Genomic DNA, 72,089 nt, shown 5'->3' with positions numbered 1-72,089 from the left:
AGCATTTCTTAGTCAATATCCTGATACCTCATAAGCCCACATCAACACCTCTGCAGTCCAGAATCCTGTTGCATATGCTCACAGTAATGTTGGTGGCTTTGTGACCTTGCTTGAGCAATATAAGAATGCCATTTAACATCCTGCAACATTGCATACCAATACATTCAATGGTATGCCAGATCTTTTGAAATTGGCAACCGCGTGACCACGATCATCAAGATACTTTCGGCAAACTGGAGAGTGATATCCCTGGCCACAGATGTACTACCCTTCGCTTTTGATTTGAATTTATAGCGGTCAGACATAGATTTGCTTCTGCTAAGACTGAAATAAACGCCTTCATATGAACCATTTCCATATCAATTTGAGTACATCATGTTGTGAATCAGCATCCTCCTGAGCTTAGGTGCTGTGGGTGTTCAATCGATTGCTGAACACACATCCATAAAGTTGACTGGCATTGATCGACCAGAATTGCTATCAGTTATCTTTGATGTTCTCACGAGCCTCAAGTGCAATGTTGTTGCTGCTGAGGTTTGGACTCACAATCCAAGGATAGCGTGTGTAGTGTATGTAACTGACGAAGTTGCTGGTGGTCCTACTGATGATGCACAAAAGCTGGTGTCCATCAAATAGCAGCTGTCCAATGTGTTGAAAGCACTAATGATAGAAAAGGTGTCAAAATTGATTTCTCAATTGGCTTGACCCATACAGAGAGACATCTGCATCAGTTGATGCTTGCATATCAGGACTATGAAGCCTCTGCCCTATCCTATCAATCAAGCTACTCTGACAGACCTCAGATTTCAATTGAAAATTGCCTCGAGAAAGGCTACTCAGTGGTCAGCATTTGCAAACAAGAATCAGTCAATGTACACCCTAGGAGAAACACATTCTCTCAGTGAAACGATCTGTGCCAAGCTTCGCAAACAAGAATCAGTCGGATGTGATGCATTTCCTCCTCCACGTTTGCTGATGGGAGTAGATTTTCTAATCTATACCCCAGGAGACCAACATGCATGCAACATGCAAAGCATTTGTTGGTTGTTTTCCTGTCAGCCTATGATTCCATTGGCCAAAACAATGCCATATTGCCAAAACCAGATTCTGTGTATACGGCAGAACCACGTAGCAATTTTACCGAGTTGTTATCTTTAGATGATCAAACCATTGAATCTTCTCCCTCAAGGGAAGTGTTTCCATCTCAAAGTCAGGGCCTGGTCTAGCCAAAAACCATCATCAGTCAGTGGCCCCCAACCATGGCTTCTATAATGAGTCCTGGGCAAAACATCCCATTGAAAATTTCTGGACAAAGATCGAGATGTGCAGGATGCTGTAATGGCAGGCTTGGAGAAAGCGTACAGCCTACTGCACATTCTATCACAGCAACAACAAGGGCAGCGACAATTATCAGAGGATTGCTGCTCAATAACATCAGAAACCCTATCAGATTTCCAAAAAGCAGTGAGATTGCTGAGTAGAAAGGGGCATGCAAGGCTGACGAGGTCCAGCTGAATTGCAGTATGTTGCATTTGGTTGCCTTGGGCATGGGCTGATAGAAAGTTCTCATGTCCGCCTTGATTCCCTAGCAGCACTCCTGACACAACTTCATCCATCACCATACACACAGTAGCAGGCCAATCTTGCAACTCAGCAACAGCGGTTGGGCCCAGAATCCAGCTGTATGCTCCCCAACAAACACCACAACAATGGCCTAATGAATGGGGTTCTCATGTGTCTATTAATTCTCCTATGTCAGCTTCAATGTCACCAGTACAATCGCCTTTTCCTTCTCCAGCATTTAGCAGGTGCAAAACAGCTCCAACTGTAGGTTCAAGTAAACATGATTTTGAAGATAGTCCTCCTCTCTTTTCAAGATCTCAAACTAAAAAAGAAAAGCAGTAGAGCCATGGTGATGCTGTCCCTGGCCCAGCAGAGAAGTTTTTTTGTTTGATTTGGATGTACCGGATCAAAAACCTACTCAATTAGATGATGACTTTGTTTATATTGATCCACCTAAGGCAATCCCGTCACAGCTTAGCATTGCCATGATTATTGTAGGCACAAGAGGGGATGTTCAACCTTTTGTCGCTATAGGGAAACGTTTAAAGGAAAAAGGTCAGCCACAGTAGTAGGGAAGCCAATACAACCAGCCTGCTCAACAACAGTCAACGTACAGGCCCCAGATGTTTCTTTGGCATCATCAACAACAGTATGTGCAACAGTCTTCACCATATGCCTTCTTCTTCGTCGTCATCTGCACTTCCTTCAAGGAAAGATCTACAAGCCTAAAAGGGAAAGGCAGCAGACCTTCTGCAACTCCCCTTCTGGTTCAATGCAAGGTGATCTAAGAACTACAGGAGCAGATAAAATGATAAAATGATGGTCTATGAGCCATAAGAGTACCCTGTGAAAAGCCTAGAGCATGGAGACTTAAGCTCTCAGGTCCGTGGGAGGCTCTGGTAGAAGCCTTTTAATTAATGGAGATGGGAGAGAAGAGATCCTGACTGGTTTTTCTCCATGGAAGCTTGGCTCAAGCTTGAGAATGAAGAGAGAGAAGACTGTTCCTGAAAAGTAACCATGACTTTCCCCTCTTCTACTCCATTTACCACTGTCTTTAAAGAAAATACCTTCCAAATTGGCCAAAAATGACCCACGACCTACTAAATGTGATATTCCAACCTCCAATCTTGGTCCAAGGACTCCATTAATGCTCCTGACTGCTGTCCTCTTGGTCCTTGACCTATAGCTCTTCAGTGCTCCTCCATTTTTGTGCCTGTCACACTGTGTTCTTGAAGCTTCTTGGATTTTAAAACTGAAAATGATGGTAACTGAGCATGTAAAGTAACTAAATGGATTAGAACTAGAGCTCTAATACCACTTGTCAGAGAGAGAACTAGGGAGAAAGAAAGAGGAGAGAGAAGACTGCAGAAGAGAGAGAAAGACTGCAAGAAGAGAGAGAAGAAGAGTGACGAGGAGAGAAAGACTAGATTTAGAGAGAGAAAGACTGGAAAGAGGGAGAAGCCATAGAAGCTGTGAGAAGATGGGAGAGAAAGACTGTAATTGTATTAATGTGTCAAAAAGATATGTAAAATTATATGTCCTCTCCTTTTATACCAATGTCAGTGTGACATGGCATAATATCAATGTTATTTACACTAAATCCTTATTCCCAGCTTCTTACACACTTCTACTAATGTTGTATACCTTGTGCACAATTGATGGTGTAATAGTGCATCCTGCCCCTATGCCATCATATATGCAAGAAGGAAGGCCATGGAGCCTTATAGTGCCATGCATAGGAACAAATCGTGCTTTATGCATTGAGAGGCCCAACCCGTGCAAGCAAAGCTCCATTCACATATCTCACTTCTCATTTGGATTTAAAGGGCAATGACTAGTCACTCACCCCACCCCCTCTCTCTCACACTCTGTTGATAAGTACAGAGGGTATCCCATACTCACATCCCCATCTTGTTAGGATGAAAGCTCACATCAGGGGTTGTCAATGAAGATTGGTATTGGATTGTTGATGATGTCAACTTGCATAGTTGATGAAGAGGTGCACCCAGGGAGGTAGTTGACAAAATCAGGAACTTGTACTGGAATATAGGAACATGTCATCTACTGTTGGAAGAAATAGATGCTCTATGGAAAGTCAAAGGACATAGTGCACCAAGGGAGGTGGCTTTGAAACTAGATCCTGGAAGATTGACTAAAGACTCAACGGATCTACACTACAGGGTGTTACCACCTTTTCCACAACCAGCTTCTCACCCAAGGGTGTTTGCTACCTTTTCTTAGAGCGAGGCCTCTTATGATAGGGAATTGCTTCCTTTTCTCCCATAACAGTTTTTATTTTTATTTTTTCTTCTCTTTATTGTCTTTTTCCCTACTCCCAAGGGTGTTTCCACCTTTTCTTGAAGAGTAGGTCAACAAGGCAAGGACTCAAGTCCTTTTCTCCCATAATCAATTTTTGTTTATTTTTCTTTTTTCTTTCTTTCTTTCTTTCTCTCTAGTCACAATGCTAGAACATTACTTATCAAAATCATTCATGCTACTGTTGCGGGATTAGACAAGAAGGTAGTAGAGTAGGGGAAGATGTGGAATTGAGGAGGCAGAAGGCATCAGCCACCTTGCCAAAAGCAAAATGATAGCTAGTAGTAGCAATATGCAAAACATTATCAATCAACACATAAGGGATGAGGGGGACTATCCTTGGTGATTGTCAAGATCCCCAAGGAGGGTATTACTTTTTCAAGTGATAGCCATTGATTGGAAAGGGAACTTTAGAGGCATCCACGGCCTATATTTGGATAGAGTCATTAGGGTTGACATCAAGTACCTTGCAAGGGCCTATCCAACACTGTTGGAGCTTTCCTGGAAACTTGCCAAATCTTAGTACCGAATCATAGGTGAGGACTAGATTGCCTTCCTTGAATTCCTTATACTTGATGAAATTGCCATGGTAAGCCTTCTGTCGAGTGTGCGTGCCTTCCATATATTGTAAGCCCATTCGGCCTATTTCATCCAAACATTCCAAGTGTAAAAGATGGCATTGTATTGAGTCAACATCCCCGAAGTGTTCAGTCATAGCCACTCGCAAAGAGGGTGGCTCTAACTCCATAGGGAAGATGGATTTTGTGCCGTATACCAACCAGAAAGGCGTCTGTCCTATAAGAGAAAGGTGTCTGTGCCATATATCAAGTAGAAAGGTGTCTGTCCTATAACAGTCTTATAAGAGATTCTATACACCCAAAGGGCCTCTGTAAGTTGATTGTCCCAATCACGGTAATGTGTAGCAATTGACCTTGTCAAGATTGAATAAAGAATGTGATTGGTAACTTTGACTTGGCCATTGGCTCTAAGGTAGTAGGGTGTGGACTTGCGATGACATATATTGTAAAGATCTGTTAGTTCTTCCATAATCTTGTTGAGAAATCGAGTACCTTTATCACTTACCAACACTAAGGGACTACCAAAGCAAGTGATGATATTCTCGTACATAAACATGGCCAGCTATTACCGTCATCGTGTTTGAGAGCTTTGGATTCACACCACTTCATTACATAGTCTGTACAAACCAAAATGTATCCGTTCTGCTTCCTTTTGGTTGGCAGATCAATGGGCCAACAAAGTCAATATCCTACTTCTCAAACGTCTTTAGGGAAAGGATGGGCTATAGTGGCATAGCGCTGGTTTGGGTAAGCTTTCCCATCCGCTAACAAGCATCACGATGTTTGTAGTAGTCATAGGCATCTTTGAGTAATGTAGACCACCAATATCCTTCACGAGTAGAGCCTTTTCTAGTTGTCACTTCTCATGCAAAGTGTTCTCCATAGGGCTCATCATGGTATGCTTTTAGAACTATCCCAATCTTCTCTCTCGCAACACATCTCCGCAACACTTCGTCTTTGCCTTTCTTGTATAGAGCACCACCTAATAGGGTGTCATGGGCTGATTCCAACACAAGCTTCTTCTTATCACAACTAGAGATGCTAAGAGGATATTGTTGAGTGGCCAAGAGATTGGATATATCTACATACCATGGGGTTACAGTTTCAACAAAGAAGAGGGAAGCATTAGGGAGGTCTGGATCATCCTACTCCCCTTTGTCGCTCTAGGGGATTTGCGATAAATGATCAGCCAAGACATGGGAGTGACCAAGTTTGGTAACCACTTCAAAGTCAAACTCCTATAACATGAGTCACCTCATCATTTTCCCTTTTACATCTATATTATTCATCAAGAAGGATATACCTTGTGGTTCACATAAAATTTTAAATGGATCAATAGTAGCAAGGTAGTGTCGAAATTTCTCCAAGGCAAACACCATTGCAAGGTACTCTAACTCCATCACTGTGTAGTTCATTTCTCGATTAGTGACATTATGGCTTATGTAGTAGATAACTTCAAGGAGCCTTTTTGACATAAGACTGCACTTAACCCTTCTACATATGCATCAGTGTTCCCATGGAATGCCTTCATCCAACTAGGAGGTTGTAAGATGGGTGCTTCAATTAAACACTGCTTTAGAGTGTTGAACACTTTGTCATAATCAATAGTTCACATAAACTCTACATCTTTCCTCAAAATCTTATGCAAGGGGTCTACTTTGTTGCAAAGTGTGCAATGAACCATTTGTAATAGCCCACATGGCCAATGAATCCCCTCAATTGTTTGAGGTTAGTTGGTGCTATTAGAGATGCAATCTTCTCAATCTTGGTAGAGTCTATTGCTATCCCTTGTGCAGAGACAATATGGCCTAAAAGAACTCCTAAATAGACTCCAAAGATTCATTTATCGAGGTTGAGAGAGATCCCATACTCTCAACATCTGTCAAAGCACTACTCCAGGTGTACCCAATGCTCATGGATTAGGCTATAGACACAAAAGTCATCTAGATATACCTCAATGAAATCATGCAAGTGATTTTGGAATATGACTATCATCACTCTTAGAAAGATAGCAGAAGTGTTATAGAGCCCAAACAACATCATTCTATAATCATAGGTTCCCCATTCTATTGTAAATGTTATTTTGGATTGATCTTTTGTTGTTATATGGACTTGATTGTATCCACTGAATCCATCCAAGAGGGAATAGAGTTCATGTCTAACTACTGTGTCCAACAATTGGTATGTGAAAGGAATAGGGAAATGATTATTGTTCTTAGAGTTCAAGTTTCGGAAGTCCATATATATTTGTAGCTTTCCATTCTTCATGGATGCTACCATGATGGGCGAAACCCATTCACTATTGGCCACTAGATAAACTCAGCTTTAAGGAGCTTCAATAATTTGGCTTTCACCAAGGTTGAGTAATTTGGATTCACGCACCTCTATCTTTGCCTCATAGGTTTAACATCAAGCTCTAGGTCGATGTGATATTGACACACCATGGGATCAATCCCCTTTAGATCTTTATATGACCATGCAAACACGTCCAAGTTCTCCTTTAATAGGTCATGCAAGACTGACAACTCCTCTTCTAAAAGACTGATACCCATCTTCAAGTGACATTTGGTACTATCTGTATCCATGAAAGTTAATTTCTTTTCACCTTTCACTTCACAAATGAAGGTCCCATGAACTGCTTATAGGTATAGATCTGACTCCTTCAAGAGAGTGGGCTCCTCGACTGATGCCCCACTAGCGACTTCCTTTTTCCATGAGGATTCTACTAACCCTTTGGGATATTGAAATGGTATCACGGTAGTTGTTTTAGATCTTATGGGAGGGTTACTTATCTCTTGACTCGAGGACTCATATTCTAAAAAACACCATATTTTATATAAATATTTTCTTAAAGAAATAATATTAAATTAATTTTCTCTTTCTTTAACTCCAAGAAAATTTCATAAAACTTCAAAAACCATAATTTCATCTTTTCTTAAAATATTTTAATTTTTTGAGCTAAAAATATGATTTTTATCAGTAAATACTATAATTTTCATTTAAAATAACCATTTTTTATTTTTAAAACATGTTAAATCTCTTCCAACAATTCTAAAAAAATTTCAAAAACTTTGAGGAGTATAGAATTTATTAGAAAAATATTAAATCTCATAATTTTTTAACTAGATATTTTATAAAAATTTATCTATAACATTTTGAAGCCATTTTAAAGTGTTTTTTGTTTTTTTTTAAATTTTCAAAATATATAACCAGGCATACATAAATGCTAGCAACCATTCAAATTTAAAAATTAAGTTTTGAGACATTTAATAAAAATTATAAACTAAGAAAATTAAAACTTCATACTACTTATTTTTGTTATACAGGTCGCGCTTACTTGAAAACACGTAAGTCGAAATCTTGTCTTTGGAGGCATGTGACGTATGAAGGGGGAGGGGACTAATTCAATATCTTGACAATCTAGGCACCAAACTACATGTGAGATAGAGTGATTGAAAGCCGAAAATTCCTTCTATCAGCCTGCCATTTCAGTTTGCTTGGTTGTATTGAAGCTCCATGTTGGCATTTATAACCAAAGAAGGCGATGGAAGAAAGGAAGAGAAATTGGGATCATATTGATGTCTGTCATGATCTATGTGTCTTGTCCAAGCCTTTAGAGAGTTGATTCTACATTCTTCTCCACCAATCGTTGAGCTTTTCAAGGCACCTCTCTTCCTTTCTTTGATATGATGATTAGTTTTTGGATTTCTTCTTCATACAATTATACACTAGACACGAGACTCTTCATCATGATTTGCATTAGCAAGATTCTTTTGAACATAACCAGGTTTCTTCTCTCTCTCTCTCTCTCCTTACCATTCGTTGGCTCTCTTCTCTTCTCCCCTCTTCTCCTAGTGGACCAATTCCCCTCCATATTGCGCCCCCTCTCATCACGCCCCTCATCCACCTCCTCATTTGCAACAGGTTTTTTTTCTTTTTTTCACTAACTCCCAACAATTCATTCTTGATGGGAAAGGCTTGATACAATCCCAAAATGGTATAAGGAGCAGGGATGCTATTAAGACTGATATTTCTCAATATGAGTTTATTGCTAAACTATAGTCTTTCTTCTTTGTCTGCAAGACTTTCTCTCTCATTTTCTAACACACTCATTGTCCAAATGTGGATAAGGAGTTGGTACTTAAAATCAAGTATCCTTCGTATATTGTTTTCAATCAAGCAAAGAATCTTTACAAAGCTAAGATCCCCTAATACTTTTGGCTTTGATAATTTGACTATCTTATTGGAAGATCCTATATTGGTTACAAAAAGGTTAAAACTTTCCAATGATTCGAAATTCAATACCTCCCCAAAGGGATTTCAATAATAATCATCACTGATCTAATTATCACCCCTTAATCATTACGACAGTTGAGGCTTCTTGTCAGGTAACTGCATATCATATCATATGATCATGATAGTCATGATGTTGTATGTGGTCTTGAATCTTGATAATGAACTTTCCTTGGGAGGTATCATAGCTTATGAATTCCCCCACCCTTTAGAAGATATCCCATCAACTTGTCAAGTCTTAAAAACAAAAAATCCCTCGAAAACCCCTAATTTATAACAAGGTCTTATCTTCTCTAAGTGATAATAATCCCTACGGGAAAATCTTTAATGGTCATAGCTAAGATTCACTAAGTAAATCTATCAAATTTTGTCTAAAACTCCACTTTCCTCTCATATAAGAACTTCCTTGTACCGACATTGACTACAAAAACCATCCTCCAAACACAATAACCATGATCGCATTTGCATTAAATTAATGTAAATTTTTGGTAAAAATGTGCCAATTGTGTACAATTTTGCGAAAAAAAATAGCAATGTATGACATGTCTCTAGGTGTTGTCACATGGGATCTTCAACTTTAACCACTTGTAAAACTTCATCCTCATTATTATTCTTCTCTAGTTATATAGCTTCTTCCATATCACTTTCGTTGTCTTCATCCTAACTTTCATCCTCATCTTCAACAAACTCTGTCTCAGCCTCTATAGGTGTTGTACAAGAAAAACAAACTCTCTATTGTATCATTTGCTTTTGCCCATGGCTCTACTATGGCCATGTAACAAGGAGAATAGTACATCGAGGCCTCTATCTCACTATCAGAGGTGATTTCAAATGTCATTCTTGGTTCAAGGAGCAACTGTTCACCCATCGTCAAGGACTTTACTTCTTTTGGAGTTGGCTTACAATGCCTACTGTAAGGGACTATGCCTCTATTTTCTTAGAAAATATGTATTTGATAGTTTCTTCCTCTGTTGTACCATTTGTAACTTTGTTGGAGGAGTCTGTTAAGACTTCAATGGAAGTGGATCCATTACCTTTTTGCAAACCATACAACTTGACTACCACCTTATTGGGTCCTCTACCTAGGGTTAGGGTTCCCTTGAACCAATTTGTTCGTGCTCTTGCTTCAAAAAGCCATGGTCTTCTCAAAAGCAGAGGGTATGAGGTCCCGTAAGAGTTTGGTTTTACCACCAAATAAGTTAACCAATAGTCTTTTCATGCGAGAGTTGACTTCATATGGGAGAATATCCAAAGGCTTAATTCTACTTTGGTCTGTGAGTCTAATAAGCCATTGTGTAGGCTACATACCTTGCAGGCCTAGATCCTTTATCGTCACATCCGTCATTATGTTCACTAATGAACCTCCATTAATCAATGCATCTACTATAAAACATCCTTCAATCCAAATGCCAATCTATGGGGTACTAGGATCCAGGAAAGCATTGGTCACATCCACTTCTTTTACAAGCTCTGGGGATTTATTGGACTTGGGGGCAATTGTAGGAGCAATCCTTAAGCCTCGTCTTCTTGCCAATATGCTTTGAAATTTCTTTCAACAAAATTGGGGGGCAACATCAACAAATGTCAAAATGTTTGGTTTGGATTGAAGGTGTCTAGGTCTTTTGACCAAGTCATACTCTTTGATAGGATCCACGAGCTTCTCCAATTGGCCAGGGAATGGGAAAATACCCACTTTTATCTTTCCTTTTTCCTTTAGAAGTGGCAACATCTGCCCTTTTTCTATCACTAGAGGTACTTCTACATCCTCTATCTCTTGAACCTTTGGTCTTGTCTCTGTAACTATTTTTGTATCCTTCTATAGTACTAGGCTACTCTGTACTATACTATTCTGTTTTGTACTATTCTTTTTCTCTTCTGGAAGATTGAACTTCACCATTTTGGCAGAGGGAACGTTCTCTTTTGAAACTGTAGATTCTCCTTTCTTGGCACCTATTATTGCAGCAACTTTCAATTCCACCAAGTTGGAGGTAGGTTCTTGGGTCTTCTATTGGTTATCACAGTGGGGTTGGCTTTCACAAGAGCTGGACTAGGATAGTCTTTGTAGTGTGGCTTTCTCCTTTGCATTGACTGCATAAGGGTTCGTAGTCCATGGACCTTTGAGGATTTTGACAATTTGGTGAGATATGTCCCTTTTCTCCGCATCTATAACACTCGACTTTCGATCTCTGGCCACCACCAAACTTTCATCCTCTATAACTTTGAGAGGGAAAACTCCTTGGGCCAAAATTAAGACCAAAATATCTAGACTTTGGTCCGATATCTTAGGTGGTTATCTTGGATTCCAACAAGTTGAATCTTACTTCTTCTTTTTTCATTCTTTCATGCATCTCCTTCAAAGAGTAGATATCCTCTGTATGGTTCTTCCTTAAACAATACGAACAAAAGGCTCTAGGGATGGTTGGTTTTTGGGTACATTCAATGGCTAAATGTCATACCTAATGGCACTTTCCGCACCATGTATTAGATTGCATCACATCTCTTCCACCTCGTGCAAGATTAGATATGTTGGCAGTATTCACCTTTAGCATATGTAACTATTCTGTAATCACATCCATCAACTCTTTCTTGATACTTACAACTAAATTGGAAAAATAGTCCTTCAAATTTTCTCCTCCTAGAGTAATCGCAATAGGATTTTGGGAAGCCTCCGTAATCACTGCATAGATAGTTGGTTGGTCAAGAGGGTCCTCTATTCTAATTATGATTTAGAGCTCTTGTTGAGACCAGTTATTGGTTCAGTTTTGGTAGGGTTCCAGTGTTGTTGTTGAGTTGGCATTGGGGGAACCATTTGAGGCCACTATTGTTGTGGTTAAACCATCATTTGAGGTACTATTGTCTATGGCCACTATGGTTTTGTTGCACTGTATTGTGGCATTGTTTGCATTTAAGGGTGGGGGTAGGGAACAATCCCTAGGACTGGATTTGGTGGGTATACAATTCCTGGCATGGGAGGAGGTAAGACTCATCTTCATGAGGTCATCAAAAACCTTGCTTCAACTTCATCCTACAATCTTGCACCTTCCATTATAGCTTGCAAGTTGACTGGTCTTCTCAGCTCTACAAACTTATGGACTGTAAACTCCTCTTGCATCCACTCTTCAAAACCTTCATGCCTAAATTTACTGAGTAAGGCCAACTTTAGGTCGTCCCATATGCCAAAAGTTCCTACTACTTGTCTCTCATACCACTAAAATACCACACCTTTGAAAGTGGTGGGGAATATCACCAACCAATGCTAAAGGATTCTTGCATTGTTGGCTACACACGCTACCATGAACTCAGCTACATGAAGATCAGGGTCTTCATTGTACTCTTCCTTAAAGATGGACAATATGACTACATTCTCTAGCTTGTTGTCAATACTTCTAGGATGGATCTAACTAGAAGGGGGACCTTGAGTCACCATGGGGACTTCTGTAAAGAGTACTAAAAGGGCATCAAAGGAGGCTTTCCTGCTAGCTTGTTCTTAGCTTTGATTTTTGCTTTCTCTCTTCTCACGCACCTCTGGACTTGTTCTAATACTTGTTGTTTGATCACATCATTCATCAAGGAGTTAGCTCCACCAAGTATGTTTGTACTCAATAGAAACGGAATTAGAAGGACTTTAGTCTTTAGAGGACTCTCTCGCCAACATGTTCTCTACTTCTTTCTTTTCAATATCTCTAAATTTGACTTTCATTCCACTATAGAGGGGAAGATATTCAATTCTGAAGATATCAAAATTCATTCTTTTGAGGATCACCATAGTACCATTATCTTGACAATACCAACTTCGAAGGGTTTCAATAGTATAGGTTGTGAAGAACACACTGTCTACTAACTTCCAATGAGTTGCCAATTGGACAAATAGAAGGTTGTCAGTACACCAAGCATCCTATGTATCTTGCTATTGAGCATCCACAAATAGATTCTAACTCTTTTCCTTCTTGTTCTTATGAACTTCAATTGACCACAACTCCTAAAGCTTCTTCACAATCTCCTATGCAATAAAGTCTGAAAATTCTTCAATGAAGGCCAAATCTCCCATGGATGGTCATTCTCTCTTTTTCTGGTTCTTTTTTTAGTTTTGTGGAAAATAATTGCTATTGTGATACAACTTTTTGTTGCTTCAAAAGACAGTGGAATCAGTATGTCACATAGAGCCTACATAAAGATAGTGGTGTGCTTCTGCCAGAGAGATGCACTTCTTGTAGAAATTGGCTTTGGCAAAATGAAGATCTCCAATTCTTCAATAGTTGCAAGGATTCTCCAATCTTCCATTGCTTTTCTTCCTTTTCAACAATGCCACTTTTTGTAGGGGCTTAGCATCAATGGCAACATTCCCCAGCTACGCACCAAAAGCATGGAGCTCTCAAGAGAACACCAAGGAAATAGGGATCTTACTACAAGAAAATCTATCTTGTATTTATCACAATTCTATATGTAACCACAACAGGAAAAAGAACACCAAGCATAACAAATTTTCACGCAACATCATAAAATTAATCTCCCACGACTTTTTCTATAAAAAAATTTAATCACATTCTTCATGTTCTTCTTAAAAACCATCAAAGAATCACAAAAACAAAAAATAATATTCCACTTTGAATAGAATTTCATCACATAATATTCATCTTCAATGTCTTCATAGTCTCTCGTGTAGATACAATGTTTTTAGCATAGAAATGACTATCTCTCACACTTGATCACTCTCACACATATCCTCACTCAATAGTACAATGGAATTACAATCAATAATCCTCTCTTGGTTGTCAATACCCCTCTCTTGGTTGTCAATACCCCTCCTAAGAGGTATGTCTAATGTGAAGAGTTACCTGAACCAGTACAATGTTCCTTGAGAGCTCACTACTATCATTGTCATTTCAATCTTCACTTCAAGTCTTCTTTAGCTACTTCTTCGAGCTATTTTGAGCTTACATGCTTCCTCTTCCAAGATTATAAAACATTCCCAAGCTAAAAATCCATCCCATAGAACATTCATAGAGCAAACATAACAGAAATAGAGTAGAGACAGAGGCTCTACAAAAGCTCAACAGAGGGTTAATAGAAAGCATAAAAACCATATAGCTTCAACCAAAAAACCACATATTTAAAAATTTGGAAATTTTCATAAAGTTTGGGAATTTCTAATGTGATTAATATTTGGACACATGGTCAAATCTTATCCCCTTATTTGAAGGTGAAATTTTTCCAAGATAGTATATAAGCAATCCCCCCAAGTCCCACTCTTAAATATGGGGTTAAGATTTAGCCACTTGGTCAAATCTTTACTCTTTATTTGAAAGTGAAACTTGGGAGATTCCCAAATTCTCTAATATGGTATTAAAACCACTTCAAACCATCCAAAACCATTCAACATACTCTCAATAAATCCTCAAAAGACTTATTCACCATCTCAACCTCAGCAACAAAAAGAAAACAAATCAAAATAGAGACAAAATAGACCATAACAAAACCAAACATACTCATTACAAAACCTATCAAAATATCAAATCTCAAGCAAAAATGATCATAACTCTCCCAAACATACTCAAACTATCCCAAAATGCTTCTAAAGTCATCCAAATTTAATCAACACACCCTCATATCAACCAAAAATCAACAAAAAATAGCTAAAAATATAGTCAATTCAGCATTCAACACCATGGTACCACATTACAGCTCATCCTTTCAAAGTCATATTGAAACATCATGAGATGTCCTTCATCTTGAATTCGGCAATTGAACATTAATTTTTGAAACTCGCTGATTTGAAGTTGCACATCTTCCTTTGCTAACCCATTAAAATTTGATAGAGGAAAACCTAGGGCTAGCAAATCCGGTATTCCTATAGGTATAACAATCAATTGTGCCATCATGACAATTAGGTTTTCTCTACGAGTTTGTATCAGTGGGGTTACACTTTCACTTGAACTAGATTGATTTTTTGGAAAGAGGGGAATGCTAGAGCTTCCTCCTCCCCATGATAAACTAACTGGAAAATTAATTGGGTCAACGAGACCTCTCTTTCTCAAGAATATCGGACTACTACGCTTAGGAGAATACTTGCTAATGATTTTATCTCACCATCTAGCCCTTTCAGCTCTCTCTCGTCATTGAATCTTGACTTGATGGTGTCTATCAGGAAATAACGATCTATTTCAATGCTCTTTGGCATAAACTGAAGAGTGATTACTCCCTATTAACCAAGATTCAAGGACTACCACTTATTAGCAACTCCCGGCTTTGGTCGTCACCTAGACGTACAATTGCAATACATCTAGAAATTTATCTTCTGATACTACCTTTAGGTTGTATATGAAAAGTGTATGGCACTCTGTGCTCAAACAACTTAACTAAAACCAACCAACGTGAAGTGTAAAAATAATATTTTCATGATTTCTTTATACTAGTGCCGTGTTGCGTTGCTAAGGAATGGCATGGGGCTAACCCAAACTACTAAACCTCTTAAAACTTATATAAACCACGGCCTAGATGCTAAGATATGCAAAGAAATCAACAACTTAATCAAATCTCTTTCCATTTCAACCCCACACCCCCTACCGTTTATGTTTAGATTGCTTACACAAATGTGGGGAGATTTTGTGATAATTTTCTATAGAAACAAGCTCTAAAACATATACTTTAGCATATAAATAAAGGCAAATTGAGGAAAATCCTCATGATTCACCTTCATTATACATTCACAAGCATTCTCTTAAATTTTCATAAATTTTTACGTGTAAAAACTATTTGTTCTTAATTTTTTTCTTTTATCTAGCTACTTTTTTTATGAATTTTCTCACTTATTTTAACATAAATAATTGATTTTTGTAAAATTTCTTATTTTCAAGACTTATGTGAAGTGTGATCCATCAGCATTTTCAATTTCACACCATATGAACATCATTTGAATCCCAAAACCCAATAACAAACCTATTTTCCATTAAATCCCATGTTTTAGATTTTGTAGTTTTATTATTTTTCAATATCCATGAAGAAAAAATGAATGCATTTCTGGAATTATAGACATCAACAAACGTATTTCAATCATTTACAACCATATTTCCATCATATACACTAATGATTCATCATAAAAACTAAATAAAGATCGCGTACTTGAAAATTCGCATACATGTCTCGTATTTCAAGGAAATAGAGCCGCTGATGTATGCATCCAAATCACCTGATCTATGTGCCATTATGCTTCCGAACCATCATCCACCATCAGTTATTCGTCAAATCAACTCTCCCTCTCTCTCTTATAAACAACCATATGAATATGGAACAAACAAGAGAGAGAAAGACTGAATTTTGATCATGCTAATTACTAAACCATTCTTTGTGAGAGAATTGGAGCAATGGAGAACAAAAAATTGTGGAACTCGGGCCCAAGAGGAGGAGGATGATCATTGCAAGTAAGAAAATTGATTTTTTTAATGGGAGAAAGGGCGTTGAAAAAAACACACCCCCCCTCCCATCTTGTGATGAATTTTGAGTTTTCTTCCTTTAAACCATGATTAAGCACAACCTCCAAGTTGTCTAGTTCATGTTTTGGCTTTTTACACTTGGCTATAAGTGGTTTTGACCCGGTTGAGGGGAAAACGGCCTCGGAATTGTGATTCGACTAGATATGCGGCTTTTTGGCATCGAAATCTATCCTAGCCTCCATCACATGCTTTTTGGCTTCTGAATCCAATAGCTACTTCATATTGCCAAACCTTGTGGCCATTAAACGGGGGGTCAAACAGACTCCGATTGTGACAATGGACACTTGCATTGGATTCCTGGCATCGAAATGCATGTAGGAAAACTCCAACTCCTTGATTCGTGACCATTTCATTTTACACCAAAAATGACTCTTTTACAAGTCTCAAGCTTCTTTTGCACTTGAATTCCAGCTTTAAAATATGGTCTCATCGAGTCATTTTACACTCATTTCCTACCTAATACTTGAGAATACTTGACCTAGTGTTAGGGTTATGGTTTTGAATAAAGTTTACACAAGTGGGTATCTAGGTAGGCTTGCTAATTATGTTAGCATAGTTTGGGACCACACTAATCCACAAGCTCCTTTCTCACTTTATGGTCAAAGATTAAATTATTTGCACTACTAGATTGTGAACACAACTTTTTCCTTATTATAGGCATCTCTAATGGGAGCTAATACTTGTGGTGCAATTGCCTAAACTTGGGGGATTTGCGATTCTATCATCTTCTAGAAAATGTTACAATGTATTCATTCCACCCCCTACAAAAGAGATGTGCAATGCTTCCTAGCTTGCATGAGTTACAAGTGAGAGGCAAGTGATATTTTTATTTGCAAACCATGAACAAAGAATAAAAATATGTGCAAGAAGCTAGGTAAATTTACAAGTGTACAATGTAAGCGGAAAAGGGATGTAAGGAGCCACTAATTGTAAAGGTTTGGATTATTTTACTCTAGTTCTACAAAAATGTCCAAGTCAAAGGTTCAAATTGCCATGCTGCAAAGGTAAATGGATCACATAGCAAGGAAGGGCCTACAAGGTGACTAGCAATGCGTAACTCCTTCTTAATTAGGATTTTATCTAGGAGGGGATGATGTTGCAACTTCGGTAGAGAGTCAAAATTGTAGGCAAGAATGACAAAACAAAGAGAACTAGTCCCATAACATGTTGGATTCTGGGCAAGAATGATAGAATTAAGAGAATTAGCCTCATAATATGTTGGATCATGTTGAAATGTGTTGACAAAGTGATAGTGCACACCTGCTACTGCGAGGCAACTTCCAACACAAGTGATCTCAACCCTGCATGCAAACCACTTCTTGATAAAAAGGACTTTAAGAGTTGCATTACCATTTAAGCTCATCACTTTCTTATTAATCCATGAATTTAATAGTATGTAAAAGATGCTATGCATTGGCATGACTATAGTTATTTTCTAGGAAAAGTATTCAAGAACTCTGGCACATGAAAGCTTATGTAGAAAATAGGTTCTCATGTGGGGTGCCATTGGAAAACAAGCATGGACATTTGTTCATTAGTGAGACCAAGGCTAATCATTGTGAAAACCCTAGCAAAGGATCCAAATGTTCAATCCAACTAGATGAAGCATTCCTACTCACACATATTAATCTATTTAGCCAAGTCTATGGCCCAAGTCTATGGCCATTTTGCAAATAGGTCAACAAGAGTATGTACACTTTATGCCGATTGGAAGTAATGGCTAGGTAGTCCTAATTTTGAGGTGAGTTTGGGCAACTTCCTTGCAATTGTATTGGATTTTGGCTTTCTTGACTTTATCTAAGTGGTGCATAGGTTTGTCAATGGCCATAGGAACCACGAGCTTGGAAGTTGGGATCTCGGGCAAAGAAACCTTAGGCAATGTGTGCTAGAGCCTAAGGCCATCAATGGGAGCATTTTTCTTCTTAGCCTTAGAGGATGTTTTAGGCAGCATGGAGGTAGACATAGGAGAGAGCATAACAAGTTTAGGTTTTGCAAGAGAGATTAGCTTGGCCTATGTACCAACACAAGACAAAATTGCAAATCCTTCCTAAAGACTTTGCCTTGTGAGAAGTTTATAGTTTTTCGAAAAGCTTTGGGCTTACTCTTATTCTTGGATCTCGATTATACTTTGATGCCTCCTAACACACTTTATGTTGTGAGCTCTCAAACTTATTCCTCTTTGAGCTATGTGTTTGTATTCCTTTAATCCTAAATCCAATATCCAAGTATATTTGGTAAAGAGAAAAGTAGCTTATTATGGCTACATCCACTATAAATATGAGAAGAAGGTAACCTTCACAACTCTAAATGAGTGTGTGGCTCAAAAAATTTGTTGACTTAGATGTTGAACAATGATCTTCTACTCCAATCAAACTATCTTATATCTGTTGTAATGAATCCAATATTTTGTGTTCATGTGAAGTACATCGAACAGCATTGACACTATTCAAGAGTGATTCTCATTATGACAATGTGGCAAATTCCCTCATTGGGCATGCTTCAAAAATACCAAGAACCTAGAAGGAGGAGGAGGAGGAGGATGTGGCCATCGTAGGCTATAGGAGAGTAATATATGCACATCAACAACTTATCTTCATTGACTCTTTCATCTATTGAGAAATGCTCATTAACATTAAAACAATAAGTTTATATCAAATTCTTAGACAATACCCTTAAGTTAATAAGACCAAGTACTAGTAAGACCACCTGAGAAGATCATGCAAGAAAAAATGTGTGTATTTGCTAAATCAATATCCTCAATTACGCCAATGGAAGCAAAGCATTTTGCCATGAAGACCACTCTCTCAAAATGTAGTGTGCCTATGATCATTTTGGTATAAAGAAGCCAACCACATAGTTAGGGTAAAGGTGGGCTAGACTACTCTATTTTCCATGACCCATGAGCTATAGTAGTTAACATATTAGAATCTACACACAACTAGTGTAATGTAGAAGAAGAAGAAAAATATATTTGAAGCAATGTAATGGACCATCATAACCTACAATTGATCTCCATGTTGGGGGATTTTAGAAACAATGATTCACTTTGGATATACCTAGAAGAAATCAAGGGAATCTTAGTGTATGAGGATATACCTAAATGGAAGTAAGGGAGTTCTATATGTAGACTATCATTGAGTGCAGCACTATAATGGCTATAACTTTTAGTCAAAACTTAGATTGACAATTTTTAAAATTAAGAAGCTAAACCTAAGCTCCATAGGTGGTTTATGTATAGCTCGGCCAAATCCAAAGTGAGAATAGTCAACACTTATGAAAAGCTTTATCACTAGGACATATCAAGGTCATGTAAAGCATGTGAATTTGGTCAACATTGTGGATTGTGTGGAAGTGGTTTAATCATTCAGCAGACATCCTCTTATATTGAGACAATCAAAGATTTTAGAGTATCTTAGTTTATTCTCTCATTGTCTTTTCATAAGCTCTCACTGATGATACATTGTCGAGACACTAAATATCCAGAGTGTGAAAATAAGCATGTTCCTTAGTGTTAGTGTGTGTCTATGGGATCTGTTATTCACTGATTTATATGACCTATCAAGAGTAAGTTAGTGAATGACATAGTGTAAAGTACCAATTCATATGCCGAATATATAAGTGACCAAAATTAACTTGTCAAAGGCCTTTACTAATGTGTCAGGACTTATTTTGGGTGGTGCAAGTCTTCCAAGCTTTAAAATATCAAAAAGTGATGGGTTTACAATTATTTTTTGCATTTTTTACTATTCTAAAGGGATTTTTGCAATTCTACCCACACTTGCTTGTTAATTAGGTTTGTTTGCTTCAATTCGAGTACCGTGATGACCCTATTCTAAGTTCATATGTGAAAGTCATCATCAAAACCAGTTGTAGCCAAGCACAAGAAAAATGAATACCGGAAAAGCAAGCATCAAGAGTTTGGAAAGCAAAAAACATGAAAAGCAATAGTGAAAAGTAGGCATGAACTATTATACATGATTATAAATAGATTTTTGAGCCATTATTGCAAGCCAAGGCAAATAAACAAGTTATTTACTATTGTGATTAATAGAGTTAAAGTAAAAGATAAGTGATTTACCTCTTTAGAAGGTGCCTTTAGCCCCCAAAAAGGCCTATCTATATGAGATTGTTTTTGGGACAAATCGGAAGATGTATTTACCTTACTAAAAGTATTTGTGTGGATGTAATTGAAGAGATCTCATAGGGTTTTAACAAAGAAAGAGGACTGAAGTGGTTTGGGGTTGTTTTATGCATAACTATACTATTTTTGTAGGGTATTCTATAGTATTTCCAAGTGTTTCCTTTGTATTTGCTATGATGACTTCTTCCAAGCTGAAAGAATGATGTTGAGCTATCATATCAAAAAGAGTTTGCCTACGCTATCATCTTAAGCATAGTGTGTTTAGCTTTAAGACAAAGAAAGAGGGCTGAAGTGGTTTGGGATTGTTTTATTCATAACTATACTATTTTTTTAGGGTATTCTATAGTATTTCCAAGTGTTTCCTTTGTATTTGCTATGATGACTTCTTCCAAGCTGAAAGAATGATCTTGAGTTATCATCTCAAAAAGAGTTTGCCTAAGCTATCATCTTAAGCATAGTGTGTTTAGCTTTAAGTGAGAGAGCTCTAGAAGAGAAGTATTTTTAGAGTAGATGCAGATAGAGTAACCAAGCAAATTTTCCTAAAGTGGGTTCATAAACTTGGAAATGGCATTTATACTCTAGAGTTGCAAAGAGAGTTTGAGAGGAAGTTTGATCAATTAGACCATGTAGAGTGATTATCTTTGCTTATAGATAAAATTATTTTGTCTTTATAGGCTATGAACCCTCCACTGCAACTAGAGCTAAAGAAGTGCAAAATGCATATACAGTTGTAGATGTTGCTATCTACGGGTTGCAAATAGAGACATCTCTAGTTCTTGGTGCAAGTAAGAAAATAGAGCTATGGACCCATGCCATGCAATCTGCAAGTAAGGGTAAAGTGCCAAAGATAGAGCTAAATGATGTAGGTCAAAGTATTAGAGAGAAGACTAGGTGGAATTCCCTTGTGGATTCCTATTATGTTTATGCTTATTTGGTGAAGTAGTAGAACACATAAGTAATAATGGAAGATAAAAGAAAAAGAGATTATGAGAATCTAGGGACCTCAAAGAGGGTTGGTTGCTAGAGGGGGTGGCAAGGCACATCTTGAGCAATCTACGCTTCTTGCTAGACCAGTTTAGAGCATAACATGAAAGATGTACATAAGAAGAAAGAGTAAAAAGAAAAGAAACAAGAAAATCCAAAGGAAAAGCAACTAGGTTACAAGCTACTCTCTAACATAGAGATGGCTCATATCTTAAAAAGGTTTTGGAAGAGAGGATTCTAAATAGATTGGGTGAAATCCTTGCAATAGCAAAAAGAAATTATAGACATTACAAAAAGAAAAGGTGGTTTATGAAGCTATGATACAAAGTGAAGAAGACATAGATTTACAAGGCATATAGTTGGTTTCTAAAGATTATGTGGATACAAAGGCTACCTATGAAGAAGCAAAAGAGCATTGTAGACAATGCTAAAGTGAATAGTGTTGCAAAGAAGATTGTGGTATATGCAATAAAAATATAAGAGATGTACAGCCTATGCACTATACAAAGGACAAAGTTCGCTTTAGGGGTGATACCTAGGAGTCATTATTTCGAGAACCATTGAGCCCATTGTTGAAGGGGTTTTAGTCAAAAGGTCATATCCACCAGGGATCAAAGAGAGAAGGAAGTAGAGAATAGGAGATAGAAGAGAAGAAAAAGAATATATAAGAGGTACACAAGATAAAGACAAAGCTCAATGAATCAAAGCACTATGTATTGATAGAACCTGAGAAGAAGATAAACGAAATCCTTGTCTAGGACTACTCGGAAGCAATCTCCAAGCATTAGATCTTCTGGAGCTCCCTGGTAGACCAAAAGCATGCACAAAACACTACCTTCTTCTCTGCTACTCAAACCGCAAATTTGATGGTTCCATTGGCTCCAAAAGGGGGGTAAAACCCTAGAATGCCTTAAACGAATTCTACCAAATTGCTCTTTCTTCTTCTTCCCATTCGAAGTGTTGTTTGCTACTTGAAAACTATGATCGCGCGTCGCACAAATTCGAAAGCCCTTCTTTTTTAATGAGATCTCCCAAACTGGTTGAAAAGCCACTTGCTTTGTGCATGTCACCCTATTCTAGAAGTTTTCTATACCTTTTTAGAATATTTACAATAAATAATATAAAAAATAGGCTAAACTTGTCTAAAAATCTTGTCTTTTGGAACTATCCATGCTATGGACACTAACACTGATGACTAATATGCTGCAATGTCAAGTACCACACCTCCTTGATTTAATTTGCTCATAATATGGAGCTCTTCTTCTGTGAGGATTTTGTCGAGTAAGGGAAGGTCTAAGAGAGGTCTAGTAAATGTGACTCCTCGTACAATGTCAAGTACTCAAAGGGAAGTCAAAGCCACGTGTATTGGGTCAATTTCAGATTTCCAAATGACTTGTCTTTACTTTGAGATGGCTTTCAAGTTCAACCGTTGAGCTTCTCATGGTATATCATACATGCTCGAATGAGTTGTCATTCTTTGGCTTTGCTTCTAGTGCTAGTAATTCCTTGATGGTTGTAGGGCATAATGGATTGCAGAATGTGGGGACCAAATGGCATTCCTCATCTTCCTCCTATAGAATGAGTCGTAGAAGGTTATCTAGTTGATCACCATATTGCTCACTAAGATGTTCTTGCTTTTCCTAAGATAGTGGCTATGCTAAGTAATGCTCAAAATCTTTAGGGAGGATTCCAACATTTGATAGGACATAAACACAAGCAAGAAACATGATTTTATCACTCAATTCCTAAAGGCAAATAGTTAGTGGTGGTTGATTTTTATTGTGGGCAATTTCTATTACAATGTTCTTTAATGTTAGTAGCCGTAAGATAGATTTCAATTGAGCTAGGGGCTTTAGTTGAGTTGAGCTTGACTTGAGAATGGTTGAATCTTTAGGGCTCTTTGAGTTGTTCTAGCACTCTTTTCTGAGGTATTAGGAGAATTTTCCTTGGCAAAGGGGGTGGGTTTAGTCATGATTGGGAAGTGTGATTGCTATGGTTCCACTTATTTATGGGAAATAGTACTGACAAAGTCAATTGTTTTGGAAGTTGTAGCAATTGAGAGCAATCGGGGGCTTAAATCTTGGGTTTGGTTGAAATGATTCTTGGCATTAAGGAAATTTTGTGTATTTTTGGTTCATTATGGATATGTCTTTAAGAGCAGTGATCCGTCCCTTTTAGAGCCTTTGTGGTTCCTTTAAGAGGTATGGATTCTTAGCGTGGATTTGTGGGATGATTGTTCTAGCCATGTGGGGCAAGGTCATGGGTGAGTTGCTTTGTCTTTCATTCTTTGACGAAGGAATGGATGCCACTAAGGCAAAATTAGGAGCTAGACTAGGTTTTGTGTCACACAACCATGGTGTCAACCACTTGAAGAAGTTAGGATTCTATTGAAGTGATGCATAGCCATCTAGAATTGTCAAATCTTGGGTAAGGCAAAATACATATACACTGATATCAAGCACCATGCTTCCTACTCTTAGTCTGCTAGCCATGTGTAGGTCTTCTTCTACCAGAAGTTTATCGTACAAGGGTTGTTTTTGGATAGTGGCAAAAAGTTTGACAGCATGGATGATTGATAACACTCATATAGATGTAGAAGAGAAATATGTGGGGTCATGCAAAAAGGTCCAAATAGTTTTTCTTTGCTTGACTACAATCATTAGTTGATGGCCAATTTTACATGCTAGAGTTTGGTTAGAATGCCATTTGTGCAGAAAGGCACCTTGTCCTTTTCCTTTTCAATAAAATGCTTCTAGTTTTGCCTTGTTCATCTCATGGAGGGTAGTGTGGAAAGACGGAATTAGATGAAATTCTCTAGATATGGCTTTTGGCATACCTTTCATGATTTCCTCGGCAATAGTCATGTAGTGAGAGCAAATATGTTGCTGCTTGTCCCACATTAATGGCTATTCTAAGAGTCTTTTGTGCTCGTCTATCGATTTTCCAATATCGATGTAAACGTATGCTCATGTGAGCGATGTCAGCTTTACATCCAATCAAACTAAACACATCATTGTAGCTCATTGGTTTGTTATGCTACCTCATCAGCCATTTCCTCAAGAGTGTTCTTGGCTTGATGCGCTTAGGGGGTTTTGGAGATGACAATGATGTGCTTGAAACATCATTTCTGTGAGTGGGCTAACAAGGGCTCGCTCCTTCATGGATGTGGCCTTTGTCACAGCCAAAGGTTATGAGGACTATTGAGATTCATGTTGGAAAGTAATAGCAGCTAAGTAAATGGGGTGGCTACTTGTGTTGTTTGAGGTCAACTCCTTCGTTAAATCCTTACCTTAGTGGGGTGTGACAATGTCCTTGGTTGATTTTTGTGAGTCCATTCGTATAGGATGAGTAGTGGTATAAGGCTGCTGCTACTGGACTTCCTATTTTTGTGTAAGAAAAGTGTTCTTAGGAAACTTGGGACTCCTAAGCAGGCTATTTGATGCCTTCAATGGATGCTCATTATTCTATGTTGGTGCAACTTTTCATCTTTGGAGCATTCATGCCTATCTAGAGCATTAGGTAGGCACTTTGGCCCCTCTTTCTCTCTCTCTCTCTCTCTCTCTCTCTCTTCCCCCTCTCTCATTCTCTCCCTTTCCCTCTCTCTCAAAAATATTGAAATTAAAAAAATATTTTTCTCTTTCCTCTTTTCCCCCATCTCTCTTCCTCTTTCTTCTTCTTCTTCTTCTTCTTCTTCTCTCTCTCTCTCTCTCTCCTCTTTTTTCTCTTATTCTCTCTTTAATTTTTTCTTTTTTCTTTCTTTTAAATTTTATCTTTTCTCTCTCTATAATTCTCTTTCTTTGTGTGTTTAAATTCTCTCTCTTCTTCTTCTTTTCTCTCTCTCATTTTCTTCTCTCCCTCATTTTCTTCTCTTTGTTCTTCTCCCCCCTCTTTTCCTTTTTTCTTTTTCTCTCTTTCTCTCCTAAATTTTATATTTTCTCTCTCTATAATTCTTTTTCTCTCTATTCCCCCACTCTCTCCCTTTTTTTCTATTTTGCTCTCTCTCTCTCTCTCTCTCTCTCCTTATTTTTCTTTTCCTCTCTCTCAAGTTTTTTTCTCTTGCTCTCTTTTCTCTCTATATTCTCTCTCTATTTTTCTTTTTCCTCTCTTTCCCTTTCTCTCCCCTATTTTCTCTCTCTTTCAAATTATATATTTCCTCTCTCTCTCTCTCTAATTCAAAAACTATATCAAGAAAGGTTTAATTTTAAAAAGACTATTCTCTTTTCTTTTTTCTTTCCTCTCTCCATCTTTTTTTCTTTTTTTTATCCTTATCCTCCTCCTCCTTCTTCTATCTCCCTCTCAAAGTGTGTGAAAAACTATGTTTAAAAAATATTTAATTAAACGAAAAGTTTAATCTAATTGAGAGAGAGAGAGGCTGCAATTACAACATTCTGAAGATGAAGTACATCAATAAGAAATCAATGCGAAAGAGGGGCAACCACTGACATAAGACAAACTACAACTGCCAGGGAATAGCTCTAACTAGCAGTGAGTGAATATGTAGCTGGCACAAAGAATTGTCAAAGGATCAATGTATCATATTGAAATACATCCCATAGGCATAACCATCATGCATAGAGTGGGTCTCACGGGTAACTAAACAAACAAACTAAAGGCACAACGGACTAAGCAATGTAACATGAGCTCAGTATATAACCAACCAAGATGCATACATCATTGACAACATCGTGACATAGATAGGTGCCGGCCCAAAAGTAATATGAGAGAGAGAGAGAGAGAGAGAGAGAGAGAGAGAGAGAGAGAGAGAGAGAGAGAGAGAGAGAGAGAGAGAGAGAGAAGCTTTTAATTAAAAAGGGGAGGGGGAAGAGAAAATGAGAGATTGCACGTGAGAGAAAGGGGAGGGGAGGGGTTTTAATTTAAAAAAAGAGGTTTGGAAAAGGTTGTAGGTTCAGGAAGCCCTCTAGAGGTTCGAGGCTTTCCGAACCTACAACCAAAATAATATAGTAGTAAGATACAAGTATTATAAAGTATAACAAACACTATAAATGATTGGCAACAATCACTTGCTTAGGAAGAACTGTTGAAAGCATCTATGAAGGAAATCCTTCTTTATATAGGTTCTCTTAGTATTATAATGTTCATGAAAAATTGAGGTTTAATGTCTACGTAAACTATTAATTTTGGATGTTTGTAGAGAATGTTTTTAATTTTAAGATTTAGAATTATTCCAATTATAATATGACAAGAAAACATACAGAATATGAGAGAAAGCCTCCACAGGATCAAGGCTAGATGTTCTGTATTGGCTCAAAAAGAATAAACACTAATTGGGAAAATGCTGGGGTTTAAATGTGATTTCTGATGGAAGTACATAGACTAATACTACAACTATACCAATAGTATAATAGTTGTAATATGTTAGTAACCATAATGAGGATCACTAGTACAATTACCTCTATGAATTCTCTATATTTATAGCTTGAATTTTAAATAAAAATATATAAGTTTTATTGAACTTAAATGCTCCTACTTGGGTCATTCTATTTTGTTTTCCTTTTTCTTAGTGAATGTATATCTCTCTCATTATTAAGATTGTTTTGTTACTTTTACAATCCATGTAGGCAGGAAGGACCACGAGAAACTAGCGAGGGCTAGTCAGTTGAGAGAGATAGGCAGACACAATCAATGGCTTTTTCCATAATAGCGATATCTGGTCTCCTTTGTTTCGTGGCGGGTGCTCTGTGGCATCGGTTTCGAAGCCACCAGAGGAAGGAGCAGGCTGTAGGGATCTTTCATCCTTACACAAACGATGGCGGTGGGGGAGAACGAGTGCTGTGGTGCGCAGTCCGAGCCATCCAACAAGCAGCCCCCCATCTTCGCTGCGTTATTTACACAGGGGATGATGCCACTCCAGAGACCTTGACTGCGCGCGCTCTGAACCGTTTCGGCGTCGAGCTTTGTTCGCAGCCGATGGTTAGTTCATTTGAGTATCTCTCAACAGTTTGCGACTTCTGTCTGTGATCGTCAGCTACATGATTTACTGTGCTGCACAATCATTTTTCAAGTTTTGTCTGTGATAATTAGCTACATATTTCAATGTGTTGCATGATCTTAACCAGGTAATTGTATGCCAGTGCTTATCGATTGGTGTTCACTTTTTTTAGGCATGTATTGTTGGCCTGGATCGTACATTCCTTTGTCAGAATATTCCGTCTTATCTTATCAGCTCAATAATTAATATCAAAATAAATTGTATGTCTCGGATCCATTTCTAGGATGAATCTTGAAGGGATGTTTGTAATCAATGGAATCACGAGGGTCCTTATCATCAATTAATAATTAATGAAATCATGAGGGTCCTTATCACCTAAGTATTCTTCTCCCCACACTACAAGAGTTTTATATTCTTTCATTCTTTCAATACATATGCTCAGACTTGTATTTCAAACCTTGTGGGTACCCATGTGGCACCGCCACCCCTTGTACTGATCTGAACAAAGACTTTGATTTTCAATTAGGAAAGCAAACATGCATCCACTACAAACAATCTGCAGTTCCAAATAATGGAAATTTCAGCAGTTAATCCATTATCATGTGAAAGAAGTTTTCTGAGCCTATGCTGCACCGATCTTGGACCCGGAACTACCTTGATCACTCTTCAATACTCTTCAATTTGCAGTTCCCAAAACTGCATGTTTCAGAGATTAATCCATTATCATGCGAATGAAGAGTTGTGAGCCTAGGCTGCATAACTGCCTTGATCACTATGAAGACTTTATAATCTTCATGATATTTCTGTATCCCTTGAGGGGTTGGCATCTTCATATTGTAATTAGAATGATATGTGTTGTTAAGGAAGCTTACTTGAGAAGTTTATTCCACTCTTCAAACTGAAGAACATCTGATTAGCATTGGAACTATTCTTAATGCTTATCAATGGATCGCTTTTTAGTTGACTCACATGAAAAACATCACAAGTCTTCTAGAGTTTTGGTAAGCCATACGTAGACAATTTATGAAAATATACAGAATATAGTCGATAAGCTTAACATTCAACTTCCAAGCTTTCCTTTTACTCTTGGTTCAGTAGTAGCTGAGTTTTGAAATCCAACCATTTTCTTTAATTGCACATTCTTTTGATGTTAAGTGACAATTTCCAAGAACAATCCCAACATGTCCAAAGGTAGTCTCCAAATTTGGAATAGATCATTCATCATTGGTCCTCATTATGGGCAGCTCTAGATCTTTTTTGGATCATCTTCAACGAGTCATTGCTTATAGTAGATACAATAATACTGTGCATACGGTAGGTATGGCTCTTTCGATTGTCATGTTGGTGACGTTTATATAGGTAGGTATATCAAAACTTATATTTTATTTTGCATATTTGTTTTTGAACAATGCGGAGATGGAATATTGAGTTTTTTCCCATAATCTGGGCCTATTTCAAGTGCAAGACATGGTCGAAATAAAAGGAATACTAGATGTATACATGTGATGTAGTGGGTGGATGTATACTATAGCTGATTTGGTATGATTCTGTATGGTACTATGTTGGTATTATATCTATGTGTATGCACGCAAAAAGAGGGATAAATATAGATAATTAACACATTAAATTTTTTGGAAGAAGCCCAAAGAGAAAAAAAAAAGTTGTTCCTTGTCGATTGTCCTTATAAAGGATATAGTCCATATGGGATAGTTCTTATGAACGGGATAAAGATGTTAGTGATGTACATATCATGGTTGCATGGGCTTATAGTGTGAGTGCATTACATTTCTGAGAGTGGCACATATATTATTGATTGACCTACATTTTTGTCCTATTTTGAGGCTGGCCCACCTACACATTGTGTTGTATTAATATTGTCAGAGTGAAGCAATGCAGAAGCGAATGACCAAGACAAAGAGTGAACACACACACACACACACACACACACACACACACACACACACAGAGAGAGAGAGAGAGAGAGAGAGAATCTGCAATGAAGAATGCTGTATAAGGATGCAAAAATATACACGGGTGCAAAGAGAATGTCTGCATATGTTTCCACCTCGAAGATCTTAGTCTTTGTCAGGCCCGAGGGCAATCTCCATGGTCTGTAGCCTGAAATTTGGGAGCACAATTGAGGATTGTAAAAACTAGGGCCAATAAATAGGCCAGCAAAAAATGACAAAAAATACCATGTCGATTGCATTAAATGCAGTTGACTAGTCAACAATCAGTCCTACTAGCCGGTCTGATTGCCATGTTAGTTGCTGCTTGCCACGTGTCACCTTCTCCTACTGCTCTTGTTGCTCTTGCCTGTCTAGGGAACGTCCAACTATAACACCCCCTCTCAGATCGTGGACATGGCAAAAGGCTAAGGGATTTGGAGTACTGTCGAAGTAAAGCCCAGGGAAGCACCTTGGTAAACAAGTTTGCAAGATTGTCCTCTGTCTTGCAATAGACTAGAGAAATGGTCTTATCTAGAATCTTCTTCCGAATGAAATGGTACTGGATCTCAATATGCTTCGTACGAGCATGAAACACAGGATTCTTGGCCAAAGCAATGCAACTCTCATTGTCGCATTGTAGAATAGTAGGACCTCTCTGTAGGTAGCCAAGCTCCTCCAAGAGCTTGCGAAGCCACACTGTCTCATATGTAGTAGAAGATGCTGCTCGATATTTCACCTCAATCAAGGATAGGGTAACCGTGGGTTGCTTCTTATTGCTCCATCCAACAGCGCCAACACCTAAGGTAAAGCAATAACCTGTTGTGGATCGCCGATGATCCACATTGCCAACCCAATTTGAATCACTCCATCTTGTAAGTACAAAGTTTGTGACACTTGTACTAGCGGAATATTAGATCCCAAGATTAGGAGTTTCTTGTGTAGGAACCACAAAATCCTTTGAGTAGCCTGCTAATGCACCATCTTGGGTTCACTCATGAACCTGGCTAGCACACTTATAGCATAATATAAGTCAATACGAGTATTAAGAAGCCAAATCAAGGAACCAATCAACTATCTATAATGGGTAGCATCCTTCCAAAGAAGAATGGGAATGAGTAGGAGCCTTTCAATTCGGGTCCATAGGAGTCATAAGAGATTTGCATCCCTCCATCTCACATGTAGTCAAGAGCTCCTGTACATACTGTTGCTTGGAAATAAAGATCCCCCACGGAGAATCTCATGACCGAGAAAGAAGTGACGAAATCCCATATTTGTCATCTCAAACTTCTCATAAAGTGTTATATTTACTCAACTATCTGAGTATGGTCACCTTTCACAATCAAGTTGTCCACATAAAGGACAAACAACACAACCTCCATCGGAGGTGTATACATACAGCTGGGGGTCAGCTTTGGAACACTGATACCCCAGTTTCTCTTGGAGAAATGAGTCAATCTTCTCATTCCAAGTGCGGGAAGCCTGCTTAAGGCTATAGAGAGCCTTCCTCAACTTGTACATTGTACCATTAGAAAGACCGAAGCCTAGAGGTTGCTCAACATAGATCTCCTCCAACTCTCCAGTCAAGAAGGCAGACTTCACATTTAGCTGATAGACTGGCCATTGCCTATGGCTAGCCAAAGTAAGATCTATGCGAATAGTAGCCATCCGAGCTGTAGGAGCAAAAGTATCATGGAAATCAATGCTTGGATGTCACAACTCTATAGAAACAGAATTTGTATCCTTTTTCATTAATTTGTCTATATAATGATTTATTAAATTTGTTTCCTTTGCACTAATTAGACATAAAGAAAAGTGCATTGGACCTGGCCACTGATGAGTGGTCACAAGTTATGGTGGACCCATGCGGTGGGTTAGAGAAAATATAGTTCGCACTTCAGGGTTAGACTCGCACACAGAAAGGATTGATGCCTTGAAGTGTGGGCTAGATTCGCCAAAACAGACAGTTACAATCAACAAGATGGCATGATCATGAAATGCTTGTACAATGTGCATGTGTGGGCTGAAAGCTTGAAATGCACATTTCTTTGCATAGGAAAGTCACATGAAGATTCTGATACCGTTTTTGCGATGTACACGGAAAAAGCTTTCATAGGACACCTATATTAGGGGGTCCCTAAATTTTAGGAGGTCCCTAAATTTTAGGAGCCTTGAATTAGCCTAAAAATGCTAGTCCTAAAAAATAGGAATGACATTCTAAAAATAGTAAATTCTGTACCTTGACTGTGCTTACTAAATTTGGTTGTTTCCATTCTTGACAGTATTCAGCCCAAAAAGGAAGGCCATAGAGAAGAGACAAGTGTCAAGACACTTGTCACACAAGTTTCCAAGTGTCTCACCACTTGTCACATCTCATGACATGTGGCTGGACACTTGTCTTGTGCTACTCCACTTTCCCCTTTTGTACTAGCTCTTCCCTCTCCTATAAATAAGAGCTCGTTTTTCTTCATTCAGCATCATTTTTCTTTGCTGTAAACTCATGTACAACACCCACAGATAGCCAGAAACTGGCCCCATCCATCCCCATCATCAGCCCTCACTTCTCCATTATCAAATTCCTCCATATTCCCTCTTCTATCACTGCTGTTTTACAGGACAGCAAGCCTGTAAATTCATTACAGCACCTCATTCTCGAGCTCTTTCTTCCATTTTAGCAACAAGAAGCAAGCCCTATCCATGTACTGCTGATCAACGATGGAGAAATGCTGATTTCCCCTCTTTCTTCTCTCATACTGTAAAGAAATCAGTTCTAATCATTGCATAATAGATAATGCATGTGTGTTTGTACATCTTTGCATGATCTTGTGAGAGTGAGAATTACTTCTCCTCACTCTCAGGTTGATTGTAACTGAGCTCTTCCCTAAGGGACTTGGGTTGAGCAGAAACACATTCCTTCGGGCGGGGGGGGGGGGTGTGGGGGGTGTTGGCCCATCTTCAACCCTCAATCTTGTCTCCATTACTTTTATATTTTCACGACTGTAATTTTGTGAGTAATTTTCATTTTCAGCTTTAAGTGTTCATTCTCTTTTATATTAAATCTCGAAAACAAGCGAAAATCATAATTGTTAAGCATACTACGTTGTTCGGGGCGTTTACAATGGTATCAGAGCCTTGGCTCGGTCCTCACCTCAACACTAGTAGTGCTTACAATTATAAGTTTGTTTGTTTTCAACCCTTGCATTGAGTGCTTGAGCATATTTTTCTTAGAGTCTAAATGGATCAGTCGAGTGCTATCCTTCAAGCCATTCAAAGTCTTAGAGAGAAGAATCAGCAAATTCGTGAGCAACTTCTCAAACTAGAAAAAGTTGAGAATCCCAAAGAATTCAAGGAAAGAAGCCCATCTGCTTTAAGGAGACAAAGCCAAACCAATGAAAGGAGCCAATCAAGAAGTCCAACTACTTCTAAGAGGCAGTTCCATTCTACTTCAAGACAAAGAAAGAGATTGCGTCGAAGCTCATCCTCTTCTTCAAAGTCATCTGACGCCTACTCTGATGGACCCTCTTCTAGTGACAAAGAGTCACATCCTTCTCGTGGAAGACCTCATTATCGTCAAAGGCATCAACATTCTTCACCCTCGTCTCCATCTTCATCCCCATCAAGCACTTCATCATCTTCAACCTCAAGATCCAGGCATGGACGAAGGCATAAGAAGAAGAAGAAGAAGACTAAGTCACTATCTCAACTTGAAAAGAAGATCAAGTTCAGTATGTATGATGGTTCTCGAAATCCTGATTTTCTTCTGAAGTTTATTCGTCAATTTCAAATTTTGTATAGTCGTGACAAGTATAAAGAAAAAGAAAAGATTAAGTTTGCAGCTTTACATTTGACCGACTTAGCCGATACTTGGTGGACGGGGTTGGAATATGATCATGCTACCCCAAAATCATGGCGGTCCTTTGTTCACATGATACAAAGCCAATTTCTTCCTGTTCATTTCAAAAGAGATGTAAGAATGAAACGGGATCGGCTTTGGCAAAGGAAAAACGAGTCACTTGGTGACTATACCAAGAGATTTTGGGAGCTACTTTTGAAGGTCCAACATTTCAAAAAGATCAGCAGTTCGGAAAAGCTTAGGAAGTTTCAAGGAGGTTTGCATTTTAAACTTCATACTGCTCTTAATCATTATCATTTTTCTAGTCTCAGGGAACTCATTGACCATGCTGAGACATGGGAAATGGAGTACAATAGCAACAAATAATTCCAAAAGAATGATAAGAAGAGAGTAGCTGATGATGAGGTGTATTTAGCCCCAAATGAAGGACAAAAACAGCGGCAAAAGCAGCCATCAAATCAAAAGAAGATGAAGCCCTATGCACTTCCTAATGCTCCTCAAATTTGCTCCAATCTATACCCACAAGCAAAGCAACTTTCCGAAGAAGAAAAGCAGCACTTCATGAAAGAAGGGAAGTGCTTTAAATGTGGACAAACAGGCCACATAGAGAAGCAATGCCCAAACAAAGGACAAAGCAAGGTTTTTGACAACAAGCCTAAGTCACCAATGAAAATCAATGCTATCAGTGATGTAGTTGCAAACACAACTCACACTCCAGAGATGCGCAAATTATTAAAAGCTTGGGGATAGTTGCAAGGTAAGCAAGCACTATTCTTAATAGATCTTGGGGTGAATGAAAATGTCATTTCCTTGCAATTAGCTAAAGAGCTTGGATTAAAGAATGAAGAGATGGACACTCCAACAAAAGTTCGCTAAGCTTTAAATGCCGATGAAGGTGACACAATGAAGATTGTGATACGCTACATTGGCAAGCTCAAGTTTCAAATTCAAGGCTACAGTGACGAAGATACCTTCTGTATCGGAGATCTTGATGGTTGTGATGTGATTCTTGGCATGCCCTAGAATCATAGAGTAGATTCAACCATCTTCTCTTAGAAAAAGAAGATAGAACTCACCAACAAAGGCAAGAAGTACGAGATCCAAGCTGGAGTTTCTGGAGACACCATACCTATGGTAAGCCATATGCAAGTCTCTAGAGCAATTAAGGATTGTGTTCAATGTTGTTTGCTTTATGTCACTGATGTAAAAGATAATATGAATGCTGAAAACCAAGAGCAACTTCAGCTCTTGGAAAAGTATAAAGATTGTTTTTCAAAAGATCTTCCTTATCAGCTTCCCCCAGAAAGGCCAAAAGACCATCATATTGATATTATTCTGGGCAGTTCTCCTTCTAATATAGTACCATACCGTGTGAGCCGTCCTCAACAAGAAGAAATCAGAAAGCAAGTCGAAGACCTACTCAACCGTGGGCTAATTAGGCCAAGTAGCTCACCATTTTGTTCACTGGTTTTTCTTGTTCAAAAGAAATATGGCACATTCAGGATGTGCATTGATTATCGAGCCCTCAACAAAATCACTGTGAAGAATCGGTTTCCTATTCCCAGAATTGATGACATTTTGGATCGTCTAGGAGGCTCAAAGGTTTTCAACCGCATTGATCTAAAGAGTGGTTATCATCAAATTAGGGTAATACCACAAGATGTACATAAAACTGCTTTCCGCACTTCATACGGTCTTTATGAATTCTTGGTGGTTCCTTTCAGATTAACCAATGCACCAGCTACCTTTAATCGAATGATGGAGCGCATCTTTAGAGAGCATTGACAATATGTCGGTACTTTCTTTGATGATATTCTTGTCTTTAGCAAGAATGAAGAGGAGCATCATCAGCACTTGGAGATTGTTCTACAATTACTTCAACAAAATCAACTCTTGGTAAATGGTAAAAAGAGTGAATTTTTCATGCATAAAATAAATTACCTTGGGCATGTCATCTCTTCTGAAGAGATTCAGATGGATCCTGAAAAGATCAAGATAATCCAAGAATGGCCTCATCTTCATGATGTACATGAGGTGCGATCGTTTCTTGGCTTATGCTCTTATTATCGCCGCTTCATCAAGCATTTTGCACATATGGCTTCTCCACTTCATGACCTTACAAAGAAGAAGACCTCTTTCCAATGGAAGGAAAAAGAGAAGACAGCCTTCACAAGGTTGAAAACAACTCTTACTTTTGGACCTGTTCTTATCATTCCAGATTTGGTAAAACCATTTGTGGTGGAAGCAGATGCTTGCGGTGATTGTATTGGTGCAGTGCTAAATCAAGAAGGCCATGCCGTAGCCTTTGAAAGCCGCCGTCTAAATGATGTGGAGAAATGGTATGACATTTATGAAAAGGAGCTCTTAGCAGTGGTTCATGCTTTGAAGATATGGAAACATTATCTTTTAGGCAATGAATTCCTTATTAAAACTGATCATCAGAGCTTGAAGTATTTCAAGACTCAAAAGCATTTGCAGGAGAAACATGCAAGACAGGAAAATTTCTTGTCTATGTTTCATTTTCAAATTATGTACACTCCAGGGAAACAAAATGTAGTTGCTGATGCACTTTCTAGAGTGCCTCGCATTGCAACTATTACAGTGGCTCATCATGAAGATTTTCAAACGATGAAGAATACTTATGATGAAGATACTAATTTTGCAGCAATTTGGTCAAATTTACAGCAAGGAGGTTCTCATCCAGATTATTTTATTAAAGATGGTTACCTTCTCATGAACAATCGCCTTTGTGTCACTCTTCCTGCTCGACAAAAGGTGCTTAAAGAAAGTCATGAACCCCCTTATGCAGGGCATAGAGAGAGGACAGCCACTCTAAGTGCAATCGAGCGCTACTTTTATTGGCCAACATTACGAAGAGATACACATAACTTCATTGAGGCTTGTCTAGTATGCCAAAAATCCAAGTATGATAGGCAGAAGACTCCAGGATTGTTGCAACCTCTTCCAGTGCCCAAAGATCCATGGGAATCTATCACAATGGATTTCATCTGAAGTATTCCAAGAACACCTCAAGGTCATGATATAATTTGGGTCATAATCGATCGATTCAGCAAGCAAGCACATTTTATTCCATGTCATAAAACATTGAAATCCGTACAAGCTGCAAGACTTTTCATTCAACATATCTTCAGATTATATGGTATGCCTTTTGAGATAATTTCAGATAGAGACTCCAAATCCACAAGTAACTTTTGGCGTGCTTTATTTGAGAATTTGGGAACCACTTGAAAGTTCTCCTCAACTTTTCATCCTCAAACTGACGGCCAAACAGAGGTGATGAATCTCACTCTTTTGGATATGTTGAATGCTTATGTTAGTGAACATAAGTCACAATGGGAGAAATATCTTCCATTATTGGAGTTTGCTTACAACAATACAGTGCACTCATCCACAGGGAAAGCTCTAAATGAAATAGTACAGGGTAAAGTGATTCCTCCTCCAATTATTTGCACTAAAGATAAGATTTTTGCTGCTGATGAGTTTGCTTCAGATTTAAAAACAGCAATGGATCAAGTTCGAGCCACTATCAAAGTTGCCCAAGAGCGACAAAAGAAGCAAGCAAATAAACGAAGAAGACCTTTGGCTTTTGAAAAATGTCAATATGTCTTGCTAAAGTTTGATAAAAGCAGGCTCAAACAAGATTCCGGTCAAATTCATCTTTCCCAAAGCTCTCCAGTAGATACTTTGGACCCTTCAAAGTGATTGAGAAAATAAATGAAGTTTCTTATCGACTTGAGCTTCCTACTCATTGGAAAATACACAATGCTTTTCATGTAAGTTTACTAAAACCTTACATAGGACCACAACCAAAGGAACCCATTATTGAAGATTCCCCAGAAGTTTAAGAAACAAAGCAACTCTTGGAACCTGAACAGATTTTGTTTTGCAAGGATCGAACCACGAAAAGTGGCCTTGTGACACGAAAATTCTTACTAAAAATCAAGAATCTACCCACAACAGATGCACAGTGGGTAGATGAAAAATTCATGAAGGATTACCCAGACATTCTTCAGCCATATCAAGAAGCTTTTCAGTTGAGGACAGTTGAATAAAAGCCAGAGGGCTGTCACAACTCTATAGAAACAGAATTTGTATCCTTTTTCATTAATTTGTCTATATAATGATTTATTAAATTTGTTTCCTTTACACTAATTAGACATAAAGAAAAGTGCATTGGAGCTGGCTACTGATGTTGAGTGGTCACAGGTCATGGTGGACCCATGCGGTGGGTTAGAGAAAAGATAGTTCACACTTCCACCTATATGGCCGATTGGGCGCCTGTGACCAGAACTCACGCATAGCAGGATTAGACTCGCACACAGAAAGGATTGATGCCTTGAAGTGTGGGCTAGATGTCACAAGACTGTGACAACTATTACCTTTTTGTTGATTTCTTTATTACTACTTTATTTGGTTTTTCTTTTTGGAAGGATCCCTCTTGAAATCTAAATGCTTGAGTTGCATGGCCAGTATGTGAAACGGACGGGAATGTCTAGCGAGTCAAGACTGGACAGTTAAGGTCTAGTATAAGTTTGGAAGAGACTGATGGCACTGTAGATTGACAAGTCTGGAAGAGACTTGTGAAAATGTATATGGACAAGTGTGTTGAAGAACTAGTGTGGAAGAGACTAGTTCAAAGTGAAGATGGACAAATCTCCAAGAGATTAGTCCATGTGGGGTCATTAGTGGAAATTCACTTTTAGTTGAGCTACATTATAAATTTGGATGTAGCCATAGTCTGCAAAGATGGTCAGAAGACTAGTGGGGATGCAATGGAAGCAACTCCTAAAATTTAGGGAGTTACTATTTTTGGACCCTAGAATCTGTTCGCGTCATTATCTTCGTTTTTGCACGAGGATTAATCCTCTGGTCTGTGCCGAGGTCAAATTTCGCACCGAGGATGGAGAATTTTAGACCGGAAGGCTAGAATGGGAAACACCTTCCAGTGCTGCCATTTGGCACAAATTTGTGCACTTACCTCTTTAAAGAGGGGCTGGTGTGCAGTTTTTGGGCCTTTGGGGGGGCTCATTTGAGAAGGAGGAACAGTTGCTGATGGAGAAGATTTGAGAGCTTGCCTACCTTGTCCATGATGCACAGAGGGCTGAGCTTGTTCCCTACTCTCTCTCTCTCTCTCCCCCTGACAGTATGGTTATGCTTCAGAATCAAGGGCCTTTCTTCTGATTCATGTACAGTTGTGTGGGAATATGCTGTTTTTGCATGAGGCAAGAGCCTCCTTTCTCCTGGAACAGGAGCAGTTGTTTGCTGTCCCCAAGCAGGAACAGGTGAGGGTGGTAACCTCACCAAGCAAGTGTTTGAAATAGCACTAAACCAGTGCTGTTTTTGGACTGTTCAGAGGTTATTTCAGAGCCCAATTGATGTCAGAATCAAGGGGCACTTGGCACAGATGTTGGAGAACAGTACAGGGAACAGTATGAGCTGAAAACAGGTCTGAACCAGTAATTACAGCAGGCTGAAATGGTCAATTTTGCACTCTAATCAGAAGTTTCAGACTTGGGCAGAGTTTCCCCTCCTGGTCAACTTGTTTTGGGTCAGTAATTGTATTGTTATGCTGCCAAATTTCACCCAGAATAGGTGAAAGACAGCCCATTGTACTTTCTCTCTTTTAAAAATAAAGAAATATCGCAAGGGGCGCCTGACTTAGGGGCCAACAGGGTGTCTATGTCACAATAGGAGCATTCTAGCTTCCTGTATGTCTTCTTGATTCTGTATCTTTAGGTTCAGGTAAAGTGGGCGACTGTGAATTGGGTGAAAGCATTTATATATATTTTGGTTATACACTACTGCCCTTCCTAGTGAACAGGCCGGTTTCATGGTTCCGTTGCCGGGACCAAATCACTTTTTCCCTAAAGAGCGAGCCGGGGTTTGTTTGGGTGTAAGACACAGAATTGTGCATTATGGCTGATAGAAAGGAAGACCCTAGAGAGGAAGCGTCTTCATCACAGGAGATTCTTGTTGTTCATGAGGTAGGAGAGTCTTCTAGACCTCCACAGTTTGTTACTCCTCCTGTTATGGTTGAGCCACAAGTTCTTACGGCTTCTTCTATGGATGAAGACATTTTCAAGACTCAGTTAGTTGCTGCTATGAGTATGTTTACTCAAGTGATGCAGAATCCAAGGTTTTTGACATTTTTGCTGCCTTCCCTTCCTTTACAGCAAGTTGGGCAATCTGCAAAGATTTCAGATCCAGTAGAGGTCCAAGATAAGGGTAAGCATGTTGCAGATTCAGTGGAAACACCAAGGAAGCTTGCGGAGTCAATGGAGACTCCAAGATTGGTTACGACTGTCCAGGAACAGGTGGTGGAAACGCTAGTTACACAGGCATTGCCAGTTCAGCCCGCCACTTTACAGCAGCCAAATGTTGGTTTAAATGGATAGGGAAACAATTTTCAGGCTTTACTACAGGTTTTCCCACCGACCTCTGTACATCCTGGGTACTTTGGAGGTGGATTTGTATTTCAGAGTATGGCTGGTTATGCGCGTGGAAACCAGATTTTTGTACTAGGAATAGTGTTTGGGGGCACACATGGTTTTATGCCAAACCCCATGTATGGTAATATAGGCATGTAGCCTGGATGTCAGGGTATTCAGGGCAGTTTTGGCATGCCACAGGGCACTTTTGGTATGGCTGGTTATCAAAATCAGCAAGCAAGTATTGTGTCTACAAGCCTTGTAGTCAGTGGTCCGGCAACTCCCATGCCACTTGTTAGTGTTCCTATGTTACAGGCATGTCCTACGGACCCTTTGATGGCTCATGAGAAGCCAAAGCCATACAAGGAAGGTGGTGCAGTCGTACAGTTTGATATCTTTCGAGGATTTGAAGATTGGACTAAGGCTTTCTCTTTCTTACAGCAGTTTGATGCCGCAAGGGAACTTTACAGAGCCTTCTAAGGTCCGGAAAGTTGCCACCTTTCTTAAGGACAATGCTAGTCAGTGGTGGAGTACACTGTTGATGCAAGGACAGGCTCCTGCCACTTGGACTTACTTTAAGCAAGTATTTGCTTCTGCTTGGTTGACCAATGAATTTGAGATCGATGTTATGTCAGCTTGGCACAATTTGGATGCATCTAAATGCAAGGATCTGGAAGACTATAACAAGAAGTTTTGGGAGGCTTTGCTTCCAGTCACTTCTTACAGGGTTGTGCCATTGATTGAGCAGATAGAGAAATATTGCTGTGGGCTGCCCAGGGAACTCCGGAATTATTGTACAAAGACAAAGGTCACCACTTTGACTCAGTTAATTGAGAATGCCACCACAGGAAATGCATTATTGTTGGGATAGTCAAGTGGTTTTGGGGGCAGCATTAAACAGGACAAACCTGAGAAATTTTCAGCAAAGAAGCCATTTGGTAAACAGACTTCTCAGATTTCTCAAAGCACAGGTAAACCTTGGCAGTTCAAGAAGAAGCCAGCCAAGTTCTTTGGACAGCAGTCAAAGGACCAGAAGAAACCTTTTGTGCGTAAGTCTCTTGAAGAGAGAAAGGTTTTAATGGCTGAGAGGAAGTGCTTTATCTGTGAGCAGACTGGTCATATTGCGTCTAATTGTCCGGACAAAAATAAGAGACCAGCTGATGATGATAAAGAGGACGGGAAAGGAAAGAAGCCCAAACCTTCAGCAGGTTTAGTGCCAGATATGTCGGGAGACAAGCCACACTCGGATGCTAATGAGCTTTGCAGAGCTTGGGGTAAAGTTAGGGATCAACATGTACTTATATTCTTTGATCTTGGAGCTAAGGCAAACTTTATCTCGCCAGAGTTGGCTTCTACTTTGGGCATCAGAGTAGATGAGATGGGCTACACAGCAGAGGCAGGGTTGGCATGTCCTGGTCACTCAGTCTGTGATACCCATTCTTGGAAAGCTTCGTCTTCATATACAGTCTTATGTTGATGCATAAGAATTTTATATCATGCCACTTGAAGGCTGTGATGTCTTGTTGGGAATGCCATGGATGTTCAGAAAGCATGGTGTGTTGGATGCCTTTAACAAGACATTGACTTTGGAACATAGGGAAAAGACTCATGTGCTTGATGTGAAGCTTAAAGGAGAGTCTGTACCTGTTGTATCGGCTTCTGCCATTACATCTGTAATAAAGAATCATCTTTCTGCGTACTTGATTTTTGCACGTGATGTCAAGGATAATGATGAGTCAAATTTCTCTATGTTAAATAGAGATAGGTACGCTTTCTTGTCTCAGTTCAGTGATTGTTTTTCTGACTCATTACCATCACTGTTGCCACCAAAGAGGTCTGAGGATCATTCGATAGATTTGGTGCCAGGTAGTAGCCCACCAAATAGGCCTCTGTATAGGGTTAGTGCAGCCCAACAGAAAGAGATATTGAGCCATGTGAATGAGCTGTTAGGAAAAGGGCTGATTCAGCCAAGTTCATCTCACCAAATAGGCCTCCGTATAGGGTTAGTAAATTCTGTACCTTGACTGTGCTTACTAAATTTGGTTGTTTCCATTCTTGACAGTATTCAGCCCAAAAAGGAAGGACATAGAGAAGAGACAAGTGTCAAGACACTTGTCACACAAGTTTCCAAGTGTCCCACCACTTGTCACATCTCATGACATGTGGCTGGACACTTGTCTTGTGCTACTCCACTTTCCCCTTTTGTACTAGCTCTTCCCTCTCCTATAAATAAGAGCTCGTTTTTCTTCATTCAGCATAATTTTTCTTTGCTGTAAACTCATGTCCTTCGGGGGGGCGGGGGGGGGTGGTGGGGGGGGGGAGGTTTGCCCATCTTCAACCCTCAATCTTGTCTCCATTACTTTTACATTTTCATGGCTGTAATTTTGTGAGTAATTTTCATTTTCAGCTTTAAGTGTTCATTCTCTTTTATATTAAATGTCGAAGACAAGCGAAAATCATAATTGTTAAGCATACTACATTGTTCGGGGCGTTTACATTGGGTGTTGTGCAAAGCCTTCAGCAACAAGGAGGGCCTTGTGCTTATCCAACGTGCCATCATTGTGGTACTTGGTCTTGAAGACTCATTTGACTCCAATGATTTTCTTATGAGGAGGGGCTAGCACAAGATACCAAGTGCCATTGCTCTCAATTGACTCTAGCTCCTGCTCCATTGCTTTCCTCCATTGATCTGTCAGAGTGCAGCGGTGCGGAAGCGTAGGACTGAGAGAGAGAGAACGCAGAGAGAGAAGGGAGAGAAAGAGACAGTGGACGATGAAGATCTGCTGTATATAGAATGCTGAATACAAAGATATACACGGGCGCAGTGCGCTGGACTGCGTGTCTCCACCTCGACGATGCGACCTGCTGTCCACCTCGAAGTCTGCTGCAGTCTGCACTGTCTGCTGTCTGAAATCTGTGAACAGAGACAGAAATCTGCACGGCACCGGTCTGTAATCTGCGACAGAGAAGAGTGGCCAGACTGCTGGAAACGTCGGGTATTTATAGCCGAAAACTGCCACAAACTGGGGCGCCAGAAATAGGGCGCAGCCTGGAATAAGTCGGCTGCATTAAATGCAGCCGACTGGGCTGCAGGCAGTCGGACTGCCACGTGGCAGTCCGACTGCACAGTCCGTCTGACTGTGCAGCTGCCCTCCAAGTCAGGCTATGAACTCTAACACCCCCTCTCAGAGCCTGGACAGGGCAGAAGCCTGAGGGATCTGGAATGTTGCCAAAGGAGAGCCTGAGGAAGCGCCTTCGTAAACAAATCCGCAAGATTGTCCTCCGTCTTGCAATACTCCACAGTGATGGTCTCATCCAGAAGCTTTTCTCGGATGAAGTGGTACTGGATCTCAATGTGCTTTGTCCGGGCATGAAAAACAGGGTTCCTTGCCAAGGCAATGCAACTCTCATTGTCACATTGCAGCAATGTAGGACGAGTCTGGGGGCACCCAAGCTCCTCCAACAATCTCCGAAGCCACACAACCTCGCATGTGGTGGAAGACGCGGCCCGATACTCCGCCTCAGTGGACGAAAGGGCTACAGTGGGCTGCTTCTTGCTACTCCATGAAATAACACCTGCACCCAAAGTAAAGCAGTAACCTGTTGTAGACCGCCTATGGTCCACGTCACCGGCCCAATCCGAGTCGCTCCAACCTGCAAGTACAAGATCTGACCCATCTGTCCCTGCGGGGTAATGAATCCCCAAATCAGACGTCCTCCTCAGATACCGAAGTATCCTCTGAGCAGCCTGCCAATGCACCGTCTTAGGTTCACTCATGAACCCTGCCAAGAGCCCAACAGCAAAACATAGATCAACCCTAGTGTTGAGAAGCCAAATCAAAGACCCTATCAACTGTCGATAGCGGGACGCATCCGCCAAAGGAGAAGCTGAATGGGAAGTGGTCTTCCATTTCGGATCCATAGGAGTAGAGAGGGCCCGACAATCTTCCATCTCAAAAGACACTAAGAGCTCCTGTACATATCTCTGTTGGGAGAGAAAAATCCCCCTCTGAGACTGATAAATCTCATGGCCTAAAAAGAAATGGAGTAGCCCCAAATCCGTCATCTCGAACGTCCGATGTAAAGCTGACTTTGTCTCCTGGACCTGCTGTGCATCATCACCTGTGACAATCAAATCATCAACATATAATACAAACAGCACACAACCATCCTCGGAAGTGTGAACATACAGCTGCGGATCGGCCTTGGACCGCCGATATCCCAACTGAGACTGGAGGAACGAATCAATCTTCTCGTTCCAAGCTCGGGGGGACCTGCTTGAGGCCATACAGGGCCTTCTTCAACCTGTGTACTTTCCCATCTGAAGAACCAAAGCCAGGAGGCTGCTCAACGTAGATCTCCTCCTTCAAATCACCATTCAGGAAGGCCGACTTCACATCCAACTGATAAACAGGCCATCTCCTATGGCCAGCCAAAGCAAGAACAGCTCTAATGGTTGCCATACGAGCTGTGGGGGCAAAGGTGTCATGACAGTCAATCCCTGGGTGCTGGGCAAAACCCTTAGCAACAAGGCGAGCCTTGTGCTTATCCAAAGTACCATCACTGAGATATTTGGTCTTGAAGACCCACTTGACTCCAATCACCTTCTTCTTCGGGGGGCGTGGCACAAGTGACCAAGTGCCATTCCTCTCAATAGCCTCCAACTCAGCTTCCATAGCTTTCTTCCATGGGGCGGACTGTAAAGCCTCCTTTACAGAGGTGGGCTCTCGATCCTGCATAACACGGGACATCAAACAATAATTGGAGCAAACAAGCTCCGAAGAATGCGCCTGGTGTCTCCGTGACCGCCGCGGACCATCCTGCGGTCCCCACTCCTCAGGAACCCCTTCGATCCTTGAATCACGGAGTGTGTCACGGGCCCAGCGAGGAGGAGGCCGAACCTCCCCTCATCGTTCTCCATCAGCAGAAGACTCTGGAATATCCACCGGTGGTAACTCCTCAAAGAGAAGCCAATCCTTGAAGTGCGAGAAAGCTTTTGACTTTAGGGCCAAAAAATAGGCCCATGTCATCCTGCTGTAGTCATCCATGATCAACATGAAGTACGAGCTCCCATGCAGGGACTCATTCCTCATAGGGCCACATAGATCCGTAGATACTAGCTCCATCGGTGAAGTAGACCGCCGCGAAGCGGTGTGGGGAATGGCATCTCTATGCTGCTTCCCCCGTATGCAGGAGACACATGGCTGCTGGCTCACCACTATATCCGGCAACCCTCGAACAAGCTGTCCACGTGACGCCCTCCGAAGATAGTCATAGTTCAGGTGACCAAACCGAGCATGCCATAACTCAGACTGTGACTGTGAGGTAAGAAGAAGAGTAGTGAGGGCAGTGGAAGACTTCAGTTTGTAAATGCCGTTCTCCTCATATCCAGATGATAGAACCTTCCTCGATTCACGATCAAGGACTCGCACAGTAGAACTGTCAAACTCCACCAAAAGACCAAGGGAGCAAATCTTATGAACTGAAAGGAGATGGTACCCTAATCCTGGTACATACAAAACCTCTGAGGTATGGGTGCCACCTCGTCCATCCGGAATAAGTTGCATCTTACCCCGACCTGCAATAGAAACTGAAGAGCTGTCTCCAATGAGAACTTGCCCACGCGAAGGTCGCAGCTGGGCAACACCATCTGATGAAGGAGTCATGTGCCGTGAGGCACCACTATCAACAATCCACTCTCGAGCTTGGGGAGCCGTCATCGCAGCATCAGAAGCATTCGGTGAAGCGTCCTCAATGACAACTAAATGTAGAAATGCAGCTGATGAGGGTGCATCCACCGCTCCAGAATCCTTGGTATCCTTCTTCTTGGTGTCCTTCGTGTCTTTGTCAGGGCAATCCTTCTTCCAATGGCCAGTCTTTCTACAAATATGACATGTGGAGTCTTTGTCCTTGTCCTTCTCCTTGTCCTTCTTGGACTTGTTATCCCCCTCCTTCTTCTTTTGGTCCTTCCCCTTCTTCTGAGAGGCTTGACCTGTCAACGCCTCCGTCTTGGAAGCATTCTGTCCCTTTAACTGTTCCTCTTGGTCCAAGACCGTAGGAACCAACTCTTCCCAGCGAAGAGTAGACTCTCGCCCCGAAGCAATAAGGGCAGAGTAAAATGTACCGAATCGTGGCGGCAACTGGGACAATAGTGTGATCGCCATGTCTTCGGAGGAAATCGGCTTCCCCGCATTCTGAACCTGCATCTGTAGTTGCCTTAGCTTGTTAATGTGTTCCCTTAGCGAATAAGACTTATTTACGGACAAGGTCCGCATCTGTACCTCCAAAGAAACCCTCTTCATCAGGGTCATCCGATTGTACATTTGATCAAGCTCCAGCTATATCTCACGACCCACCGTCAAGTGCTCGATGTGAGCGATCACGGCTGTAGTGCATGATAGAAAGAGAAAGGATTGAATCCTGGCATTTAGTTTGTCCCAATGAGATTGGGCCCTGGCCAACTCCGTACGAGCATCGGAAGAGAGTTTGGACTCATCTCTTACCGAAGGCCGGTCAATATCCTCCTGTACCAACTCTGCCAGATCATGGGACTCCAGGATGGCCAACATCATAACGCGCCAAATGCGGTAGTTGTCGCCGTTGAGCTTCTGATCTGTAGAAAGAGCCGGTAAGATAGGCACCTTCCGGTCCATAATCGCCTGGAACTCCAAGTCCATCTCTGTAGACATCTTCACCTGCAATGCCTTCTCAAACACAAAAGCAGCCCCCTCTGACTGGGAAAACTCAGCCTGCTAAGGCTCTTCCGCGTCCCGAAGCTTCTTCACCCGCTGGAGGCGATGAAAAAGCAAAACCTGCACTTTTAGGTTGAAAACTCAAACTTCCTCCATGTCAAACAGCAGTAAACAGCAGCAAATCCACCACCTGTACTCCTTTCCTGTGCGCCCACACTCGTTTCAGCCTTGTTCCAAGGCGCAGCCGTCCTGTCTGCCCTTAAACGCAAAAAACGCAAATTTGTGTCGTGATGAAAACTCCACTTCAGGTTGATTCTGCGCTCAGTTAGCCCTCAAACACTACTCTGATACCATGTCAGAGTGCAGCGGTGCGGAAGCGTAGGACTGAGAGAGAGAGAACGCAGAGAGAGAAGGGAGAGAAAGAGACAGTGGACGATGAAGATCTGCTGTATATAGAATGCTGAATACAAAGATATACACGGGCGCAGTGCGCTGGACTGCGTGTCTCCACCTCGACGATGCGACCTGCTGTCCACCTCGAAGTCTGCTGCAGTCTGCACTGTCTGCTGTCTGAAATCTGTGAACAGAGACAGAAATCTGCACGGCACCGGTCTGTAATCTGCGACAGAGAAGAGTGGTCAGACTGCTGGAAACGTCGGGTATTTATAGCCGAAAACTGCCACGAACTGGGGTGCCAGAAATAGGACGCAGCCTGGAATAAGCCGGCTGCATTAAATGCAGCCGACTGGGCTTCAGGCAGTCGGACTGCCACGTGGCAGTCCGACTGCACAGTCCGACTGCACAGTCCGACTGACTGTGCAGCTGCCCTCCAAGTCAGGCTATGAACTCTAACATGATCATGGTGTAAAGCTTTGGCAGTCCGACTGCACAGTCCGACTGACTGTGCAGCTGCCCTCCAAGTCAGGCTATGAACTCTAACATGATCATGGTGTAAAGCTTCCTCCATGGAGGTGGGCTCTCGATCCTGCATGATACGAGTCATCAAACAATAGTGTAAACAAGCTTAGTGTGGTGTGCTTGGTTCCTCTGAGAATGCTGCGGGCCATCTTGTGTGGCTGCCACTCCTCAGGGACCCCCTCAATCCTTGTATTACGAAGAGTGTCACGAACCCAGCAAGGAGGAGGTCGGATCTTGTCTTGTTGCTCTCCACTTGTTGAAGTTTCCCAATTGCTCACGGTGGGGGAGCAATTGGGAAATTTGGTGGTTGATAGCTAAGCTCCTCATCTGAAGAAGAGTTCTCAAGAGGCACAGGCTCTAAAGGAATAGTTGTTGGCGCCCAACTATCACTGGGATCTCCAAGAACGGGTCGGATCTCGCCTTGTCGCTCTCCATTTAGTTGTCCAGCTTTAACAATTATTGCCTATTTATAGGCTCTCTCTTCTTTGTCTCACATCTCTCTTATGTATGTACATTGCATCTTGTTGGAGAGAGTGAAACTGGGAGCAGTCTATTGGTTACCCACAACATGTACCTTTGTGCACATTGTTGTGCCTTCAACCTTAGTATATGTATTCTATTTCTTGAATTCATGTGTGCTTCTTCTTTTCTTTAGTTCTATGTGTTTACATTAGCTCTATTCTTTGCTTCTATAGCTCCATGTCATTTTGACAAGGGATGTCCTCCATCACATTTTGGTGGTCCCTTTGGTAGATTGGTTTGGGAAGGCATCATCCATGTTTGGGGGCTTTGTATGCAAAGAACGGTAGGGTTTGCAATGGAGACTAGAGATTGTAATGCAAATGTTGATGCTAGATGTGTTACTAGTTTTCTCCGTTTTCTCTTTAGGCTTTTGTACTAGTCTTTCTAGGTCCTATGGCTAAGAACTTTAATGATTCTCAACGGTCTTAGCAAACAAGTACTTTCTAGACACGCATATTGGGAAGAAAGTACTTTCCAGACACTATGAAGATTGGCCAGGTTTGTGGGAAAGTGGTGTGGGTACATGGTTGGACAACCATGGGAGCAAAGTAACTGCGAAATGTTTCACCCTTGAAACATTTCACCTTTGGACAATTCCCAAGTGAAACGATTGATCAATACATATGAGATTGCTTTCTTTATAAATAACGAGTTTCAACTTACATGTTTATACCATGCAAATCCTTTCATGTCAACAAATGACATATTTTTTCATATACATGAGATCAGTAATGATCTTATCTTGTATACAAAATGTGCAAAAACCCTCCAAAAACCAAGAAATAACAAAAATTTTCCATTCAAAAACTATGTTTCAGCTAGCCATTTCACTCAAGACACTTTGTGTTTTAGTGAAATGTTTCAAACATTTCAAGTGTTTTCTATTTCAGTGCTAGTGAAATGTGTTTCATGATTATTGTGTATGGGAGTGGTTACTTCGTGAAATTGGGTACACGTAATGCTGTCATTTCTAGGGTTTAGAGGCTCAAGTCTATGAACAATATTTCAAAGGACCAAAGTTGGTTTGAGCCCAACAATGAAGTTAAGCTAGTGAGCGTTTGTAGATCAAAGGCATTGCAAGAAACCATCGAGAAATCAACAATTTGTAGAACGTGTCTTAATATGATCAAAACCTTCGAGTTAGATCCTGATTTTTATGATTTTTAGCCAAAAAATTTAAATGCTCATAGTTTGGGCATCTTAGTGTTTCTCCAACCACCTTCTCTTTCTTAAAGATGAAAACTTAATTGTTTTTTTAGAGGTTTTAACGCTTCTAGGAAAATCCCAACATTGCATACTTGCATCTACATTAGTTTCTAGGAAATTACTTTTGTTGACATCCTCAAGAACTATTCTTGTAAGTTTGTGGAGGTTTCATTGGTTCCAATCTCAGACAAAAAATTGGTTGTCTATAGCATGAAACCCTACCTCCTAGCTTGTCTGTACCTTGTCTTGAAGGGTGAGAAATGGGGGGAAAAATTTCAACAAACCTTACTAGGACGTACGGTATGAATGCCCTGTAGAGAAACCCTTTACCCTTCACCCACAATTTGCGTTTCTGTGTTTTGCGTTTAGGGTTTGCGTTTAGGGTTTGCAGCCCCAAAAAGGGGCACCATCCTAGACTAACTATGCCTATTTATACGCTACTCTTTCATTCATTCCTCACGGCTGATTCATTCAGTCCGTCATCTCTTCTCTCCAACCTCTCCACCACCCTCACACCCCTTCAAGAGGACATTGCGGTTCGTGGTTCGTGGCTGTCTTCATCATCTTCCTTGTGCTACGGCACCCTTATTCCCTTGTATCACATTCACTCCATGATTCGGAACTTCATCATTCGATTCATCAGAGTTTCTTCTCTCTTCTCTTCTCTTCTCCATGTTTACCGAGTTCACTCCGTGTTCCTCTCCGCAAACCCTACTGTCTCGCTGGTACGTCATCTTTTGATATGGTATTAGAGCTGGATCTGCTCACCTAGTAGTGAAGATCCTCTACTCCAGTGAAGGCAAAGACTGGTGGTAGGTTCGACATCCACTTCTTTTCTTCTTCGGCTACATCAAAATCTTGTTTTTGCAGATTTCAGGTGTTTCAGTTTGCTGCCCACACCTCGTTCGCGGAAGACATCTCAGTCGAAATTGTCCATTGTTGTCTCCATTAGTTAGCGCCTAATTTCCAGTCCTCTTCACGCAGTTTGGAGCTGATTCCGGCCAGGTGACTATTGTTCATGTGGAGACCTGTTGCCGTACAGCCTACCATGTCATATTAGTCCTGCTGCCTACGTTTTTAGTCTTTTTCTCTCCTGCAGACTGTCTTGCTTGCGTTTTTAGTCTTTCTCTCACCTGTTGGCTACGTTTTTAGTCTCTCTCTCTCTCCTACAGGCTGTCCTGCCTGCGTTTTTAGTCTTTCTCTCACCTGTCGCTTGCGTTTTTAAAGAAAAGAGTTTTTAGTCTTTCTTTATTGCTACCTGTGTTTTTAGTATTTCTCTCTCCTGCAGGCTATCTTGCCTGCGTTTTTAGTCTTTCTCTCTCCTCACCTGCGTTTTTCTACTGGTTGCAACTTCTTACTACTAGTTGCATCCTCCTCCCATAGGCAGCTTACGTCCAGTCCTTTCACTATCCTCCCATCCCTTGCAGCGGACATTGCGGTTCGTACTTCACATTGCCCTCATACCCTTTGAGGCAAACATTGCGGTTTGTGGTTCATGGTGGTTGACCTCTTCCTTCTTCAGCAAGGCATATTGGTATCCATGGCTTCTTTACCAACACATATCCAGACTACTGCATGCTCCTACTGTGGCAGCACCGGACGCACCACCGATGCTTGCAGACTTCGACCTTTGCTTCCCACCCCCTCGGAGTATATGCGTCTTCCACTAGGCACTCCTTGTGGCACCTCTCCTTTTTGGGCCACAAAGATTGTTCTGCTTCGGCTATCAGAGTACTATGCTCAAGGCAATAAGATGCATCCGATGCGCACTACGTCCTTTCGAGCACATGGAGGATCGATTGGCGCTACAACCTCTTGGAGATATCGTCGCAATGCCAGTGGCAGTCTTTTCCCACTTATTTTCAAGTACAGTGGCTTCCACGACCTATGGAACTGTAGTCCGCTCCATCGAGATAGAGTGATTGTTTGATACCGTCTCCTCATCAGTCTGCTCCTTCGAGAGACAGTGGCTGCTCGACTCCTTCCTCTTCTTCAGCCACCTAGTCTGCTCCACTAAGAGATAGCGACTGTTGCCCACCTCTTGCTCATTCTGAGCCCTACCCTTCCCCACCCTCGACTACTCAGGTTCGAGAGGCTACCTCTAGGAGCTTTTTGGCACCCCAGATACCTTCTTTGGCACGATTGGCGGCACTTCCTTCGTCATCAGATATTTCAGAGTCCGTGATCCATGAGTTTTTGGATTCCCTATCTACTTCAGATGGGGATTTAGAGGGGGATGTTTTCTCTTTGCCCTCTGAGGGGGCATCTACTTCTTTGACTTCAGCGGGGGCCCCTCCACTTCCCATCTCAGAGGGGGAACCTACTCCACATGAAGTTCTTCACTCATCCTCTACTTTCTTGGGGTGGTTGTCTTCGACCAATCATCTCTTCTATTGATACCCAGGATCTTCAGGTATCACCTGGATCAGGACGTCGGAGGTTCAATCAGGACTTGGTGACGAGGCCTTCGTATTCCTTTCAGCATGGGTGCACGGAGCTAGTGGCTTCTCTTCCGAGGTTGTGTTAGGGGTTCTCTAGTTTACTCTGTCTATTGGTCTTTATTGCAGGTTTCCTTTCCGGTGGAAATCTTGGATTTTGTGTTTTGTGTTTAGGGTTTACGTTTAGGGTTTGCAGCCCTAAAAAGGGGTGCCATCCTAGACTGACTATGCCTATTTATGGGCCACTTTCTCATTCATTCCTCACGGCTGATTCATTCAATCCGTCACCTCTTCTCTCCAGCCCCTCCACTACCCTCACACCCCTTCAGGAGGACATTGCGGTTCGTGGTTCATGGCTGTCTTTATCATCTTCCTTGTGTTATGGCACCCTTATTCCCTTGTATCACATTCACTCCATGATTCGGAACTTCATCATTCCATTCAGCAGAGTTTCTTCTCTCTTCTCTTCTCTTCTCCATGTTTGCCGAGTTCACTTTGTGTTCCTCCTTGCAAACCCTACTGTCTCGTTGGTACATCATCTTTTGACTCCGTGTTCCTCCCCGCAAACCCTACTTTCTCGTTGGTACATCATCTTTTGACATGTCCTTGTTTGTGGACGTGAAATCACCTATCTGATCATGGTTGTGAAGATATGCTAGGTTTTGCACTGAGAAAACACAGAATGTATGAACACGACTAAAACATAGTAACTTAGACAATAGTGCAGAATATGCAAAACGCAAAAACACAAATGCACATAGAAAAGAAAGAGAACTCTGAAGTGAATGAATCAATGTTGTAAAGGATGGAAAGAGTGTACAAGATGCTCAAAGGCAGAGCATTGAGAGTAGTGAGAAAGTGATGTCCATCGGAGATGGATCCCAAGTGTTGTAACCACCAATTGGATTTGAGATAAATCTGAGAATGGAAGGATAGTATGTTGGTAACCAAAACACAGTAGTCTAGTGGTTGGATTTGGCTGAATGCAGCAGTGTACCACTTGGAAAGTGTTGGAAACTGATTTCTTGAGGCTGAGAATAGTCAAGCAACAGCTGGACAAGGGAGTGCTGATTCAGGGAGGTTTGGACAGGTTGTAAATGCAGGCAACAAGTGAGGAAAACTGATGAAAACTGCTGATGTGGCAGTCTTAGAGCAAAATGCAGACTATCTTGGGGTCCGGGCTGGTAGCAGCAGAAAACAGGTCATTTGGTAGGGGTGCAATCAATGGAGGTTGGACAACTGATGTAGATAGGTTGAAGGCTGAAAATTGGGTGCCAACAACAAGAGAGAGTATAGACTGATATGACTTGCAAAAAGGGGGATTGGGCTGAATGGTGGGCAGCTTGTATATTTATAGATGTAGAAGGATCCTCCCAAATTAAGGTTTTGCTTACGAGACATAGAAACCCTCTAGAAACATGTTTCCTTTTTAATGAATGTTTCGGTAATTACATGTTTTGGGGCTGTTTAAAATATTTAATTAGTTTGCCATGCATTTTTAGCTCAATAGTGGTCTATTGAATTGTTCTTGTAGTAGTTTTGTGGAGTCCCATTTCATCGATCTATTTACCTCTTGCAAGGATATGCAAAGTGCAAAATTGGAGAGGTATAGGCAATCTTTCATTTTAAAATAGTTCTATCAAACCGTTAGAGTATCTTTGCATACTTACATCTCATGGCACCTGCTTAAGACTAGACACTTGTCGATAACTTGATTGGCTTGCTGAAACATGTCGAAATTGTTTGGAGCTATGGAAGCAAAGAGATAGAGCTGATAGAACTATTGTAGACACAAAGAATTGAAAAGAAGAGCAAGAATACATGAATTAAGAGAGAAAAAACTCAAGAAATGGAATCCATATACCATGGCTCAGAAGTATACACAAAGGCATGGGTTGTGGGCAACCAACAGAGTGCTAGTCTTTGTCAGAGTGCAGCGGTGCGGAAGCGTAGGACTGAGAGAGAGAGAATGTAGAGAGAGAAGAGACAGTGGACGATGAAGATCTGCTGTATAAAGAATGCTGAATACAAAGATATGCAGATATATACATGGGCGTAGTGCGCTGAACTGCGTGTCTCCACCTCGACGATGCAACCTGTTGTTCACCTCGAAGTCTGCTGCGGTCTGCACTGTCTGCTGTATGAAATCTGCGAACAGAGACGGAATCTGCGCGTGTCACCGGTCTGTAATCTGCGAGCAGAGAAGTGTACGAGACTGCTGGGGATGTCGCCTATTTATAGCCAAAATCTGCCAGAAAATAAGGCGCCAAAAATACCCTGTCGATTGCATTAAATGCAGCCGACTGACTGTACAGGTCGGACTGCCATGTGGCAGTCCGACTGTGCAGTCCGACTGCACACCTGTCCGACTGCACTCTGCCTCCTGCCTGGCTGTGATCTCTAACACCCCCTCTCAGAGCCTGGGCAGGGCAGAAGCCTGAGGGATCTGGAATGTCTCCGAAGTAGAGCCTGGGGAAGTGCCTTCGTAAACAAATCCGCAAGATTGTCCTCCGTCTTGCAGTACTCCACAGTGATAGTCTCATCCAGAAGCTTCTCGCGGATGAAGTGGTACTGGATCTCTATGTGCTTCGTCCAGGCATGAAAAACAGGGTTCCTTGCCAAGGCAATGCAACTCTCATTGTCACATCGCAGCAATGTAGGACGAGTTTGGGGGCACCCAAGCTCCTCCAATAATCTCCGAAGCCACACAACCTCGCATGTGGTGGAAGACGCGGTCCGATACTCCGCCTCAGTAGACGAAAGGGCTACCGTGGGCTGCTTCTTGCTACTCCATGAAATAACACCTGCACCCAAAGTAAAACAGTAACCTGTAGTAGACCGCCTGTGGTCCACATCACCGGCCCAATCCGAGTCTCTCCAACCTGCAAGTACAAGATTTGACCCATCTGTCCCTGCGGGGTAATGAATTCCTAAATCAGACGTCCCCCTCAGATACCGAAGTATCCTCTGAGCAGCCTGCCAATGCAGCGTTTTAGGTTCACTCATGAACCCTGCCAAGAGCCCAACAGCAAAACATAGATCAACCCTGGTGTTGAGAAGCCAAATCAAGGAACCAATCAACTGTCGATAGCGGGACGCATCCGCCAAAGGAGAAGCGGAATGGGAAGTGGCCTTCCAATTCGGATCCATAGGAGTAGATAGGGCTCGACAATCCTCCATCTCAAAAGACACCAATAGCTCCTGTACATATCTCTGTTGAGAGATAAAGATCCCCCTCTGAGACTGATAAATCTCATGGCCCAAAAAGAAATGGAGTAGACCCAAGTCCGTCATCTCGAATGTCCGATGTAAAGCTGACTTCGTCTCTTGGACTTGTTGTGCATCATCACCTGTGACGATCAAATCATCAACATATAAGACAAACAACACACAACCATCCTCGGAAGTGTGAACATACAGCTGCGGATCGGCCTTGGACCGTCGATATCCCAACTGAACCTGGAGGAACGAATCAATATTCTCGTTTCATGCACGTGGAGCCTGCTTGAGGCCATACAAGGCCTTCTTCAACCTGTAGACTTTCCCATCTGAAGAACCAAAGCCAGGAGGCTGCTCAACGTAGATCTCCTCCTTCAAATCACCATTGAGGAAGGCCGACTTCACATCCAACTGATAAACAGGCCATCGCCTATGGCCAGCCAAAGCAAGAACAGCTCTAATGGTCGCCATACGAGCTGTGGGGGCAAAAGTATCATGACAGTCAATACCTGGGCGGTGTGCAAAACCTTTAGCAACAAGGCGAGCCTTGTGCTTATCCAAAGTACTATCGCTGAGGTATTTGGTCTTGAAGACCCACTTAACTCCAATCATCTTCTTCTTCGGGGGGCGAGGCACGAGTGACCAAGTGCCATTCCTCTCAATAGCCTCCAACTCAGCTTCCATAGCTTTCTTCCATGGTGCGGACTGTAAAGCCTCCTTCACGGAGGTGGGCTCTCGATCCTGCATTACACGGTTTATCAAACAATAGTTGGAGCAAACAAGCTTTGTAGAATGTACCTGGTACCTCTGTGACCGCCACGGACCATCCTGCGGTCCCCACTCCTCAGGAACCCCCTCGATCCCTGAATCACGGAGTGTGTCACGGGCCCAGCGAGGAGGAGGCCGAACCTCCCCTCCACGTTTTCCATCAGCAGAAGACTCTGGAATATCCACCGGCAGTAACTCCTCAGAGGTGTCCGGTGGAGCAGTAGACTCTGTGTCAGAAACAGAATCATAATCAAAAGGCATGGGCTCTAGTGGAACTGTAGAAGGAGCCCAACTCTCCCCTGGATCTCCAAGAACGGGATGCTCCTCACCCGTTGAAGTAGCCGGAACCTCCACAAACCGCACATCACGGTTAGTGTACACATCCCGCTTGACGGGATCATACAGTCGGTAGCCTTGGGACTGGGAGCTGTAGCCAACAAATACCTGTTTTCGTGAAGCTGCTTCAAATTTATCACGGTGAGCCTTGGGAATGTGAACATAGGCATCACACCCAAAGACCTGAAAGTAAGAAACATCTGGCTTCATCCCAAAATAAGCCTCAAATGGGGTCATCCCTTCCACGGCCGAAGTAGGGGATCGATTAAGGATGTGAACTGCAGTAGCCACAGCCTCGGCCCACAGAACCTGAGGGATCTGTCGGTGCTCCATCATGGTACGCGCCATCTCGATCACACTGCGGTTCTTCCGTTCAAGAATATCATTTTCTTGAGGAGTGTTGGTATTGGCAAATTCCTGGTGAATTCCTCTATCTGCACAAAATCGAGCAAACTCATTAGAAACAAATTCACCTCCCTTGTCGGATCGCAAGGTCTTCAACTTCCGGCCCGATCGGTTTTCCTCAAAGAGAAGCCAATCCTTGAAGTGCGAGAAAGCTTCTGACTTTAGTGCCAAAAAATAGGCCCATGTCATCCTGCTATAGTCATCCACGATCAGCATGAAGTACGAGCTCCCACGCAGGGACTCATTCCTCATAGGGCCACATAGATCCGTAGATATGAGCTCCATCGATGAAGTAGACTGCCGCGAAGCTGTGTGGGGAATGGTATCCCTATGCTGCTTCCCTCGAATGCAGGAGAGACATGGCTGCTGGCTCACCACTATATCCGGCAACCCTCGAACAAGCTGTTCACGTGACGCCCTCCGAAGATAGTCATAGTTCAGGTGACCAAACCGAGCATGCCATAACTCGGACTGTGACTGTGAGGTAAGAAGCAAAGTAGAGAGGGCGGTGGAAGACTTCAGTTTGTAAATGCCATTCTCCTCATATCCGGATGAGAGAACCTTCCTCGATCCCCGATCAAGGACTCGCACCGTAGTACTGTCAAACTCCACCAAAAGGCCAAGGGAGCAAATCTTATGAACTGAAAGGAGATGGTACCCTAATCCTGGTACATGCAAAACCTCTGAGGTATGGGTGCCACCTCGTCCATCCGGAATAAGCTGCATCTTACCCCAACTTGCAACAGAGACTGAAGAGCTGTCTCCAATGAGAATCTGCCCACGCGAGGGTCGCAGCTGGGCAACACCATCTGATGAAGGAGTCATGTGCCGTGAGGCACCACTATCAACAATCCACTCTCGAGCCTGAGGAGCCGTCAGTGCAGCATCAGAAGCATTCGGTGAAGCGTCCTCAATGACAGCTAGATGAAGAAATGCAGCTGATGAGGGTGCAGCCACCGCTCCAGAATCCTTGGTATCCTTCTTCTTGGTGTCCTTCGTGTCTTTGTCAAGGCAATCCTTCTTCCAATGGCCAGTCTTTCCACAAATATGGCATGTGGAATCTTTGTCCTTGTCCTTCTTGGACTTGTTATCCCCCTTTTTCTTCTTTTGGTCCTTCCTCTTCTTCTGAGAGGCTTGACCTGTCAACGCCTCCGACTTGGAAGCATTCTGTCCCTTTAACTGTTCCTCTTGGTCCAAGACCATAGGAACCAACTCTTTCCACCGAAGAGTAGACTCTCGCCCCGAAGCAATAAGGGCAGAGTAAAATGTACCGAATCGTGGCGGCAACTGGGACAATAGAGTGATTGCCATGTCTTCGGAGGAAATCGGCTTCTCCGCATTCTGAACGTGCATCTGAAGCTGCCTTAGCTTGTTAATGTGCTCCCGTAGCGAAGAAGACTTATTTACGGACAAGGTCCGCATCTGTACCTCCAAAGAAACCCTCTTCATTAGGGTCATCCGATTGTACATTTGATCAAGCTCCACCCATATCTCCCGAGCCACCGTCAAGTGCTCGATGTGAGCGATCACGGCTGTAGTGCATGATAGAAAGAGAAAGGATCGAATCCTGGCATTCAGTTTGCCCCAATGAGACTGGGCCTTGGCCAACTCCGCACGAGCATCGGAAGAGAGTTTGGACTCATCTCTTACCGAGGGCCGGTCAATCTCCTCCTGTACCAACTCCGCCAAATCATAGGACTCAAGGATGGCCAACATCATGATGCGCCAAATGCGGTAGTTGTCGTCGTCAAGCTTCTGATCTGTAGGAAGAGCCGGTAAGACAGGCACCTTCCGGTCCATAATCGCCTGGAACTCCAAGTCCATCTCTATAGACATCTTCACCTGCAATGCCTTCACAAACGCAAAAGCAGCCCCCTCTGACTGGGAAAACTCAGCCTGCTAAGGCTCTTCCGCATCCTGAACCTTCTTCACCCGCTGGAGGCGATGAAAAAGCAAAACCTGCACTTGTAGGCTGAAAACTCAAACTTCCTCCGCGTCAAACAGCAATAAACAACAGCAAATCCACCACCTGGACTCCTTTCTTGTGCGCCCACACTCGTTTCAGCCTTGTTCCAAGGCGCAGCCCTCCTGTCTGCCCTTAAATGCAAAAAATGCAAATTTGTGTCGCGATGGAAACTCCTCTTCAGGTTGATTCTGCGCTCAGTCAGCCCTTATACACTGCTCTGATACCATGTCAGAGTGCAGCGGTGCGGAAGCGTAGGACTGAGAGAGAGAGAACGCAGAGAGAGAAGAGAGAGAGAGACAGTGGACGATGAAGATCTGCTGTATAAAGAATGCTGCATACAAAGATATGCAGATATATACACGGGCGCAGTGTGCTGGACTGCGTGTCTCCACCTCGACGATGCAACCTGCTGTTCACCTCGAAGTCCACTGCAGTCTGCACTGTCTGCTGTATGAAATCTGCGAACAGAGACGGAATCTGCGCGTGTCACCGGTCTGTAATCTGCGAGCAGAGAAGTGTACGAGACTGCTGGGGATGTCGGCTATTTATAGCCAGAATCTGCCAGAAAATAAGGCGCCAGAAATACCCTGTCGACTGCATTAAATGCAGCCGACTGACTGTACAGGTCGGACTGCCACGTGGCAGTATGACTGTACAGTCCGACTGCACACCTGTCCGACTGCACTCTGCCTCCTGCCTGGCTGTGATCTCTAACAGTCTCTTCCTCTCCCTAGTAGGAAGTAGTGTGTTGATATGATTGTGTTAAACAATGGAGGAGAGTCGGCCAATAAATAGGCTGATTGAATGCAACGAAATGAGCAGGTCCACTAGCATTACATATGGCCTGAAATGTAGTTGGCAACATTAAATGCACCTGCCTTAGAATAGAAATCCCCTTGGCTTTGAGCTCTACCATCGAGGACATGTACAATGCTGACACCCTCTCTGTGATCATGGGTGATTAGTATTAACAAGGAGGTAGGTAGGGCAATGGATACCCAAGGAGTGGGTGATCAAGCCACCACCAAGGTACTATGTATCTTGAAAGAGAGTGAGGCCAATGTCGATTGTACCAATTATTGGTCAGAGAAAATAGAAATAGTTGTATCTCCATGCTTATTAGGAACTAGGTTCATGGAAGGCACTATCATGACCATGGGTTCCTTGTTTTCAGCTGGACTGCCAAAGTACTCTCCTAATGTGAGAATGGACTAGGAGCAAGACAAACATCCCATCATGAATGTGAAATTTTCGCAAACTAGCTCCAAGTTTTGAATTAGGTAAATTGCATATAGAAAGACATGCTTAGGGTCCACCATACTTGCCTATGGATGAGGTTGTGATGCCCCACTATTACCATTATCTCAAACTCTTTTGGCACTGGAGAGTTGTCAGGGATGACAACACCAATTGGGCTATATATTGTAGAGGTTGGTGTGGCTGCCATTGCGTGGCCTGAGTTGGACTCAAAATCGGAGGATTGTGACTTGTTGGAGCAGTGTTGCGTGCTTATCCTTCTTCTTCTTCTTCTCCTCCTCTTTCTACAGTGCCTCTAGTTTTTTGCAATTCTTTCAAGGTTGCTTCTTTTTACCACAATGGTAACATCGACTTATTATTGTTGTTAGCTTGTCACTTTTCTTTGAAGCACCAAAACTTTTCGAAGGGTGGTCGTAAGAATGAGATGGTAACCTCCCTTGTAAATGCAAAATAGGCATATGCTCAAGTAGCATTGAGATCATATGATCACAATTGATAGTATTGTTAATTTCAAAGCTCGTAAGGCATTGGCAACACCATCAAAGTTTGGAGGTAGTTTGTAGAGTATGGTCCTCAGAAGACGGGCATTAGGAAGGGCAGATTGCATGTGCGAAGTTGATCCTGCATTTGTGTCACCCTTAGAAGGAATGATTGAATCATTTCAATTGCCTTGAACATGAATAGTTTGCAACTAGCCATATAGGATCACATGGTAGTAGAGCCTTGTGCATTAGCTAAAGCTTCTTCCACTCATCTGGAGATGTCTTGTAAGAGGTAACTACCAATAAGACTTCCTTTGAGATGCACTGAAGAAGAGCTGAATATGCCTTGGCATTATCATTGTCCCTGTTGAGGAGTACTTTTGTTTAGTTGTCTTTGTCCCATTTAGATGGAGGAGGAGATGTAGTTCGAGGATTGAAAGTAGATCCTGAAACGATATACTAGAGTCCCTTTTGCACAAACCAAGCTTTCATCACTACACTCCCAAGTTAGATAGTCAAGGCTTGTAACCTTATCATCAATATTGCACCATGGAGGAGTCATTGTAGATGAGATAAGAGAATAGTGTACTAGTCATTGCAATTGGTACACAAATGGATATAGTTTTTACCATGGCTTGAAACTATACACTTGCATCAGATTACAATCATGAGCAATTGATTATCAATCACTGGTTTTTAGTGGATGATCATTAGCAATCAATGGTATTTAGTCGACTTTTGTGGATAGTAGAGGCGTTAATGGATGCCATCGATAGTTTAGCTATGGTTTATGCTTTACTCTATTTGTTTGGTTAGAATACTTTTGTTTTAGAGTCAATGGATGCGTCCCATGTGATTTTGATTTATTTTTGGTAAGTTATGACTTAGTTATATTGGCTCGAAATTTCAATGAGAGTTTGGCAATAATACAATATTGAGAGTAGTGGCCAATGTTTTTTGACTATGATGCCTATGCTTTTTTGAATTTAGTATTGCTTTGCTTTTGTCACCTTATAGGGCAATTGGGGATGAGTGCAAGGATTTCAAGGGGAAGGTTTGTGTCACAAGGACATGTATTTGTAATGGTTAGCTTTGGCATTATTAAGTTGTGCGCATGTGAAGTGCAAGTCAACTAAGTCATGGCAATGGATTAAGTTACCCAAGTGCAGAGAGTGTGATATTGGCAAAAGTTGTACAAAGTTATGTCACATAGGTGCTTGTGGGTACTTGGTGTTAGATTGGGATTTACGCCATTAATTGAGCTATTAAGTGTCTAGTGGTGACATTGTGGGACTAGGCATTAATTAATAAATTAATGCTAGTTCAAGGCCAATTAATTTTTGGGAGCATTAAATGTCCCATGAGGGTGAGCACATTAGTTGTAAATGGGCGCTCGCCAATTCTAGGGCAGGATCAAATGGATAATTAATTAATTTTCAAAATTTAATTAGGTACTTTTGAAACTTAATTATATAAAGCTAGAAATTATAATTAGAAGGCTGGCAAGTGGCAAAAGAGGTTGTCGCTTCTTTAAATTTACCCATGCAATTTGAGAGAAGGTTGTTGAGGGCTTGGTTGAGGATCATTCCATATTTGGGGGTTGAGGGATGGAGTTAGTGTTGGATGAGCTCTAAGAGAGGCGACAACTAATTGCACAACACAAAAGGAAAGGGGCAGCAGGTTTTCTTTGCCTTAGTGAGAGGCGGAGATAGAAGAGGACAGCTTGCTAGTTGTTTTTAAATCCGTTTCAAATCTGTTGGTGCCATTAGAATTGCTATTAGAGCTATCATTCAAAAGATACTCCTTTGAGCTGATTTTCTCTCTCATCCTCTGACATTTAGCAATTCTCAGCATATTCTAGCCACCATTGGTGAAGAGCAATGGAAGAAATTACTGCTAAAACCTTAATTCATAGCAGCCATTAGGGTTTCCATAGCCACCTTTGGATCCTTGCTCAATTACTCAAGACTCAAGTACATGGTGTAGTAATTGAAGGCTTTAATTTGCAGCTGATTCAAGGGATAGCCCATTCCCAAATTATTGCAGACCACATGTGCGATTGAAGACCCAAATTGAGCTTAGATTGTTGTACAATCAAGGGGCGAATCGTGCCCAAGCTGTGCTGGTCATTTATAATAGTCATTTGTATTGAAGATTGAAGGCATCAACCTATATCTGGTGTACTTCAAACTTACAGCAATACAAGATAAAGAAATACCACAAAGGGTGCCAATTGTTGGGGCCAATCGGGTGTTGATTGTCCAAGATTAAATGAAAAAGTATGTATTTTCAGATTTATGGATTTAGTGCTTGTTGTAATTTGAGTTAAATTAGGTTATCATTGTTAGTAGTCGTGTTTGTCATGCTTGGTCATCTCTTCCTTGTGAGCCTTAGTTTGAGTTAGACGGGGACATTAGGAGCTCTGACATCACTATTTTGTGCTTTGACGGAGGAGATAGCTCATTCTAGAGAATGCATTTCTTCTTTCAGTCGAGTTTTGTGTGCATTTCTTGCATTCCCAGTCAGTTTCCAGCCCCTACCAGTGCTTGCTTGCTGCCTATGGATTGCCCAAGATGCCATGTCACTGTTTGCCAGATTTCTTTGTGCAATCAGATTGCATTTATTGCGGCCCTAGTGTATTATTCAGCAGGTCAGCCAGATTTAGAGGCTATTTTACTGGTCTGCTAGTTTTTGGGGTCTTTTGCTATATATAGCTGCCCCTCACTAGTTGGCAGATCTTTTGTTCCTTAGCAGGTGCTCCATCAGGTGGTTGTAGTCTTCTCCATCTCCGGCATGGACAACAGGCTGGATATTCTCCGCCACTGTCGCTGCCGCTGCCATCATTTCAGCCTGATCCAGTGCCCTCAATGATGCCTCTGGCTGTGTGCAGGGATTGATTAGTCCTCTCCTTTGTGCTCAACATGCTTTTTAGTTAGTGCATACTTCTTTTTTCATCTCTTGCTCTGTGTGTGTGTGTGTGTGAGTGTGTTTCTCTTCTGTTGCGCACTCACATGGTATCATTGCCGAAGTGAGTATGCAGAGTTACCTCTTCGAGAGGAGATTCCCTAGGCTGAAAACACAGATTTTTCAGCCATTTGCTCCTTGCTGGAAACACAATTTTTTGCGTTCTATTGTTCCATATCACACAGGACCATCTACAGTCCTCCTATTGTGGAGGTGTAGCTGATTTCTACAGTCGAGACCATCTACAACAAAACACAGTTTTTTGTGGGTGTTTATAGATGTTGAAGATGCCTTATCACCGGTCCAGTGGTTGTGATGACTCTGGCAAGGAGATCTCTCATCACTCCTCTGAAAGGCGGTGTGAGAGATTGGAGGTCCCAACCCCATTCTAAATGGAAACCCTCTCCTAATAGGTCACATAGATTGGAGCAACCATCTCCTTCCTCCTCTCTCCATGTCTTCCGTTGGGGCCTATCCTTTTGGCCCTTGGATGCCTATGATGGCACTGTTAGCACAAGTGCTTGTTTTTCCTTCTCTTTCCAAAGAAGACCGTTTGGACAGATCCAATTATTTGCTTTGGTCGTGCAAGGTGGAATGTATCCTAGATACCTTTGATCTTTGGGAGTTTGTTACCCACCCTATTCCCTATCTTGTGAAGGATTCTAGAGTGGGCTCGATGATGGATTGTGCAGCCCTATGGGACCGGCTCAATTCCAGAGCTCAATCTTTCCTCTTTACGAGCTTACATGATTTTGTCCTAGTGCATACATACAGGTTGTGGTAGGCAGCGAAAAGTGTGGACAAAGCTTACATGATTCTGTCCTAGTGCATACATGCAGGTTGTGGTAGGCAGCGAAAAGTGTGGACAAAGCTTGAATCTTTGTATCATCAAAAGATATTTACTCATTGGATTACTTTTAAGAAAAAATTGCAAATGCTCGCTATTGAGGACTCTTCTTCCATGAAGGATCACATCAATAGGTTGGAGGATATGAGGGATGAGCTTTCTTCCCTTGGCAGGATTATCTCTTCAGAGGATATGATTTTTTTGACTTAAGTGCTCTCTCCAAAATGCGATGTCTTGTACACCAGCCCTATTACATTGAGGACTTGTGAGACTCATGAGACTTTTCTATGGGAGGAGCTTGCCCTGCTTGTCTTGGAGCATGCTGAGCATCTAAAGGAGGTAGCTAGTGGATTTAGCTCCATAGAAGTTGTTACTACAGGTATGGGAGGGGGACATAAGAAGCAAAAGAAAACTAAGGCCAAGCCCAAGAAGGAGGCATAGGAGCATTCTTCAGGCTCTAACACACATTCCAAGAAGCCTTGATGCCCATAGTGTGGGAAGGGGACACATCGTGCGGTGAAGTGTTGGAAGAAGTATCCTCAGCTTCGTTTGGGAGCGAAGGATGGAACTACATCATCTGGGCCTTCCTCTACCTCTACACCAGTTGTTATCCATGAGTTCAGTTTTCCTCATATCCATGAGTTGGAGGAGCCTTCTTCAGTGGTTGACTCGTCTTCAAAGAGCCCTTGGCTCATTGATAGTGGTGCTTCGAGTCATATGACTCCATGAAGAGATATGCTACATGATCTTCATCCCTTTGAGGGTTTAGTCATTGTTGGTGACATTTGTTTGGTGCCTATTAGTGGTGTTGGCACTTTGTCATTATTGTTAGATTGTTCCTCTACCTCCATTTTAGAAGTCCTATTTCCAGACTTGGGCTTTCCACTCCTCTCAGATTATGGACTTACTGATTTGGTACCTAGGTTGTCTTCATCAAGTGGACCGTGTCTCTCGAGGATTCTTCTTTAGGAGCTATTTTAGCAATAGGTTGGCAGGAGTGTGGGCTTTACATAGGCTCCATTCCCCTTCTCTTATGCACGGTCCTCCGAGGCAGTTGTCTATTGGTACACCTGCACCATCTATTCCATAGGTTCTTCTCAGCTTTTTATACTCTTTCGTAAATCTATGCTTTTATTACATGAGGTAGAGACATTGATGACCTTAAGAAATACATTGCCTTTGCATGAGGACACTAAGGCATTATTATTTCTTCTATGAATGTGTGACCACCCAGAACATAGGATCATGCATCTATATTTGACCAATGTTTCCTTAAAGGGCTCAAATTGAGCCTCTGTGAATGCTTTTTTCTTTCTCAACTCTCATATGCACAATGCCTTAGTCGAGGGACTTTTCCACTTGCATCCAATGTGACTAACTGCCATAATAGTCCTCTTCTAGTGTCATGTGATAGCCTCATTGAAAGGAATGGCACATTGAATGAATAAACATGTAAGCTCTTGAGTTGCATTTGCCATTGCTTGCTTTTGAAGCTCTGCATGGATTCTTGTGCCTTGCAACGAGCCCCTTTGCCCACTAGAAGATATACCAATGGAGTTTTTTTTTGTGCTACTACCCGGCACAGATGTAGATGCACCTCTTTTTGATGTTCACAATGTCTGACTAACTTGAGCTCCATCGTTTTCATGTGATGTTGTACGAGAGGATTCTTCCTTATGAAGTCTTAACTCCTAGTTGTTTTGAGCGCCAAAGATCGAGGGTTATCTTTACATCCGTTGACATGTTTGTGCAAGGCCCAATATCCTTGGACACGTGTTCCAAACGGTCCTTCACACAGATTACACTAGGAGGAGGAGGAAAGGGGGGGAGGAAAGTAAGAATTAGAAGAACGAAAATGATGAAAGTCAAGAAAAAGGAGGAGGAAAAGGAAGTGTGAAGACACTACTAGGGCTTGCACGGAGGAAATGCAGAGTGTATGACCACGACAGAAACATAGAGACACAAGTAGTGACGTGCAGAATTCGAACCCTAAATGCAAAATGCAAAAACAAACAGAGAAAGGAGAACTCTGAAGTGAATGAATCAATGTAGTAAATGAATGTAAGAGTGTATAGAATGAGAATGTACAAAGGCATAGGTGGTGGGCAACTAGTAGAGTGCAGCTGCCAGCAGTCTCCCTCTCTAGCAAGCAGCAGTGTGCTTGTATGATTGTGTTGAATAGTAGAGGAGAGAGAACCGATGAATAGGCTGAAGGAATACAACAAAATGAGCAGGTTGGCCAGCATAAAATGTAGCCTGAAACGTAGTCAGCCAGCATTAAATGGACCTGCTCCAAAATAGAAATGCCCTTTGTCTATGAGCTTTACCACCTAGGATATGTAGAATGCTAACAACACATTGTACTAGAGATTATGCTAGGCTGTCTTCTGAACTTATTTACACCTAAGGGGGACTTGTACATTGCATCCACTAGTGTTCACAACCTACACATGCTAGAAAACAAAACTGTGTAAGCAAAACTTGCGAATCTTTATCCATTATATTTAGTTGCAACTTGCAACATAGCAGGGGTATACAACTGTAAGCATAGTGCAATGGTTTTGGTTGTTGATCATCGTGTTTTTTGTTGTAGACCTCTTATACCCATTTACATTGGATATTCTCAGGTGGTAAAACTACAAAAGAGGAAATGGGTGGAAGCTTCAACATATCCTCATTTTACACTTTTAGGTCAGAGTTTGGGTTCTATGGTACTTGGACTTGAAGCTCTTATAAACTTGACACCTTCAATCTTCTTCGATACGAGTGGTTATGCTTTCACCTATCCACTTGCCCGTCTCTTTGGCTGTAAGGTTATATGCTATACTCATTATCCTACTGTCAGTTCTGATATGCTCGCAAGAGTTCTTGTTCGTACATCAACATACAACAACAATGAAATGATTGCTAAAAGGTAAAAGGGTTCACCTTATTCTAATATCTCGTGCTGATTATGAAAGCCTTTGAAGATTGACAAACTTGTGTAATGGAGAATTGGTTTACTGCAGTTTCTTTCTCACTCTTGCAAAGGCAGTCTACTACTGCCTTATGGTATCATTATATGGACTTGCGGGTCATTGTGCTCATCTAGCAATGGTTAACTCTTCTTGGACAGAGGCACATATTAAAAAGCTATGGAAGATTCCTGAACGAGTGAAACGTGTCTACCCTCCATGTGGTATACACACTCTTCAGGTGAAATCCCCTCTTGTAGAGTTAGGTGATTCTTGTTTCTTCTGCCTTTTTCCTTTTTATATATTTGGCTGCTCTATCAAGGGTGGTCTAGTCATCTTCATTTTCTCATGGGTTGGTCATCTTCATTTTCTCATGGGATGGTGTTTTTTTTTTCATCAAATGAAGATATATCTTTATGGTGGATGATGATTCAGTTAAAGTTCTGCTGATGCAGGACAACAATTCAATTTTAATTAACTAGTGATGAGCTTTGGACCAGCAGGCCCTTTCCTTGAGGAGAAATACAGATCATACATTTTTTGTTTCTGTTGCTCAGTTCAGACCAGAAAAGGTAACCATAAGACAAAGTAACTTGTCTACTGAACCATGACTGAGAGTACACATTGAGTTCTTCTGTGTTTGCAGGCTCATAGCTTGCAGATAGAGGCCTTTGCTAAAGTCCTAAAGCAAATAAATACAGATTATTTGTACGAAGGAAAGAAAAAGAGGAGTGTTAGATTGAAGTTTGTGGGAAGCTGCAGGCACAAGGGAGATGAGGATCGTGTTCAGAAGATAAAAATCTTGTGTTCTGATCTGGGCATTCAAGATCAAGTGGACTTGCACATAAATGTGTCCTACATGTAAGGCCATGCAAGGAATGCATCATTAAGCAGCAGTTTTTAACTGGATATGAGATAAGAGAAGTAAAGTTAGACGTTCGCCAGGGGTTTGCATGCTATATCGTGTAATCTGAGAGCTGTTGCATAGAAAGGTTTTGCTACAAAGTTGCATGTAATTTATTCTCACTTGCTGGAAGCATTTTACTTTAGCTAGGTTGTACTAATGTGACACAACAGAATAATGCTAATTTTGAGCTTCATCACAGTAGTAAGAGAAGTTTTGGGGTTTTTATTTCATTTTAAGTTGACACCAATGAATTTTAGCTGCTGCTGATCGGTTTTTTGTCTGCAGAGAGCTAGTGGAGCTGTTGGGAGGAGCAATAGCTGGTTTGCATGCAATGTTGGATGAGCATTTTGGAATAGTTGTAGTTGAGTATATGGCAGCAGGTGCCATACCTATAGGTACTTCTTTGACAAACCTTCTCTCTTTTAATGCATCAACAGTTTCTTGTACTCAAATGCGAGAATAAATATTAGTTTGACCACATAAATGCAAGAAGAAATATTAGTTTGACCACATAAATTTGACATTACTGAGTTTCAGCACATAACTCTGCTGGGCCAAAGATGGACATAGTTCTTGAACAGGATGGTCAAAGGACTGGATTTCTTGCAGAGTCTGTTGATCAGTATGCAGATGCAATGATCAGAGTGTTGCGAATGTCAGAAGAAGAACGGTTACAAATTGCTGCAGCAGCAAGGAAACGGGCTATGTATTTTTCAGAGGATAGGTTTGATCAGGATTTCAAAGCTGCTGTATCTTGCATTCTCTGAAAGTGGATACTACCTCCCTAATGCCACCTTCCACCACTACCTTATTACAGTTTGGGTACAGAGTTTTGACAGGTGTGAGAGACTCTCTGGTTGAAAGGCAGCACATTCATTCAGGTCCTGAAAGCTGCAGGATCATCATGGCTGTATCCAAGCCAGACTATTTAAATAATCCCTTTTCATTGGAAGAGTGTGCAAAGGAAGTTTCCTTTTAATTCACAAGTCTCAGCTGCTTAAACCTTCTTGGCAGCCAAGCTCTGGATCTATTCCTTCAGGTTCTTCACAAAACATTGGATGTGTTATGTAATCCACAGCTGATTGTATATACACTTGGTGATAACCATGTCTTATCGAAACACACCATGGGAAACTTTGGCAATTTTTGGAAACAAATGTTGATGTAAAATCTATTCTGAAAGAAAACCGGAAATAATACACACTTCAGTGGTTGCAAATGTTCATTGTAGTTGCTTCATTAGATGTGCAAGATTTGTTGTGAAAGGGTACAGCAAGTAGTCATGAACTGTTGTCTTGTTCTCAAACTAACACGTGGAAATTTAGCATGTAGAAGATCTTTATGTTTTTGTAAAGCAATGCACTGTTGAATTCAATCAATGTTACATATTGTGCTCATGGTTTCTGCAAATCTTGTTGCTACATGATGCCACACTATGACAAATACTCCAAAACGGTTGGATAGATCTTTCAAATAGTACTCACGAATTACTAGGTGTTGTACTGTTCAAGACGTGGATATTGGCTTTCAAGGTTCATACATACCAGTTTACTTGGATCTCAATGGCATCAAGATGATGCTTTGTTGAGCACAAATAAAATCAATATGTTATTCTCATCTAGAAGAAATTGGGATGTGTGCTTGCACATTTTTTGATTGCACTTTATAGATTCCATAACAATACATGTATTGCAGCCATTGCTAAAACATGGTTGATATGTTAGGTTGGGATGTGTGCTTGCACATTTTTTGACTGCACTTTATGAATGCCATACCAATACATCTGGCATTGTAGTAATTGCCTAAACATGGTCGATAGACCTAGATATAAGGGATAAAAAATGCCAAACTTGGTATCCAGTGCCAAAAACAAGATTCCCACGGGTAAGCTTCCATGAGGAATTCCTAGAGGATGCAAAATAACTTGCATCATCCAACTGTCTAGTAGAGAGGGCTTTTAGTCAAAGTCGAAACATGGTGTGCATTATGCAAAGTAAACATATTGCTCGAAGCAAACTGGGATATCTCTAATACCAATAATATCTAGTACCAAGTCATTATCCAATTTGACAGATCTTGTCATGTTGTGATAGGAATTGAATCACTCTCGATGATGGGTAACATGTAATAAAGTCCTTGATGGCAGAGTATTAGGAGCAATTGTCATATGCAAAGGGACTAAATCCTCCTTAGGGAGAAAACTAGCACGCTAAACGAGATGTAATTGCCAATGAAGAAGCCCTTTCAACCTAGCAAGATGATTTGGACTCGGGAGGTAGAATCAAAGATGAAAGCATTCCGGATGATCCAATTGTGCCAATAGACCTATAAAGTCTCTCTCTTTTGGTGCTAACATTGCTTGCAAGGACACATGCTTTAGTGATGGTTAGAAGGTTGCAGCAGTTTTGAGGAAGAATTTCACGAAGTTTAGTGGTACATGTAAAACTCAATCTTTTGGAATATGTAGTGTCTATCCTTGTGGCATGCTTTTTTGATGATAATATGAAGTTGGAAGTGGTGGGTCTTATGCTGATGTTCTATCACCTCCTCTTTTTCTATTGATATGCATAGAAGCCAATACATGGGTGAGAAATCCAAAGTACAATACAGTCGCTGCAACTATGTGTTGGTGAAAGAGGTCATTGTGAGAGGCATGGTTATGCTAGTACTTTTGCTCTTCCTCTCATTGAAAATATCTTCACCAACTATGAATCAGGTATACCCTCTCCTACTTCATCTATCTTCAGATCTAGTGATCTTTCAATTTGGAATGGAAGCATTAATTTGTGACCACCGTAACCAAAATTTGACAGATGCACACAACAAATTCCCTTCAATAGAATCATACCCACCACAATCCATTTCAGACTGTAGTCATTTTTTAATAGGTTCCTAGAATTCGAGATCATGTATGACTATGAACTCTACACAATTGAATAAAGAGATAAAGTGAACACAAATTAGCACTCGTCATGTATGATTGGATCGTGCTATTCTACTGATCAATATATCAAGCAAAACAAACAGTGGTGGGTGAAGTTTGACTAGGGAAGGCATAACAGTGGCACACAAATTCTAGCTTAATAGTGGTTGAATTTTGGCAATTTCAGACAGGGCTTCAGGTTGAATTATTTGAAATACTCATGTAGACAACCTTACTATGAGATTCTGTCTCCACATCGTAGGCCCCTGCTTGCAAGTTGTCTTGCCAAGCTCTGGTTCTTATTTTCCTTGTCCCTCAGTGCTCCAAGCTATGTCTTCTCATATTGTTAGGTATCTTCATGTGGGGCCCCCATAAAGAGCTCAATTTAGTACTCAACTCTTCGGATGGCAAGTTGTTTTTGTCCTGCCACTATGACCGAGTCCTTCGCACCACTTCATTGGTAGGTGCTGGTCTTATATACCTTGGTCTTCTTTCAGTGCAGTTGACAAGATCGCTCATCACATGGCAAACATGTGCAAAATTGCCAAGGGCTGTTTCCCAATCCTAGAGTTGAGAGCATTGAGAATACTTGTTCCACTATGTTAGACTTGTCATGCAATATTTTGGGTTTTGTTCACAAAATGGTATTTTGGATGTAATCTTTTTAACATTTTGCATTGTTTGAACTAGATATCATTCCCATTGTATGGTTGCTTTAACAACACTATGACAGTGTGAAGATGAAGAATCGATTGTGTGTTGTAGTATTTGGGAAATGGATGGACTGGTGTAGAGATTGGCTTTAATGTAGATTTCTCAATGGCTCATGGCAATGCCAAAACATGTCTGTTGTGGCATTCTTAGCTCCATTTTTTCCTGCCATTTGCATCGATGTCATTGAAGATCCAATAATAGTGAAGTGCTAATATTTGACCAATCTTTATTAGCAATATCTTTTTTTTTTTGGTGATTCATGTGAATTTTTGTATTCATTGTATCATGGTAACTTTGTAAATATTGGTACTGTGCATCCATTTGAACTTGGCCTGGACACAAAGTTTCAATGTGGACAAAGTGATTTCAGAGCACAAGGAAGCTAAGGAGGTCAGAGCAGAGAGATTAAGGTTACTGATAGATGCGCATGTCTAAGTGCTGAGTGGGTTTGAGCTGCGGTGCATTTTTATGACGTGGGTGTAAGGAAGATAGAACCAATAGAAGCTCCAGACAGAGAAGGAAAAAGAGGAGACAACCTGTCAGGTTGGTAGCTTCAAAATCTGCATACTTGTGCATATGAACACATCTGGTTTGCTTGAAATCTGTCACAATTGATCAAGGCCTTTTGCATGTCACAATGTCAACAGTATTTTGTTTTGATTTAGAGCCTTGCCTTTGCAACTAAAGAGAGTGGTGCCTTGCACATGGGTAAAATCATTCACCGCTTCGACCTACATGACAGTCTAGAGACAATGAGGTATAATTCTTTTGACACAAAGGAACTTAAGAGAATGGTGCCTTATGCATAGGCAAGATTATTCACCTCTTCCATCTAGGTGGCATACATGAGGCTTAATGTTTTTGACATAGAGACTATAAAAACTTGAGTATGAAGGATTTCTCTCTCTTTTTAGCCTCTCTTTATAGATATGCGATAATCATGCTTTCAACAATTGGATTATACCTTAGCAGATATGGGAGAAACTCTGTGTGCGTGATCTCAAGATT

General features: G+C 41.3%; 1 protein-coding gene across 1 annotated transcript; it reads left to right on the top strand.

Moving 5' to 3' along the window:
- Positions 1-26,935: 26,935 nt before the first annotated feature.
- On the top strand, positions 26,936-68,669 carry LEW3 (UDP-Glycosyltransferase superfamily protein). The gene is made up of 7 exons (XM_087669528.1): positions 26,936-27,296; positions 66,211-66,497; positions 66,592-66,778; positions 67,041-67,109; positions 67,184-67,398; positions 67,730-67,839; positions 67,982-68,669. The coding sequence occupies exons 1-7, from the start codon at positions 27,009-27,011 to the stop codon at positions 68,209-68,211; spliced, it is 1,386 nt and encodes a 461-aa protein (XP_087525654.1). The 5' UTR covers positions 26,936-27,008; the 3' UTR covers positions 68,212-68,669.
- The last annotated feature ends 3,420 nt before the right edge of the window (positions 68,670-72,089 follow it).

This window comes from Lygodium microphyllum, chromosome 27 (assembly GCF_053477565.2).
Source record: "Lygodium microphyllum isolate KBCC chromosome 27, Lygodium_microphyllum_v1.1.10, whole genome shotgun sequence".
Taxonomy (NCBI): Eukaryota; Viridiplantae; Streptophyta; class Polypodiopsida; order Schizaeales; family Lygodiaceae; genus Lygodium; species Lygodium microphyllum.
The sequence above is the reverse complement of the archived record's forward strand: the minus strand, read 5'-3'. Positions and strand labels throughout refer to the sequence as shown.

Coding starts and splice junctions, on each gene's coding strand:
- LEW3 (XM_087669528.1), top strand. CDS start 27,009: ATGGCTTTTTCCATAATAGCGATATCTGGTCTCCTTTGTTTCGTGGCG. Junction 27,297..66,210: donor AGCTTTGTTCGCAGCCGATG/GTTAGTTCATTT, acceptor GGATATTCTCAG/GTGGTAAAACTACAAAAGAG. Junction 66,779..67,040: donor GTGGTATACACACTCTTCAG/GTGAAATCCCCT, acceptor TTGGACCAGCAG/GCCCTTTCCTTGAGGAGAAA.